This window comes from Biomphalaria glabrata, chromosome 3 (genome assembly GCF_947242115.1).
Source record: "Biomphalaria glabrata chromosome 3, xgBioGlab47.1, whole genome shotgun sequence".
NCBI lineage: Eukaryota > Metazoa > Mollusca > Gastropoda > Planorbidae > Biomphalaria > Biomphalaria glabrata.
The window spans coordinates 18,778,678-18,839,202 of NC_074713.1; the positions used below are offsets into that span (position 1 = coordinate 18,778,678).

At 37.7% G+C, this 60,525-nt stretch overlaps 3 protein-coding genes across 4 annotated transcripts; 2 read left to right on the forward strand and 1 right to left on the reverse strand.

Annotated features, from left to right (window-relative positions):
• Positions 1-7,595: 7,595 nt before the first annotated feature.
• LOC106057042 (uncharacterized) lies at positions 7,596-15,904 on the forward strand. Of its 2 annotated transcripts, XM_013214071.2 has the most exons (7): positions 7,596-7,748; positions 7,833-7,989; positions 10,661-10,853; positions 12,302-12,487; positions 13,845-14,037; positions 14,832-14,976; positions 15,565-15,904. In XM_013214071.2, exons 2-7 carry the CDS (start codon positions 7,843-7,845, stop codon positions 15,844-15,846), a joined length of 1,146 nt encoding a protein of 381 aa, XP_013069525.2. In that variant the 5' UTR covers positions 7,596-7,748; positions 7,833-7,842; the 3' UTR covers positions 15,847-15,904. The 2 variants fall into 2 exon arrangements, with proteins under 2 accessions (XP_013069525.2, XP_055879822.1); XM_056023847.1 differs by lacking the exon at positions 7,596-7,748 and having other exon boundaries at positions 7,759-7,989.
• Positions 15,905-23,064: 7,160 nt separating this feature from the next.
• On the forward strand, positions 23,065-32,719 carry LOC106057043 (uncharacterized). The gene is made up of 7 exons (XM_013214072.2): positions 23,065-23,204; positions 24,690-24,852; positions 28,417-28,606; positions 29,561-29,746; positions 30,069-30,261; positions 30,848-30,992; positions 32,288-32,719. Exons 2-7 carry the CDS (start codon positions 24,706-24,708, stop codon positions 32,546-32,548), a joined length of 1,122 nt encoding a protein of 373 aa, XP_013069526.2. The 5' UTR covers positions 23,065-23,204; positions 24,690-24,705; the 3' UTR covers positions 32,549-32,719.
• A 2,769-nt stretch (positions 32,720-35,488) lies between these two features.
• Positions 35,489-58,742, reverse strand: LOC106057041 (endoglucanase 4-like). The gene is made up of 17 exons (XM_013214069.2): positions 58,613-58,742; positions 57,690-57,870; positions 56,591-56,711; positions 54,636-54,722; positions 54,138-54,179; positions 53,722-53,879; positions 53,209-53,315; positions 51,524-51,618; positions 48,703-48,873; positions 48,401-48,585; positions 39,937-40,096; positions 39,068-39,179; positions 38,500-38,650; positions 37,902-38,046; positions 36,483-36,648; positions 36,152-36,342; positions 35,489-35,738 (listed from the first exon to the last, which is right to left on the reverse strand). The coding sequence occupies exons 1-17, from the start codon at positions 58,618-58,620 to the stop codon at positions 35,635-35,637; spliced, it is 2,184 nt and encodes a 727-aa protein (XP_013069523.2). The 5' UTR covers positions 58,621-58,742; the 3' UTR covers positions 35,489-35,634.
• Between the last annotated feature and the right edge of the window lie 1,783 nt (positions 58,743-60,525).

Below are 60,525 nucleotides of genomic sequence, written 5' to 3' on the forward strand. Positions count from 1 at the left end.
AGAGTTGAATTAGAGTTTTAGATCTAGGGATGGGATTATAAAGTAAACAATTAAACGAATTAATTTTTAGTACGCGATACATTACGGAATTGTCTAATGAAAGAATGTTCGTCAGGAAATCTGTAATCACAGATATAAGGAACTAATTGATGTAAAAAATGCTTTTGAAACACAAAATTGAAGGTTATTATATAATGAAATCAATGGATCTTCTTTTGTATTTTCATGTGTCAAAGTAAAAAACTATCTGCGCAAAGTGTATTTCTTAAAATTAGATCTAGGTCTAAATCCTTTCTATCTTTTCTCATGTCAACATTGTAGACATGGCCTAGATCCATAAAATACTATAGCTGTAATAGAGTCGGACAACTTTATTTTTTTTGAGGGTCTTAAGTTTGTTTTAGGGCTACAATACATACACTACGGTCTAAGTTGGTACCCAAGGAACATTCCTGCCTAGTTTTATCAAGATTGGTCAAGCGGTTTCGATGTCTATAAGTAACATACATACATACATACATACATACACCACACATTCTACTTTATAATATAGATTAAATATTTTATTTAATTTCTTCTGATTCCATTATCCTTTGAAAACTTGAAAAAGGGGTGGGGGGAAGAGACGATATTTGTACAATAAGAAGTTATTTTGGAAACTTAAGAAGAAAAACAATGCGGCACGCGAGGGTTTCCCACGGGTTTTTCCATAAGCGCCGACTCTTTCCTGACCTTGAATTTTCGCGGGTTGTTTGAAATATTTTTTTCGAGTCGAATAGCCCGCCCTGTAAGTAGATCTAGTAATTAGAATGTCAATTTTAAAACATTGTCACATTGTTTCTCAAATTGGGGGGGGGGGGCGCAACTTCCTGACGAAAAGGGGTGTTACTGAGTGTGTGTGTTTCCATAGGTGGCGTTAAGAAGAGGTTAAGCGATTGATTGGTGGTTATGTATTTAAGATGATGAAATTAGCATAATGCAAATGTAAAACGTCAATCTTGAGACATGAAAGAGTATACACGTTATTTTGTGGTGAGCTAGATTTCGTTTAAATATCAGTAAATTTCATTAATATTAGATCTCTATCTCAAATTAAATCTGTGAAAATTGTAATGACAATTATATTGGGTCTTTTTTGTTTACATAAGAAGTTTGTTCAAGTTATTTAAAGCTTATTTATATAAAACACCTTAATTGGTTCAGTTGTACTAGCTGTCTGTAGCGACAAGTCAACGACCATCTAACAAGGTGAGGGGGCGGCGAAAACATGTTTTATTTTCAGTCTAATGTATTTGAATATTAGTAAAATTACATGTTCAAAAATAAAAATCTTTTAAGTAGGAGACTGCGTTTTATCTTGTAATAAGATCGTTTTAAATGTAGACCGCTTTTTGCGAGGCGCTTCTGCAACAATACGAGTCTAAACGTTTTCAAGAAAACATTTTAAAAAACGTCTCCGCTAGTGCGATTCTTCTGGATTTTTTTTTGTCTCAGAATAGTCAAATTTCTTCCGCCAATCGCACTTTATAATAATGACGACTTTTGTGTGACAAAAAACCTCCGCGACAGAGACGTCTTACTTAACACGAAGAATATTTTTTAAAAGCTCACTCCCATTACAGACGTACGTACGCAATATGTAGGCCTACCTAGGATGTCCCTCGCATAATACTATTGGCCAGGCATGGGCGTAGCCAGGGGGGGGTTCTTGGGGTTCAAACCCCCCCCGAAATGAAATACCCCCCCCCCCCGAGTCGGGGGGGGGGGACGGAATTAAGTGACTGATTTTTGCTTTCATTTTGTTTATTTTAAGTAAGATTTTAATACTAAATCATCACTTGCCACAGCACAGCCGAGGCAGTTTTTAGTTGAAAACCCTCTACCAGGGGGTTTTGAGTTTAAATCCCCCTACCAGGGGGTTTTGAGATTTAAAAAACCCCTATCAGGGGGTTTTGAGATACAAATCCCTCTACCAGGGGGCTTTGAGTTTAAAACCCCCTACAGGGGGTTTTTAATTTTAAACCCCCTACCAGAGGTTTTTGCAGTTAAATCCCCCTCTTCTATAAAACAAAACAAAAAAAAATGCAAACAACAATCCCCAATTTCCAACAACGTAGTTGAGGAAGATTTTGATTTTAAAACCCCATCCAAAATTTACGATATGAGCGTAGCCAAAGGGGTTTTGAGTTTACCCCCCCCCCCTTTTTCCAGTTGGGGTTTGAAGCTAAAAAGTATCTCTTCAATATAAAAAAAAAAGCAAATTACACACTATAAAATCTATGAGCGTAGCCAAAGGGGTTTTGAGTTTACATCCCCTTCCTCCAGATGGCTTTTTCTTTAAAGTTTAAAACCCCTCCAGATGGTTTTGAGTTTAAAATTCCCCTACAGAGCGTTTAGAGTTGAAAACCTATCTCTTCAATATAATTTTAAAGCAAACTACAGTCACCAAATTCTATGATCGTAGCTAAATGGGGTTTTGAATTAAAAACAAAACAAAAAAAAAAACAGAGATTTTTTAGTTTAAAACCCCTCAACAGATGATTTGACGAAAAAATCTTTCCTTTTCGATATAAAATCTAAAGCGAAATACAGGCATGTAATTCCAAGAGCGTAGTCAAGAAAGGTTACAAATTTCTACCAGTGGCTTGGGCTCCATTAATTAAGTGTGAATAGTCTTCTGCCGAAATTGAAAATCATTAAATGCGTCTCAACAAAGATGGCTAAGACAGATTTTAGGAGTCAGTCATAGAGATCGGGTCTAAATCAAAGAAATCATGTGCCGAACTGGGAGTCGAATCCTTAGTAAGGTTGTGACAGAGCGTCGCATGAGGTTTTGCGGGGCATGTTTTCCGACAAAATGAATTACTCAAAATAAGAGTTGCGGAAACAGCTTGCCGGAAAATGCGCCAAATGGCGCAAGAGGGTCTAAGTCAGTAAGAATAGCACATTAGGTTTTTGAAATAAAACTTTTTAATAGCAAGATAATGCACTGTAGATACCTGAGACTATGCATTTTGTTGGCTTTCAATACCAGAAATAGTGCTCGGCGGCGGGGCTTCGCCCCGCGCTGGGGGAGCGCTGCGAACTCCCCCAGACCCCCTTACTAGCAAGGGCGGGGAGTCTACAATAAACAATAAACGTCTCCCGAAAGGGTCAGAATGTAATAAAGATTAATTATGTACACACACACATATATATATAATTTTTTTCCGCGGGGGGGGGGAGGTCGGGGGGGGGGGGGAATCCCCCCCAAAACCCTCCCCGAAAAAAAATCCTGGCTACGCCCATGTGGCCAGGGTTGCCTCTTTATTATTAGATTTAATATGGCCCTCGACGTTTTTTTATTAGGATGAATAGTGCGTTCTGAGAGAAAGCACATTAATATTAGCCTTTTAAAAATTCTTTCTTCTTACTAAGAGAAAAAGGCCAGAAGACGCTTAGCGCCGAGTCCCGCCCGGAATCAAAACCCTTGCCGACTTGAGCGAAAACGTGCCGCATCTTCGATTCTATCTCCATGAAGAAACTTTTACAACGCTTACAATTTATGTAGGCAACACTAGTTCGGGAAAAAAACTGACCATAGGTCTATTATATATACGTCTGTGAAACTGACTAATTCTAGTGAATTTCATTACCTAAACTTGGATTCTATACATAGTGTAAAAAATATAAATGAAAAATAAAACCTAAAAAGTGTGTTATAATTAAGACTAAGTTTCCTTTCTTTTTCATTACATTCTTTACAAAAAATGCAAAGATAAAATTTAAAATAAAACATCTTAGAGGGAATGGGGATACGACAAAGATGCGAATATGAAAAGAAAAAGGAATGGTACAAAAATGGATTAAATCAAATAGCGCTTTAGGTACAGTGTCCGGCTCAGTCTTAATGATTTAAAAAAAAAAAAAAGGGGGCGGCATTTTTTAACTTCGCACGCAGGCGGCCACAACACTCGCTGCGGCCCTGCTTGGCTCAGACGTTGAAACGAAGCCAGAGTAATAACAAAACAGTGGTCCGATCAAAGAGCAAAAAAGAGCTTATCAAATTACTTAGATATTGAGTTAAGAAGCCGAAGTCCGCGGTTATATGTGGAATTATTTTGTTGGGTTGGTGACTGGGAAAGTTATACAAAATGAAACTGCAATTCTCAGGCCAAAAGTATGTGTATGTGTATGGTAGGTCCAGAGGCGTAACTAAGGGGGGGGGGATGGGGGGGGAGAATTTTAAAATCCCCCCGGGCCCCCACCTAGGGGGGGCCCCCAAATGGGTGTTCGAAATTTATTTGTAAATACATAAATTAATATATTTGATTGACAAATAGTGTCAACGGGTGTCTTTTTTTTATCAACATTTATGGATTAAATTTATCACAAAGACTAAACCTAGATATTTTTAAAATATTTTTGCCTCAGAGATCAATTTTTTAAAAGGTACATCCCTTGCCATTTTAAACTTTGTTGCCACGAATAAAACTGCATGATATACAGCGAATTCCAGGTATCTTGTTACCTTTACTAATAATAGATCTAAATGGCGAGTATTATATGGCTACACTAATTAACCTTAAAGCAAAATTTACAGAATCCGAGTATAACTAAAAGTTATTCTAAACAATGCTAAAATTGTCCATTATTCGGGTTTGGCGTCTATAATTTCAGAATTAAACTTCACACTCGAGTTATTACCCCTTTATTCATCTTTCCTCAATCCAATGGAAACTCTGTTTTTATTTACATCTAATGATCTAATCTTTTGCTTTCGCACAAAACATAAATAAAAAATAATGACGTAATATCATAAAATATTAATACATCCTTCCTATTGAAGTTATTATCACACCCTTCCTTTTAAAGTTCTTAATAGTGATATCTACTAGCAGGGCCGGCCCTAGCATTTGCGGGGCCCTATGCGAAACGGATCGCGCGGGGCCTAGTCTGGGTAGGGATAAGCATAATGTCAAAATTATTTTTTTTTAATTAGAAAATAGGCCTACTTTCGTCTTTGCAATAAATTTTTATCAAATGAAAGCTCGCTATGCCACTTTTTATTTATTGGCACCCCAATATGTCAATTTCGTCTATTCTTCAGGAGATTTGAATAAATTTGAATAAAAAAAAGTTCAGGACTTTATCGTATATTTTGCCTTTTCATGAGATTTCCTGGAGGCCCTGGAAAATCAGGAGGTCGCGAAAACCCTGTTATTTTATATACGTTATAATTGTTTAATTTAATAATGTACACTTGGAATTAGCGCGGGGCCTATGAAAGCGCGGCGCCCACTGCGACCGGCACTGTCTACTAGGAAATTTAACAATTCGTCCACTTCTAGTTGTCTTGACTGAACAAGTTCTCTAGACGTTGGTCTATAACTGTCTGTTTCGTTTGTTGCAACAGTTTGAAGTTCATTGTCTTCATCGGTATCATAGTACCGAGAGATGTCTTCATCGAAACTCTTATTTAAAAAGCGCTGATTTCTTCTGTATGTTTTTCCATTGTTTGTCTTTATGATGTAAGATCTGGGTGCTGAATTTTTTTAATGACAACTGCTTTCTGCCATGTTTGACCTAGACGAACTCTCCGACAGAATAATCTTTAGGTAGTCTTGCTTTTGCATCGTATTTCACTTAGTTTTTCACCTGTCGTTCGTTGAGTAATGTCTCTGCATTTTCAGCTACCAATGGTTTCAATAGTTTGTGATCAGTTGGAATGATTCCCTGAGTCTTCTACTCGTCAGCAGTTGTGATGGTGAATACGGCAGTCCACTTATCGGAGTATTTCTATACTCGAGCATAACGAGATATGGATCTTTCCCACTTTTGTATACTCTGAATCCTTTTGCTTTCGCACAAAACATAAACAACCAACAATGACGTAATGCCATATAATATTAGCACAGAATCTTCTTCATGCAGTGGAAAATTAAGAATTTTTTGCCTATCTGGAATTCTGGTCAAAGCTCCTGTGCCCAATTAATATAGTTCGGAAGAAACTACAAAAGTCTGGACTGCATATACGGGAATCTGCTAAAGAAATTAGTACCCTTTCATGCTTTCTGCAAAATGATGAGAAACTGACAAAAACCCAATCCATCGAAAAAGCAAAAGAAGGTAGTGAATACTATGGATTCCCTGTAATCAAAACAACCATATGAAAGAAAAGACTTGATGGGAAGTAAAGTTCTAATGTAGGACTGTCAATAGAACTGCAATTCAAACGTGTTGCGACAGAAGTGCTGGACAGATTTCATATGGAGATGAAGGGCAGATTCCAAAGGCTGGAAAGAAAATGGATACCTTTGGGTTTCTTCTTGAACCAAGACACCTGTTAGAATACACGCTTGTGACAAACTGTGCTACTTTTCCTGTTTGTATGATGAAATAAATAGAAAATCGCTTTTTCAATGATGTCATTGATGCACGAGCACTTTTCATCAACAAACAGTAATACAATCACCAATAGACATATTGAGGAAACAGGCTTCATATGGGAATTACGTGTGCTCAGACTTTGCAACCTCATCCGAATACCGCTAACTCAGGTCACTTCCATTACGTCATGTGAGAGATCATTCTCAAAGCTCAAGCTCATCAAAAAGAATCTCAGGAGCACAATGACGCAAGAAAGGCTTATCATGGTTTTAATGTCAGTGAAGTCACAAATACTAGAAAGTATCGATGTAGTTGATGTTATAGATGTCTTTGCTGCACAGAATGCACGACGTGAAGCGATATCAATTTAGATTTGTCACTTGTGCATTATTTAACTAATAAACAACGATATTATTCATTAAAAGAGTCTTGATGATTACTTTTTGTTAAGTTTACTGATATACTGAACCAATTTGATTTGGGGCTTATATATTTTTGCGTACATTATCTCATGTCATATGACGAATGTCAAAATGCAAGGGGCCCCCAAAGAGGTCAATCCCCCCGGGCCCCCAAATCCCTAGTTACGCCCCTGGGTAGGTCTATATAAGTGAGCCGTTCTAACCCAACGTAGAGTAGTCTAATTTATTGGCGAAGTTATTTTAGTGGAGCGTTAAAATGGGAGGAGGGGGGTGATTAAGAATTCAGGGGCGAGAAGTGATAGTGTTTGGGAGGCTGTTTTAAAGCGGGCCGTTCCAATTAAAAGTAACATATACTAGAATACACGTAGCAATAGGGGCACTGTTGAAAGTGAAATAAATGTGTCTCTGTGTGAGTCTGTGAGTTGATATCTTTACATGGTGCATTGATGTGTCTTAGAGTTGGTATCTTAATATCCTGTATATTATTATTTGTAGAGATTGCTAAGTACGAGACCTAACTCTAAAACGTTTCCACACATCCTCATATTTCTGTTGAATGCAGGGCTGAATTTGAGTTTTCTTTAGTGATGCGTTCTGGCGTATTCATCAATATTATACAAGCTATCGATGATGGATCTCCGTCATGCTAGAGTTACCTCAAGTAATTGAAAAACATAAAAGTATCTGATGGTGACGCTGTTGTATCTAAGTACTTGTACAACTTGCCTGTCCTAAAAACAAAGAGTTTATCATTACACGAGAACGATGAGATAGTATAGTCGAAGTAGGTCTAAGTAGGTCATAGTTTGATCAAGTCAAACACGATTTGATCTTTTGTTTTTAGTTAATAAAATGTTCGAAAGATTAGAAGAACATTTTTTAACTTTGAAACATTGAAGATTCAGTTTAATTTCTTTTGTTTTTTAGACTTATTTTGAAATCTTCTGCTTGGGTTGGGTAAGTAGGTCAGTGTGTACTGAGGACATAAGAATGTTTTCTCATTAAGAATACAATAGTTACGATTGATCAATTTTTAATTAGAACACAGGAGATGTTGTTTATTTTGATCTTGGCTCTGACGGTGACGGCTGGACTGGCCGGAGATTTAAGCCAGACATTGTGTGAACATGTCCCCACGATCGACTTAGGTCTCTGGGTGGCCAAAGTTCATTCTTCAGAGCCTCTTGTTATTACAAAGGTAATAAGTAACTAGCAAATATAAAAAAAATATTTTTAAATTTTTTTTTTTAACTTATACTAAGATTAATTGTATCAATTACTTTGGATCAGTCACCATGCAATTAAATTTGTAATAGATCTAGACTAACGATTATAAATCTGTGCGATTGACCATTTTGTTTTTGTTTAGCACAATGTCATACTTTTAGCTTCTGAATGAGTTATGACCCTATCACTTGTCTGGACCTGTTGGGAGGGGGGGAGGAGAACGAAAAGAAAAAAAAGGGGGGGGGGGTTCTGAGTGAAGGATCAGCTTTTTTTGATGCATTTCAAAACAAATTCTATAATTTGAATTCGAACTCGAGGGTTTAAGTTTTGTATTGCTAGTTTCAAACTACCTAATTTCCTATACAAAGTATAAAGTATTCAACTTATACAATCACGTCATTCAAGTAAAATTTATTTCCCTTGTTCGATATCAAACAAAATAATTAATTACCAATCATTAATTACTAACTGGTTCATTTTTTTAAATTGATTCTTGTGTTGTCATGTAAATAATAATAATAATAATCTTTATTATCCGTAAGGAAATTTGTCTTACAATTTGTGCATTACCAAACAAAAAACATTATAACTATAAGAAACCAAAGTGTACATTCACACCAGACTCACTCATAATTTACATGTGACAAAGTTTGTACCAGATTGTTCTTATTTAATGATTTGATTGCCAGGGGAACAAAAGAGTGTTTGTGTCTGTTTGTCTTTGCTATCGGTGTCTTGTATCTCTTTTGCGATGGTAAAATCACAAAATCCTGACACAAAGGGTGATTCTTTATTTCAAGGATCTTGTTAGCTTTTTTATAGATGTTTGTCTCAAACAACTGCCCAAATGGGGTTTGTTTTTTGCCAATGATTTTGCCAGCAGCATTGAGGATTCTATTAAGTTCATTTCTATTTTTAATGCTCAGATTGCCATACCAGGCAGTGATATTGAAACTGAAAACGTTGCAGATGTGAGCGTGATAAAACATAGACAAGGCCTTTTCGCTAACATTAAACGAGGACAGTTTTCTTAGTAGTCGTAATCTTTGCTGCTCTTTTTTGCTGATATAATCAGTATTTGCAGTAAAATTTAGTTTATTGTCTAGAATAGTGCCAAGGTATTTAAAGGTTTGCACAATTTCAATAGTCTCTCCAGCTATAGAAACAATATCATTTTCCTTCTTGTCCCTGCGAAAATCGATTATCATTTCTTTGGTTTTTTTTACATTTAATAATAAAAAATTATCTTTACAGTATTCTTCAATGTGTTCTAATTCTTTGAAATACTCATTTACGTCTGAGCAACAAGAACTATTGGATAGAAAATCATTGGTGTACAAAATGAACCACAAAGGCGATGTCACAGCCCCCTGGGGCGCCCCTGTGTTAGCTATGCGTTCATTAGATATAACATAAAATAATTGTGCAAAATTTCAGCTTGATCTGAGATAAATAACGTGTTCAAGCTTTTTAACAGAGAGACAGACAGACATACAGAGTGAGTTGATATAAGCTTTGTAGAAAGTAAGAGTATGTGAACAACACACTCTATTTTGCATACAGGGAAGATAGCTATTTTTTTTAAGTAAGCTAATAATTAGCATTGGCTGGATGCTGCCAACTTATAAGTAGTTAGGTCATAGCCTGTCTTCTTTAATATAAGAAAATCTTTTTTGACCCACCCAAACACATGCCCACACAATAGTTAGAGAATGACTTGTTCACATTTACCAAGCAGCTGTTTCACATCTTTCACCACTACTTCCTGATGTCCAGATTCCTAGATGTTTCTCCTAGCTCTATTCTCCTGGTGTCTTTCCAGTGTCCATTTCTCGAGTCCCAACTGTCCATCCGTCTAACTATTGTATGTCCATCCGTCTAACTCTTGTATGTCCATCCGTCTAACTCTTGTATGTCCATCCGTCTAACTCTTGTATGCAACTAGGTGCCTTTTACTTAGGATTGGTTAAATATAATTTAAAATAGAGGATTCTTGTTTTACGAAAGTGGGAATTTAATGTGACATGTATGATTCAAATAATAGTGTTTATGATGATTGCATTTTTCAGGCTTAATATCAACGTTTAAGTTTAACATCCACGTTTAACAAGTTTAACGTCCATAGTTCTCATGTTTAAGAACTTCATTCACCAGGTGTAACATCCACTGTCACCAAGTTTAACATCAACGTTTAACGTCCTTGGTCAACAGGTTTAACATATATGGTTTACAGACTCAACATATTAATCATATACGGTTAGCAGGTTTAGCATCTACGTTTAACATGTTTAATAAGCACAGTTGACAGGTTTAATAACTACAGTTTAACATCTACTGTAAACTGGTTTAGCATCCATGTTTAACAGTTTTAACATTTACAGCTGACATGTTTAACAACTATGGTCAATCGGTTTAACATCTACGTTCAACAGGTTTAACAACCACATTATCATATATAACGTATACGGTTAGTAGATATAATATCTACGGTGAACAGATTTAACATCTATGGTTATTGGTTACCAAATTTAGCAGTACAAAACTTTTGTCTTGTAAGTTTGAGGTCTCTATTGATATTGCAACCAAATGTCTACTTTGGAAATGTTTGACAAGCTTTTGATCGTAACATCTTTGTCCTGTAGATATCCAGTCAACATGGCGGAGACATTGTGCTCTCGCGAGATGACGGAAAGTACTTCGAGATTCAAGGCAGTGCCGAGTACAACGTGACCACTCTCTGTCTGACAGTACAGGGTGTGTACAGGGGTGACGTCAAGCCGTCTGTCACCATGGACGTGAACATATTGCCACAATCCGAAGCCAGAACCAAGAGAGGTGACATTTTTAAAGTGATACGAAAGAGAGTGGTGGGCTGGGCAATGCAAGTTAAAATTCGCTTGTGTTTTCTGGTGCATAATGACACATTTCAACCTTTTTGGTGCGCAGTATGACTCGTTCAAAACTTCTGGTTTTACAAGCGCCTTCTTTCTTAAGTGGAAATTTCTACAAATTGTAACAACTAGCTTTTATAGTAAGGGCAAAGAATATTTTTAATTTTATTTAGAAAAACAACCAAGTTTAGATTTTAAAAGGACCGAGCAACTATTTTCTCTACAATCTTAATTCATCACTTTTACGCGTTCATAGTCTATCTCTTATAAGGACGACCCTTAACAGAATGTTATTCTACGTTCATTAAGCCTGCCAAGTACATTGAAAGATTTTACTTTACCAGTATCGCCACAGGTTTGTTGCGAAAGTGTAACTTACTTAGACCCTCGCGTGCCTGGACATTGGGCGGCAAACTGTCTCACTGGCAACCTGAGGATTCCAGCTACCCGTCTCCTCAGCGTGGCAACTCCGGTGGAAACGTCTAGTAGTGGAAGTAGATAGGCTAAGTACGAGTAGCGAAATAGGCCCTAGCGGGATTTCCTGGGTGAGCCTTTTGGAATTTTTTTATATCTCACTCGGGGTAGGGATGGAACAAATAGCCCGCACCCCAGTCCAAAAAGTCCGCCACGCCGTTCCACAAAGGGGGCCGTCATCAGTGACCGGATTAGCTGGACTCAAAGCCATTAGCAGCATGTTTTCAATTTGTTTTGGGTGGATGCCTGGTCGAGTGGTGTTATGGAGTGTATGTGTGTGCGTGTATGTTTCTATGGTGACGCTGAGATGAAGTTAGCGATTGGTTGGTGGCTATGATGCAAGATAAGGGCACTGTCATAAGCATCCATAGTAGTCCTGAGCACTGACCTTTGTAGAGTTTTTTTTTAGTGAGATAGATATATTTTGTTTAAAATATTATCATTTGATATTATTACTAAAGTTTACTACATTCATTCCAATTCACCTCAAGTTAAATGTGTCTCTAGTGTAATATAAGTTCTATTCAGTATTGTTCACAAAGAAGTTCTTCAAGTCATTTCAAGTTTTACAAGTTAAAATATAAATTGCCTACAGTGGTTTAGTTATCTACCAGCAGTTTGGTGCTACAAGTCAACGACTATCAACAACAGGTGGTATGCACTTCGGACTTTGGTCAAGTTGGTCCCGAGTTCAAATTCTGCCCTCTTCAATCCCCCTTCCGTCCTGCAGGAAGGCTGGACAAGGCAATAATAGTTTTAATTTCTGGAAAAAAACAACGTCCGAAACTTATAAGACAAACTAAAGCAAAGCCCATGTACTACACTGTTATCTCTATGATATGCTTGTTGATATGACTATGTACTACACTGTTATCTCTATGATAAGCTAGTTGATATGAATATGTTTTCATTCCACAGCGACTGAAGTCTGGACTTTGGCGTCCGTCCCGCAGACTACAGACATTAAGACGTTGATGCATGGATTTGAACCCTACCATCATTTGTGGGGTCAGGGGGAGTTGTCGGCAACAACCAAGCATTCCTCCAGCCCAGCCCTCACAGTGCACTATCCTAAGGGCTCCTACGCCGTCACACCCCAACGCGGTAAAAAAAAAAATTTCCGTTTGTTAGGAATGTAGAGAGATGATTTTAGAATGTATCTTATTGAATATAACTCTAAAAGTTTTATCTACATTCTATAAATAAACCTAAGGCAGATCACGTGAGTATGTTAAATAAAACCTTTTCTTCAACAGGGAGACAGATTCAACCTCTTTCTCCTTTCTCTTGTAAATTAAAAATAATAATTAGCAGCAATCAAGCTCCTGTTCCTTGGTTGTACATCAAAGCGCCGTAACCAGAAACGATTTTCAGACTACAGAAATACGAAAAGTTTCGCACTTCAGTTTCCATCAATAGCCAGTGCATCTATAACGTTGGGCCTGATCACAAATTGTTCCCGAATTTGAACTGAGTACTTACAACATTTGTAAAGACAACATTAGGGCATACGCTTCACAGTAGGACTTATTTATGAGCTGTACAGCAATTAAATGAAGGTCAACACAGAAGTCTGAACATGTGTGTAATATGCTTTGTTTCTCTAGAATTTGGGTAAAGCAATTTGATGTTGAGTTACAAACGGTTTGTTTTGTGTGCAATTTCACTTCTGTTACTTTGATATACTATCAGAAACAATTAATTTTTTTTTGAAATTGCAAACAAAAACTAGTACTGCCTTAAACAAAATTTATTTCGTCATAAATTCTTTAAAAACTAATAAGATAAACATGTGGGTAGGAAATAGAAATTCGTCAATGCCTCTGTCTTGGTTGTTGTTGTTTTTTAAAGATGTCGTTATGTTTTTCCATATGCTTTTACTCACCAAAAAAAAGACGGGATACCTGCCCAGCGTAACTGTCGGACCATAAGAAGTCCCTCTATACTGTCCATGGCGGCATTCGCAAGGCCATCGCTGTTTGTAGTGCGGACTTGCCACCGTATGTCCATGATGGAGCGCAAGGTGGTCGAAGTAACAGAGGTGCCCACGTAAACGCTTTAAAGACCAGCTTAGACGTCAACTTGCCTTGGCTGACATAGAAGAGAGCACCTGGTTGCATGCGGACTCAGAACGAGACAGCTGGAGGTCACTTACAAAGGCCGCAGGATACACATTTGAGACCAAAAGAAAATCCGCTGCCGAGGACAGTCGCAGACGGCGAAAAGAAAATCTAAATCGACCACCGAAGGACAATGTTATACTTGCCCCGGAGGTGGCAAAATATGTAGGCCACAGCTGGGGCTGCGTAGCCACGGGAAATACTGCATCCCTCATTAATCTTCGGACTTGAAGACAAGCCTTATTAATCTTTCACCTCAGGAACATTTTCGCGGGTTTCTTTGTATGAGTTTCTTCTTCCAATAACTAATATTATTTTTTTTTTTTTTTTTTTTTAACCAGGAGCTGGATTTATGACAACTCCTACCAACTTGCCAGACGGAGTTACATCATTGATACTGAAATATGACGTCTACTTTGAGAATTTTGGTTTCGGGTGGGGCGGTAAATTGCCAGGTCTGTACGGCGGAGATAAAACAGAGGGCGCCTTTAAGTGCTCCGGAGGAAACAACCCTGGGACTTGTTTTTCTTTAAGGTATGTGTCCAGGCTGAGCTCTCAATGATAAACATGAGGAAATACTAGATTTAAAAAAACGTACTCAGCTTGAATACCTTATCGATAATAACCAGAAGCTGACGGCAGTGGCGAAGCTTGGAAGGGGGGTGGTGGGGGAGAATTTGAAAATGAGTGTTTTTTACATTAAAAATTACGTATTACGCAAAATCGCAAAATGCGGGGTCCCCAAAGAGGTCAAGCCTCCGAGACCCCAAACAATCGAAAATTCCTAGCTACGCCCCTGAGCTGACTTGGGAACCTTTATGATTGTTGTAAAAGTTGATTGGAAGACTTGGAACTCTAGGCCCTTGGAGGTTTCCATCTATCGTTCTTCAGGGAGGGATCCAAGCAGATATACATTTGTTACATCCCTATTACCGATGGTTCGTCTCCGAAGACGCTCGGGCTAGAAGCGTGGCCGAAGGGGCAGCATACAAGGGAGCTCTCCATATTCCCTTTCTGTACCACATAAACAGGGCATATGTCCGCCATAAAAAAGGGCCTCTTGAGGAAGGGAGTGTGAATAATTGCTGTTGGTCTCTCTTCCATCCCCGCCAGTGCTATGAACTCGGTGATTAGACACCCCAACTTAGGTCATTTAACATACAAATGCATTGTCAATTGAAATAGATACGTAGATTGTATCCCAAGTTGTATTGCTGCGGTTGGTAGATAATGTAAATGAAAGGTCCAGACTATAAGACAATCCACTGACTACAAGAAGTCCCATCGTGTTACACTATTAACAGCAAAAAAAAAAAAAACTTTTCTAGATTGATGTGGCGAGAGAACGGTGATGGTGAGGTCTACGCTTACATCCCACGTGAGCATCAAGCGAGTGACTTTGAGCACCGACCTGACATTGAGCTCAACTACTCCTACGGACACTCCCTGATGAGAGGAGCAATCAGGTTTAGGGTAGGAACATTAACACGTCTTCAAGGTCTGGGCCTGTTTTCCTGTAGAATATAACAAGTAGCAAATGATGAATACAAAGCAACAAAAAATTATTTGTTTTATTCTTTTGAAAACTTTTTTGGTGGTAATCCAGCACAATGCCACCAATAAAAAAAAAAAAACAAATAACTAGATAAACATTAAAATTCATAAAAGATGGTATTTTTGCAAACTTTTTTATTACAGAGCTTATAGCAGCTTACTGTCCTTCTGGTCCAAATTTTGCATTCGTTTTTTCTCCCACTTCCAATGCTCGGATCAAGTTGAAACTTTGTACAATTATGCATACTATTTAACAAAACATGAATCAATCAAAACGTTAACCAATTAATTAATGAATTAGTGGTAATAATATAATTATGTTTAATATAGAAAACAGCAAATAAATCGTACAGTATTAAAAGACATGTCAATGAATGTGCAGTTCTTTACCATATATAAGTTTTTTTCAAAGTATTCTTATATTTTGCTTGTTGGACAATTCTTTATTAATCTAATTTTTTTTTTCAATGCCCGCAAAAAATATATCTTGATTTTATCTGTCTGTAGAGTGGATCCTGGCAGACGGTGACTGAAGAGGTTCACTTGAACACTCCCCAGCAGGCCAATGGGCGTGTCAAGTTCTGCCTGAAGCACGGATCGGAAGCGGAAGTGTGTAAGGAAGCCACGCGCCTCAACTTCCGAAACCATGCCGACTACTTCCTGAGGGGAATGATGTTCTCAACCTTCTTCGGGGGCAGCTCCAGCACACACTTCGCTGCTCCCAACGACTGCCACACTTACTTCCGGAACTTCGCACTGATCATTCCATCCAGCACTGTCGTGGGTTGACCAATGTCCTGTTGAACACTGCCCAGTAGGCCCTAATAAAGTTTTTTTTTTAAACTTCCGAGGCATTTGATCTAAGTTTATACACAAATAGAATAAGTAATTATTATAAATTTACGTTTTTGGTTAAATAAGGACAGTGAACAGATCTTGTGTGGTGCCCCAACAGTACAACAAACTAAGGGATAGGTGAAGGGGAAAAAAACACAGAAAAAATACAAAAGGGTTTTAATGTTTTTTTTATATCTTGCAAATTCTAGATAAATTATAAATATAAGATCGATATATTTTTATATAGACACGAAAAAAAATGTTCAAATTTTCGAATATATTCTGTTGCATCTTAGATAAATGTACAGTTCTCTTTAAGAACAATATCAGGTGACCGAGCCTCGTTCGGATGAATAATTTGTTAAGGAAGGATATTTACCCGAAGTTATTTTGGGAATATTGTTGTAATTACGAAAATGAACTATCGGGTAAAGACTATCAATCCGAAGAGTTGCTTTTTAGTTCTTTCAGTTCTCAATGTAATTGTACATGGCGATTAGAATAGAAAGTCCCTCCAATAGTAGGCCTATAGAAAACCACAGCTCACGTCTTAACGTTTTACATTGCTTCTTTCATGTAGAACTATTGGGCTATTATAGGCTTGTAAGAAAGTCTTTGCAGTATAACTTCTAAAATGGTTACTTCATGACATTTAATACTGCAATTAGTATATTTATTATGGCTCTGAGACATGGACACTTTACAGAAAAAACTAAGACTTCTTGAGTGCTTTCACCAAAGATGCTTGCGCTCCATCATGGACATACGGTGGCAGGACAGCACTACATACAGCGATGTCCTTGCCAACGCCGGTATGGACAGTATAGTGGGACTTCTTATGGTCCGACAGTTGCACTGGGTAGGGCACGTATCCCGTATGGGAGACGAACGAATGCCAAAGGCAGTCTTTTTTTGTGAGCTAAAATGTGGTCGACGTAACAGAGGCGCTCCACGGAAATTCTTCAAAGACCAGCCTAGTCGTCAACTTTCCTTGGCTGACATAGAAGAGAGCACCTGGTTGCATGCGGCCTCAGAACGAGACAGCTGGAGGTCTCTCACGAAGGCCGCGAGATACACATTTGAGACCAAAAGAAAATCTGCTGCCGAGAACAAACGCAGACGGCGAAAAGAAAATCTAAATCGGCCACATGCGGACAATGGTTATGCTTGCCCTGGATGTGGCAAAATATGTAGGTCACAGTTGGGACTGCACAGCAAAGGGAAATACTGCATTCCTCACTTATCTTCGGACTCGAATTTCATACCATTTTGCAAGAATATCGCTGTTTGTATTGTGGTCTTTGGTAAAGTCGTTCAAGAAGTCTTAGTTGCTTTCTATAAAGTACTCATGTCTCAGATCCACATAGAGAGGGTTGAGAGAATACTGGTTGACACTGATTTTTGTAGACAGGCGGAGCGATTTATTTCGCCACACTCTCGCTTGGAGGCGTCCAAAAGCACGACTATCCATGATCACATATCAACCTCTCTTTAAAGCAATGCGTCAATTGATAAAATGCTTCCCAGATAATGTGAAGTTATCTACCACTTTAAGGGATGTCTATGCGCAGTGATCTTTGGGCTGAGTAGGTTTTGTTGGGTGACTTTTGGAACATGACTTCTGTTTTACCGAGGTTTATAGGTTAACAAATAAAAAAAAGACAGCAGCGTGATGAAAATTCGTTGACCGCGAGCTGGATATCATCAGGGCCAGCCCTAGGCCTATGCTGTCACAGTGGTGGACTCCGAAGGTTCAAAAGCCCCGCGCTAATTCTAGGTGTAAATTATTAAATTAAACCATTATAATTTATAATAGGGTTCCCGTGGTCTCCTTGTTTTCAAGGAGCTCCTGGAAATCTCCTGAAACTCATAAAAATGTCCTTAAAAAGACAAAATTGTCACTTTGGGGTGTCAATCAATATGGTAAACGCCAGTCCTACGCGTGATATAAAAAAACGGCATCGTCAGCTTTCATTTAATAAAAATGTAATGCAAATACGAATCTATTTTCTAATACAAAATCTTTATTTTCACTTATTATCTTTATCTCTACCCTTACTGGTCCGCGCGCAATCCTCACATTTCACATAGGGCCCCGCAAATGTTAGGGCCGGCCCTGATTGTGCAAGTAAGGCATAGATATGCTGTGTTATGACCATTTCCTATGTTTTGGTATTGGACAGCAGATTTCGAAGCTTAAACACATTGCAATAATTCACCAGCAAAATAATAACAAAGTAAAAGCTACCTACGGGTGTAAGCAATTAAAGTGTAAACAACTTATAAAGCCTTTAAAACACAATAACTAATCTTACATTAAGATATTTAATTTCATTATTTTTCTTCCATAAATTTCTAATGGATCAATGTACAATAAGATGGTGCGCAAATGTTTAATTACGCCAATTGAATCATTAAAACTTTTTTTTTTGTTTGCGAAGAAATGTCTTAGTGTACTGATGTGAGCCTAGTGACGTAAGCGGTGTCAAGTTTTTTTTCCCCATTGACGTCATACAGAAAATTTCATTCATAAAACATTCTAGCCAAAATAAATTTTTCGATAATGAGCCTTTTTCAAACCGATATAACGGTCGACCTCGAGTTTTCCCGATGTGGCCAGTGAGTTGAGAATTTTTTTCTCACTATTATGCACATACCGTGAACTTTTAAAGAAAATCGTTTGAGCCGTTTTCGAAATAAAATTTATATATATATATATATATATATATATATATATATATATATATATATATATATATATATATATATATAAATATATATACATACATACAAGAGTATAGGATTATAAGCATTAAAATAAGTTCGCAGTGGTGGCAATATTGAGATTCTTTTGTAACTATCAGCACATCTTGAAGACAAACCGCGCTTTTGAATCTTATTGGAATCTACTTTTCTAGTATGCTACTGACTGAAGTACAGGTTGGTGAATTTATTCTGAATAAAAAAAAACGAGGACTTTTTACTAGTCTTCCGGCTCTTATACAAATTATAACGAAATCGTGATAGCTTGAGGCCAGAGTTAAGACACTCGCCCAGGACCTACTGCTAAATCCACCTCTGAAAAATGACACAATATGGCCTCGTTTAGGAGATGATTCTAAACGTCTGGTTATACTTTTTCTGAGCACAACACAAGCCGCCTTCTGCTAGATGTCCCTATTCAACTAGGACTAGACTAGATCGAAATCTTTTTCAGTTTCGTTTTATTTCGAGCAATCTGAGGAAAGTTTAGGAATAATAGAAAGCTTTAATCACCTCAAAAAATTTCGTAACTGTATCACCCATGTAAATGTGTCAGTAAGTGTGTGTGTGTGTGTGTGTGTGTGTGTGTGTGTGTGTGTGTGTGTGTGTGTGTGTGTGTGTGTGTGTGTGTGTGTGTGTGTGTGTGTGTGTGTGTGTGTGTGTGTGTGTGTGTGTGTGTGTGTGTGTGTGTGTGTGTGTGTGTGTGTGTGTGTGTGTGTGTGTGTGTGTGTGTGTGTGTGTGTGTGTGTGTGTGTGTGTGTGTGTGTGCGCGTGTGTGCGCGTGCGTGTGTGCGTGCGTGTGTGTGCGTGCGTGCGTGCGTGTGTGTGTGTGTGTGTGTGTGTGTGTGTGTGTGTGAGAGAGAGAGAGAGAGAGAGAGAGAGAGAGAGAGAGAGAGAGAGAGTGAATGTATGCATATGTGTTTCTTTTTTCTTTTTTTTTTTCAATTAAGAAATCTCATCAATACATTAGCTATCACCGGAGTAATAATGGCCGACAATTAAAACATTACAATTCAAGACTCATTTTAATCATTAAAAAGACTTTTCAATTCATAAGGCAAAAAATCTTTATGACAAAATACTTAGGTATAGCTCTTATGTTGTTCACGCCAATTACAAAATCTATTCACTCAGGCATTCTATCCCACATATACTAATTAAAAAGATAATTTCTAAAAGTCTCTCAAGGTACGTTGGACGACGTCTCTTAATTCCGAAACGCCAGCCCTTGATCATTCCTCATGGGGAGGAGCCGTCAATATCTGTGTTTCAAGCCACGAGGCCAAGAGGAGTGTCATCAGTGAAGACATAAGCTTAGCCAGAAAACCAGATTAGATAAAAGCTGGCAATACTGCAACAGAACCTAGCTACCCTAATCTTCAGTGTAATCCTTGTATCAAAGCGTAGATCTTTGATAACGAAGAAAGATCTTATGAACTGATGAACCAATTTGAATATATTCATAAACGAAAAAAAATGTGATACATTCAAGAGAGAATGATACTATATATACTATAAAGTTAGCGTTGGTGCTGAGCAAGACTAAAAGTTATATATATTGAATATGTTTAATAATAAGACTAAGATAATTACATTATAAAATTGTACAACTGTATAACACAACCAGTAATGCGGTAACAAATTATGACATACATCCACATGTAAAAAAGTTTAGGTATTAGCAGACGTGTGTGTTTCGATATTTTGAGACAGTTGTTAAATAAATAGGTGTTTCTTTTTTTATCCTTGGGGCCCACAATATATTTTATGAAGCCAAAGCGCAGAAGCGGCCTTAGCAGAGCGCGGGGCCCTGGGCGAATGTCATATGCGGGGCCCTGAGCCTATATATACCGTACCACATCACGCTAACGGGATTGTCCGCCTCGAACACTGTAGGCCTTAGTTTTACTACTTGACATTGTAACTTACGTACATACTGTATTATAATTGTTTTGAGTGAACTATTTCGCCTTTTAAATTTAATAGACGTAACTAATGATTCAGAAACATTTTGCATGAAAAAATCAACCAACGAGATAATACTAATGTCTGCTCAGCACGCTGGAGTCGGAATGTAACCATTAGTTACGGTGTAGAACCAGAACACTAGCAACAACTAAATAGTTGCTTAGACGGTCACAGACGGATTCAGTCATGGAAAATTCCTTATTATTGTCGCTTTGCAATAAAAATAATATTATGTTTCTTCTCTCCGATGCGAGGTCCAAATGTCAAATCCAAATTGATGCTCTTTAAGAATGCCCCTTGACGTTCGCAGCTCCGACTTTCGCGGACGTGTTTTCAAAATAAATAATGAAAAAAATTATCCCGCATTTTTTTTTATTTATTTTTTGAACACGGGTTTTTCTAAGACATGTATATACACAGTAGCCTATTGATGTCAGAAACAGTTGGCATGTAAAGATTATTTTAAAAATTGGAATTTGTTATTTAGGATATTAAAGTGTCAGGGGATGCCTTGTGATTCTGTTCGTATTCAAAACTAGTGTACGTATATGAAATTAAATACCGCGGCAATTTTAATTTATCCGCCTCGAAAGTCAAGAAAACACTGGCCTATATTTCTTTATTGATTTGCATTTTAAAAAATAAAATTTTCAATAGTTACGTTTATGTTACATCACTAGAAATAACTACATCCTTAATAATAATAATAATAATAATTTTATTTATAAAGCGCTGTTAACAAACAAAATGTAGGCTCAAGGCGCAGTAATAGCATTACAAACACAAACATGACAGCCAGAATGACAGTTAATCTAAAAAAGTTTTAAACAGATAGGTCTTAATGTTCTTCTTAAAAGTGGTGCAGCATGTTGTCTGCCTTGCAACTGGTTCAAACTTGATCACTATGTGTTTTCCTATTCAAATCCGATTGGATGTCGCTTATTTACGAAATAAACAATGTTAATAGGTCGCTTACGGCTACTTGTCTTTGTTGTTGCCAAGATGAACTGTTGAACAATAATAGCCTCGAAGACATGTCATAAGATGCTGTCTTGACCGAAGGGGAAGGGTTCCAAAATATTGAGTAGAAAGTCCAAGTTAATGAGAACTGATCTAGATTACGAAGATGAAGATGACAAGGAAATCTACGATGGTGGGGGCCCCCTCAGGCGCGGGGCATGGAGCGGTCGTCCCACTTGCCACCCTCAACGGCCAAAGCGTGTAGAGTGTTGAAAACTAAGAAGAACCCTTTGAAAATGTCTGAACAAAGATTGTATGTAGATAGTAATTAATAGTTCTGAAACAAAGTTTGTATACATACATCTTTAATGTCGTAAAAAACACAAACTTGAACTCGGCCACTCAGGCAGGTAAAAAAGGGAGCGTTCAATATTTTCTGTAAGAATATCAGAAGCTATGAACTATAAAGAACATAAAAAAAAATCGTTATTTAAAAAAGAACAAAGTCTATGTAAAAGGAAAAACTCCGCACTTACAACTATATCTCTTAATAATGACGACATGATCCCACGAAATATGGAAATACGAGCGTCTATTAAATATGTTATTATTACATTGTTAATATTTATACGTATTTTATACACTTATGATTGATAAGATATGGTTCAATGTGAACCTGGCTGATCAGGTGTTATTGAATGATTATTCGATATACATTTTTAATAGGGCCAATCTCTCAATGAAGGCCACAAGGAAGAAACCTCTCCTTGATTAAATCTTTATATCATTTTTCTTAAATTGCACAATGCACCGCAAGTGCATCATAAGAAAAACTGTTTATTACATGATATTTTAAATTCTATTCACTTATATACTAAATATATTGCTTTACTTTTAAAACGAAAGTAAATTTGTATTTAAACTCTAAGTAGCTTCGGTTACAGAACATAATAAAAATATTTTTAAAATATGTTTTTAAAAAATAAGAAAAACATTTACATAAATATTTTAGAAATAATCACCCTTAGTAATATTGTCTACCGTGTTTTTTTACTATTAATAATGAGTTGTATTTAAAATTATGTATTTTTATGAAATAAACTGCTTGTATATTTAATTTAAAAAATTAAATATTTCGCTTTCAGAAAAGTAGCTGTAGCATCAGAACTTTGGAAGGCCTAGAATCTTTGTGATGTCGGATTTTCACTATCTTTTCTAGTTTCTGTGAATTAAAAGGGACGGACGGACAGATAAGCCACACAAAACTAATAGCAGCTATTCCCTTTTGGGGGCCGCTAGAAAGTACTTGAGAAAAATTGCAATATCAACAAAATAAATGTCTAAATATTTAGCTTGTAAGAGTTCAAAAAATGAACACTTTTTGAGAGTTCAGTTGTCCATGCATGCTCGTACCATATGTAAGTTGCTCCATTTCCAAGAGATAACATTTTTTAAAGTAGGTCTTAGTTTTGTTAAACTAGTTTTTCATTATTTACTTATATTTTTTAATGCTTTGTTTTACTTTGTAAGCCTAGAAGAAATCCTTAAAAACACATCCCTGTGTCATCAGTTGTTATTTCTATTTCAGAGATTAAACTAAGTCTCGACAAGTTGCTTTGGTAAGTTCAGTTAGAAGAAGGACACTTAATGTTAGAAGGGCGACTGGTGAGTCTGATCGTTTGGAGTGAATGTTGAAGTTTTACCGTGGACTTTGAGATTCATGTTCATGTGATTTGTTCATGTTTAGAACATTTTGAAGAATTTTCATTAGACATTATTGTTTCGGCCCGAAAATACAAGGCGCTGAAATTCGGACACAGATGCCAAGCGGATGGGCAAGACGATTGGATAGTTGGAGAGAATCTAGCCTAGCAGAGACGCCTCTGGAGAAAGCATGTCTATTTATACCCCAGACGGGACCACAGGAAGTGATGATGTTGACACGAAATATTTTTATTTGTTTAAAAGTTTTCAGACGTTGCTTTTAAAATGAAGATAATTACGTCCTAGCCTAGATCTCCTGCAGGACGGCAAGGGACTGCAGCGGGCAGGGTTCGATCCCGGGACTATTGTGACTAAACTCTAAAGCTCACACTACATGACTAGCCAGCTTGAGAAATAAGAGAAGACCTGTTGTTTGTGCAATGGAAAGATGCAAGATATCGTGGATGTTGAACATGAAGATGATGTTTCAACTTGGGTGTAGGTTTCTGTAACCAATTTAATTTTACCGAAGCATACAAATACTTTTGATAGATTTTTGTTTTGAAAAAGGTGAGGTAACAGTATTAGGGAGAGAATGACCAGTGTGTTAGTGTGTGTGTTAGGGACAGAATGACCAGTGTGTTATTGTGTGTGTTAGGGACAGAATGACCAGTGTGTTATTGTGTGTGTTGCCAGTGGTGACCTGTGCTAACTATAATCCGGAGTGGACGAAACAACTTTTAGGGGTTAGCTGTCTCTTCCTGAGAATGTCCGGTAATTGACACGAAATAAATAAACGGTGTATTATGAACTGTAGATGGGTCTCGAGTCTCGTAATAAACAATTAAGTTGATTAAGAAGAGAGTTTTTTTCTTAAGTCGTAACTTGATGGTGAAAGAAAGTTACTGGCACCAAAAACTACATTTGTAAAGTTTTGTGTATGTGTGTGTGTGTGTGTGTTCCTGGGCAAGTGTAGCCATTGCAGCGGTATAATGAAGAAAGAACAAGAAACATTTGTTACCAATCAATGAATAAACATTTAATTCTTTAAATTCTTCTTTACTAACCATTTGCAGATCAGCAGATCATCTCAAAGCATATCTTCTACTATATTTTATATTACTAAAATAAATGCATACCGTGTGTTTAGGGTCGGATTTACCTCTGGGCAATAACAAGCTATAACTTAGGACCCCAAGAAATATTTAGCACTGACATATAAAATCTGGATTTAGAAAGGGAACCAAAAGAGCCACTTATCTGAAAGGTCCAGGGTTTAAAATTAACTTCTGTCTTGGTGCCTACTTGATGGTATTGACACTGGCTTGAAGAGATTGATTTATTTAATATAAATGTTTAATGGTCATGGTAACGATCTTTTTTTTTCCTGTTCTTACAAGCGCCTGTCCTCAAGAAATGTTGTGGATTTGGACTTTAGCTGCGACGGTGGCGACAGTCCTGGGCAACGAGTTCAGTCAAGTTGTGTGTAGACATGTATCAGTTGTTGCTAGCAACCTTTGGTTGGCTAGAGTTCACTCAACAGTTCCTCTATTTCTAACTGATGTAAGTATCTCAGAAACCAAGAGACAAGTTGAACGAGCATAAAGCTTTTACACAAATTTAGATAAAGCTAGTGTGGTTTTGATGTAGTTTATAAATCACATTTCAGTTTTCGTCCTAACGAATATCTTGAGATCACTGTCATTTAGATTAAATAAAACATCTTTGTAGTTCTAGTTTAAAGCAGTGACGCCCAAACCACGACCTGATGGGTCAAATTCGGCCTGTGATAGGTTAGCAAGTAGAAGTTTAACTAGTTATCGGGAAGTGATGGGACGGCAGTTTAAAAACAATAATCGGAACAAATTTAGTGACACAGAAACTTTGAAGTGCACGGACGTATTTTGTTGAGTTCTGTACACAGTACGCGAGACAGTCGGCGACACTATACAGTTCCCTATCTTCACGCGCCCTGTCGATCTTGTGATATGGACATAAAGTTCTTGTTGGCTTCCCTTTTGACAGTAGTCAGCAGGTCATCGTGGGCCGAATCGTCTTTGCAATCCTGTAATCTTCTCACTTTTGATGCGGTTTTTTTCCAATGGCTAAAAAAGCAAAATGAGTTGGCCATTAGTCTTTTCCAGACATATTATGATGGTTCGTTTCCTTTACATGACTAGAATGTAGTGTTAACAGATCTATGATATTTAAAAAACAAGAAAATAAAATATGTATATATATAAATTTAAAGTTACATTAAGCATTACAATTAGTTTGGATCAGTCATGTAATTAATTTGTAATAGATCTAGACTTACAATTAAAAAAAGCATTAAAAAAAAAAAGAGGGAACGACCTGTATTCCAGCTCATGGCTCAAACCTCCTCAAGCCAACATTGTAACCACTCTGCTAGTGAAGTTCTTATGGACGTAAAAGATTGTAGAGTTATGTACTGTTTCTAAAGTCTCGTCGTATTTCATGTTATGTTCACTAAGACTCAGATGACGACCTATAAAGGTGACTAATTCAGCTTATAAACTACTTCAATCAAGTACAAATTCTTTCCCTTGTTCAATATACCAAACAAAATAATTAATTACCAATAGGTAATCAACTATAGGGTTTTTTTTTATATTGATTCTTGCATTGTGAGGTAAAAGAAATAATTGTGCAAATTTTCAGCTTGATCCGAGATTGGGTGTAGGAGAAATAACCTGCACAATCTTTTTATCAGACAGACTGACAGAGTGAGTTGATAAATAACTTTAAAAAGCTTACTTTTTCTTTTTAAAGCTCAGAAAGTATTCACTGAGTTGAGAATACGGCGTTTGGTTTGAAACTTTACAGTTGTAGCCAAACAGAAATGATCTAGTTGTGTCTTAGTAATGTTTAAAGCGTTTATACACATCTACACACTCAGCCCGAGATCTTCACACACATACACAAGCATACACATACACACAAATAATTTTAAAGATTAAAACATGTGAGATCTTCACACACATACACAAGCATACACATACACACAAATAATTTTAAAGATTAAAACATGTCATCATTTTGACCAGTGGTCAGTAGAGAAAAGGGGACACATTGATTCTAAACTGTTCATTAGCAGAAACAGCTGGATTACTGCCATACTTTGTAAGTGCCTTTTAATAACTTTTGATTTTATACAATGTGTGGAAAGTAAAAATTTTGTTGTAGGGAAAATTTTCGGCTCAATATTTATAGTCGGGGGTTTATTCATGATAGAGGAGGGACAGGGTGCCGAAGATAACAGAAATTTTTATTTAAGCTGTGGTTTTTATGATTTGGACCCCTTCTCATTGAGAAGGTCTGGAAGGTCACTAGATCTAATTGGGGGCTAGGAGGAACTTTTCTGTTTCTTGCCAGATCACTACGGGAGGAGGAGTATTTCCTGACATTGGCGTAGCTAGGAATTGGCCATCATTTGGGGGCCCGGGGGCTGACCTCTTTGGGGGGGGCTGCATTTCGCGTAATAGTTAATATTTAATGTAAAAAAATTCGAACACTCATTTGGGAGCCCACCTCAAGTGGGGACCCGGGGAATTTTCAGATTCTTCCCCCTACCCCCCACCCTAGCTACGCCACTGCTTCCGGCTCTGTTGACGCTAGTTTCAGACGTCCTTGGGAAATCAGACAATTACGTTCTCACCTGCACGACGTCAAGGAATTGAAGCAGGCAGGGGTCGAACTTGAGACCATTGTAATGACACTCGTTAGCACATACCACACGACCAGTCAGCCAGACCAGGCAAGTAGAATAGTCGTCAAGTAGAATAGTCGTCAAGTAGAATAGTCGTCAAGTAGAATAGTCGTCAAGTAGAATAGTCGTCAAGTAGAATAGTCGTCAAGTAGAATAGTCGTCAAGTAGAATAGTCGTCAAGTAGAATAGTCGTCAAGTAGAATAGTCGTCAAGTAGAATAGTCGTCAAGTAGAATAGTCGTCAAGTAGAATAGTCGTCAAGTAGAATAGTCGTCAAGTAGAATAGTACATGTGTAGTTGGCTAGTTGGATCCTCGTGTCAGAGTAGACACACATGTTGGGGAACATACGTAGGCTGTATATTAGAACACAGAAGTGCATATAAACTAGGTTGAAAGATAAGAAAACTGTATTAATTATATAAGAACCAAAAAAAAAGTAGATCAGAAATCATGATAATACAAGATAACAAAAAATGTCAATACAAAAAAAGTCACTATGACTTTTGTAGGGAAAAAGAGTTAAGTCATTTTGGTTTTAAAATAGAGTCAAAATAAGTTTTAACCATTGAAATTGTACGTATTGAATTAAGGGATCACAAGTTGATTTCTGAACAGCTCGTCTCCTGGCCAGGCAGTTAGCTTCAGACTTTTGTCGACATGGTCCCAAATTCAACCTCCACGCGCACACACAAAAAGACTTGGACTAAGAAACTAATCAGATGTTAATCTTTTATTTCTAAAGAAACATTTGAAACTTAAAAGTCAGACTCGAAGATTTGTATTAGACACTTCAAAGAAAAGGAGTGGCATGTTTTTTCAAAGAGATATTTTACAACACGGTTTATCATGTCCCTAAAACTACAACAAGCTACAAAACCCTGCCGAAGTCACCGATTTAAATATCCAATAGCACACACCTTGTGTATCTACCACTGCTAATGGAACAGACTATGAGTGACCTGAACATGCCCGGAAATGAAAAACCATTAAAAACAAACAACATATACAAACTACTTTTTAAAAAAGGCTTAAATAAGGGAAAGAACTGTACATTTACATCCAAATATCTCAATATTGTACTATTTATTTTTCCTTTTCTACATTAAACAAAATTAATTAATTAATGGGTTGTTGTTTTTTTTAATTGGCTCCTGTTTTGTCAGGGACAATGAATACTTGTGCAAAGTTTCAACTTTTAACCGAAAATGGGAAGTGGGAGAAATAAATGTGTAGACAATGTGTACCAGACAAACAGAGTGAGTTGATATAAGGTTTATAAGAAGAGTTTAAACTCCTATGAACACAAAGGTTTAGTATTTTAACGTAACAATCCTTAGTATCTTCTAGAAAATACATGACAACGTAATACATTATTCACTTATTCATTTCTGGTATAGGTCATAAGTCAACACGGAGGAGACTTACTGCTCTCGCGAGATGACGGGAAGTACTTCGAGATTCAGGGCAGAGCGGGGTTCAACGTGACCACTCTCTGTTTGACAGTACAGGGCATTTACGATGGTGACGTCACCCCAACTGTCACAATGGAGGTGTCTCCGGAGGAACACGAGGCCAGAACGAAGCGAGGTAAATTACAATCAATGCAATACAATGTATTCAAACTTGAATAGCGAGATTGTACCCCAATTCAGGTGATGTTAAAACTATCAATAATATAAACTTTTACCATGACGCTTTCAAAGTCTAGCAACGTCTATAATGATTTAAATTGAAAAACCTTTGCAAACAATATTTACAATAAAGGATAAAAAAACACATAATACAAATATAGACATAAAATGAGCCCTTACCTTATAGTGGGATGGGTCCGAAAATTCAAGCAGATTTATGATGACAACTAGACATGTTATCCCGCGATGCTCAACGTGCAATCAATGATCGGATGTAAGGTATCACAGGTGTCTTAATTTATTGTATCCAAAAAGCCTTTCGCAAAAAATTAGGAAAGGCCTTTTACAACCAATGGCTGTTTTTGCGCCCCCTTACCCTACTTAACATGAATGGATGTAATCGCTCCAAACGTTAAGTTAATTAGAACTTTAAGGAGACTCTCAAATTCAGTTTTATGAGTACCAATATGTGCACGTGAATATCCAGCATTCAAAAGATGTACGTATTTAACGACCTATGAGTGTGAGTACTCAGCGATGGGAGGACAACATAAAAGAATGGACGGGCTTACAATTGATAGAGGTTTTAAACAAGGCAAAAGACAGGGAGGAATGGTGAAAGACTGTCGACAAATCTTGCTTGGTGCCCCAACGGTCCAACAGACTAAGGGATAGGTAAAGGTAAAACTCAGCATTTAGTGCCTTTGGTTACTTAACAATCAATAAGAAATTAATGTAAAATTTGAAGTTACATTTAAAAGCAACTTTTTTTGTCAAATGCAGTAGCATAAATGCTTACAACCTAACTTCACTGATCCTGACGGAGCAATTATTTAATTGAATGTAATTGTATGTAGAGTGTTTTATTTATTGACTTCATGTTTTTTGTGCATGTCTCTAACTCCTGTAGCTACACACGTATGGTCGCTGTCGTCGGTCCCGCAGACTACAGACAAAAAGGCTCTGCTACATTCGTTTGAACCTTACCACCAACTGTGGGGAGAGGAGACCCTGTCCGCCTCAACCAAGCATTCGTCCAGCCCTGCCCTCTCGGTGCACTATCCTAAAGGATCCTACGTGGGCACTTCAGTTCGTGGTGAGTGAAGCTAACTTATTAGGCTAAATCTGGATTTTCATTTTGGCTTTTAGAAATTGAAAACGAAGTGCCCTTCGAGCTTAGAACTGGTTGCCTGATTCAGCCAGGAGTAATTATAATAATAGAGCATTATAAATCGAAAAAAAATAACGCACGAAATAATAATGACTTTATTTTTAAAATATCGGAAATTAAAAAAATAAATAAAATGGAATTTCTTATTGTATCTCTCTAAGAATTTCATTTATACTGTAAATATTTAGATCACAATATTAAATGAAAACCACGATGATTACTAATACTTCAGTATACATTCAATTAGGAGCTGGATTTTTTACAACTCCTACAAACCTACACGACGGAGTTACGTCCTTGATACTTAAATATGACGTCTACTTTGAGAATTTCGGCTTTGGAATTGGCGGGAAATTACCTGGACTTTACGGCGGTGACAAAACAGACGGCGCTTATAAGTGTTCAGGTGGAAACAACCCTGGGACGTGCTTCTCTTTAAGGTACATCTAGTATGTTTTAGTTGAGACTATGCCTAGTGACTGACTCTCTGACCTCTTGTGATAACTAGTTTCATATTTTTAAGAGTAGCGTATGTGGAGGCTTCGGAACAAGATTTGTGTGGTGGCCCCTACAATTTTTCGAAAGCTTTAATAAAGATCCAATTATGAAGGAAAATACTTCTATCTAAAAGAAATATTTAGACGAATGAAATAAATTTCATGTATATTTAATCTCACTTTCCTTTTTTTTTAAAAATATTTAAAACGCATATATTAGTTTTTAATAAGTGTTTTTTTTTAACATGTATCTCAATTCTGTAAGATTCGTTTCTCTTTTGTTTATCAAACAAAACTATTTAGTTTTCACTATGTAATTAATTAATGGTTTTTTTTAATGGATTTATCCTATTTTGTTACTGACAATAAATAATTGTGCAAAGTTTCAACTTGATCCGAGAATGGGAAGTGGGAGGAATTCGTACTAGATAGACAGACAGGCAGGCAGATGGAAGACGGAGGGAGCTTTGTAAAAGAGATCGTCTGCTTAGCCAGGTTTTTGTGTTGAAATGCTGGTTTCTATATTTAGATTGATGTGGCGAGAGAACGGTGATGGTGAGGTCTACGCTTACATCCCACGTGAGCATCAAGCGAGTGACTTTGAGCACCGACCTGACATTCACATTAACTACGAAAAGGGACATTCCCTAATGAGAGGAGCGATCAGGTTTAGGGTAAGTGAAACATTTGGTTTGGGTCAGGTTTAGGGTAAGTGAAACATTTGGTTTGGGTCAGGTTTAGGGTAAGTGAAACATTTGGTTTGGGTCAGGTTTAGGATAAGTGAAACATTTGGTTTGGGTCAGGTTTAGGGTAAGTGAAACATTTGGTTTGGGTCAGGTTTAGGGTAAGTGAAACATTTGGTTTGAGTCAGGTTTAGGGTAAGTGAAACATTTGGTTTGGGTCAGGTTTAGGATACGTGAAACATTTGGTTTGGGTCAGGTTTAGGGTAAGTGAAACATTTGGTTTGGATCAGGTTTAGGGTAAGTGAAACATTTGGTTTGGGTCAGGTTTAGGATAAGTGTAACATTTGGTTTGGGTCAGATTTAGGGTAAGTAAAACATTTGGTTTGGGACAGGTTTAGGATAAGTGAAACATTTGTTTTGTATCATGTTTAGGATAAGTGAAACTTTTGGTTTGTATCATGTTTAGGATAAGTGAAACATTTGTTTTGGATCATGTTTAGGATAAGTGAAACATTTGTTTTGGATCATGTTTAGGATAAGTGAAACATTTGGTTTGTATCATGTTTAGGGTAAGTGAACATTTGGTTTGTATCATGTTTAGGATAAGTGAACATTTGGTTTGTATCATGTTTAGGACAAGTGAAACATTTGTTTTGTATCAGGTTTAGGATAAGTGAAACATTTGGTTTGTATCATGTTTAGGGTAAGTTAAACGTTTGGTTTGGGTCAGGTTTAGGGTTAAGTTATTCTGTATGGTAGGTGATATAAAACAATGCATAATATTTAGTCCAGATCTAGCACCATTCGCACGAAAAAAATCAAACCAATAAAAACACTTTTGAAATTATTGTTTCTCTTACTTTAAAAGACATTCAAGCATTAGATATTAGCTGCGGTCACAGGTTGGGCATCTATGACTCTGTTAATTATTGTTTCAAACGTGCATCTAATCATAAAGATGAATTCATATTCCATGGAAATAAATTCAATTTTCCCGCCGCCTTCCTTAACCTGCACTTATCTACTTAGAGTTGGTCTTCCCAGGCTGTTCAGTGCACAGGTCGGCCAGCTTTCTCCACAGAGCTGTCATAGCAGCCCCTCTTTTAACATACACATATAACTTGAATGTAACTGTAATCTATAAAGTAGAACACGATTAGGTAAGTCACTATGGAATGTTACACCTTGCTCACCTTTGTTTCAGTATTCAGTTTTGAAATTTGTGTATGGAACGTTTTCAATAAATAGCCTATTATTTACTTTTTATTTGGGAAACATGTCTACAGAGTGGATCCTGGCAGACGGTGACTGAAGAGGTTCACTTGAACACTCCCCAGCAGGCCAATGGGCGTGTCAAGTTCTGCCTGAAGCACGGATCGGAAGCGGAAGTGTGTAAGGAAGCCACGCGCCTTAACTTCCGAAACCATGACGACTACTTCCTTCGTGGTTTGTTTTTTTCGACCTTCTTCGGGGGCAGCTCCAGCAACTACGCGGCGCCCAATGACTGCCATACTTACTTCAGGAACTTTGAACTGACCATTCCATAAAATACTGTCTTGGGTTGACCACTGTCCAGTGGACAACTGATCAGTTGACGACTTTTGAATTAACAATTATTTTTGTTCAGTCTGTTTCGAAATGAAAGTGAAAACTTAAAGATATTTCTGCATCGTCCATTTCAAACTTTGACTTAGAAAATAAAAATCTTGGTATAAGTATATTATTGTTTTGTTGAAAATGATGTTCAACAGCGTCCTCAAATGTAAACTAATGAAAATTTGATAGAAATTTAATTTCAACTTTTTTTTAACAATCGAGAATAATCTACGTCAGACTATGTAAACTACCTCGATAGATATTCATAAATAAAATATATTTAAATGAAAAGAAAGATATACAAAATTAACAACAGAATATCTTTAGATTTAAAATATGTTTGTGTGTTTCTAAACTTAGTCTAATTTTTATATTATCAAAGAATTTCATAAAGACTCAAAACAACGAATTACTTTTTAAAATACATAAATATAAAACAAGGTTACAAAGACAGGTTGTATGGAAACACAAACTCAAAAAAGGCCCCAGAAGTGGTCCACTCAGGCAGATAAAATGCAGGTTTCAATATTTTCAGAAAGAATATCAGAATGAAATTCTATCAAAGTCGAATGACAGAGAAGAATGGAGAAAGTAGGTTGACAGATCTTGTGTGGTGCCCCAACAGTCCAGCAGACCAAGGGATAAGGTGAAAGTGAAGAAGTTCGATGTGAACCTGGCCTAACTAATGTCATATAATGATTATCTAATTGATCTAATTGTTCTGTAAAGGGTCAACCTTTTATTCAAATCCTCAAGAAAAAAAAAACATTTCCGTAAAAAAAAATTAATTCTCCCATTCCTTTAGTTTATTCTAACTACTTTGCAATGAAAATGTAAAAGATGCAGAAACATTTTGCACACTTGGCCAATCAGAATATCTACAGGTAACAGCAGCACGAGTTCAAAGTAATGTATAGTATTTATTTATTTGTTACTATTTATTATAGTATTTATTTATTTGTTACTATTTATTATAGTATTTATTTATTTGTTACTATTTATTATAGTATTTATTTATTTGTTACTATTTATTATAGTATTTATTTATTTGTGTACCTGAAAAATATAACGGTTTATAGTTAGTTATATATACATATTGTTTACCCCGTGTGGCCAACGAGGCTGTAATTCTTATCTCAGCGATATACATCAGCTGTTACATTGTTTTTGGAAAATCATTGGAACCGTTTTTGAGATCAGCGCCCATGTAGGTTTCATGTTCCATGAAGTTTTGACTTGAATAGAGTTTTTCTTAAAAAAAATAAAAGACAGTACCTATTTTATACAACTTATAGACCGATTTATTTTTTCTCTTACTAACTATTGAACTGTTAGATTAAAAGAAAAGAACACTTTTACCCAGCTCTATCCCCACACATACACACATGTTTAAGCGAATCTTATATAATACAGACGTTACTTCAAAAAAGAAGATTATGTCCTACGCGTCATGCATCTAGTCATGCATGTTAACCAATGACTAAAATTCTTCCGAGTCACTGGTTTTCCTGGCTAGCTCAGGCAACCCATTCCATGCTCTAATAGCACTAGGGAAGAAGGAGTATTTGTACACATTTGTCCAAGCATATGGAACGAGGAATGTGCCTTTATCTTTGTGTCTTTCTGAGAATTTTATTAGTTTTGTATTTGAAGAAAGATTATGGATTATTATTTTCCCGATTGGCTTGGCTACGCTCAAATAATTTCAGTGTGTAATTTGCTTTTTTTTTTATATTGAAGATGTATTTTTAGCACCAAACCCATCTGAATGGGGGTTTAAACTCAAAACCCCTTTCGGCTATGCTCATAGCATTTTGAGTGCGTAATTTGCTTTTTTTCTTACACTGAAGATGGCGGGGGTTTAAACTCAAAACCTCTTTGACTACGCTCATAGATTTTAGAGCGAGTAATTTTCTTTTATTTATATTGAAGAGGTACTTTTTAGCTTCAAACTCCACTGGAGGGGAGTTTAAACTCAAAACCCCATAGACTACACTCATATTATTTTTAGTGTATAATTTGCTTTTTTTTTATTATTAAAGAGGTATTTTTTACCTTCAAACCTTTTACCTTTAAGCTCAAAACTGAGTCAAAACCCATTTAGCTACGCTCATAACATTTTGAGTGCGTAATTAGCTTTTTTTTTATATTAAAGAGGGGGTTTATCGTAAATTTTAGAGGGGGTTTTAAAATCAAAATCTTCCTTAACTGTGCTCTTGGAATTAGGGGATTTTCGTTTGCATTTTTTTTGTTTTGTTGTATAGAAGAGGGGGAGTTAACTGCAAAAACCCCAGGTAGGGGGTTTAAAACTCAAAACCCCTGGTAGGGGGTTTTAAATTCAAAACCGTTAGTAGGGGTTTTTAAACTCGAACCGCTCTGGTAGGGGTTTTAAACTCGAACCCCCCTGGTAGGGGTTTTTAAACTGGAACCCCCCTGGTAGGGGTTTTTAAACTCAAAACCCCTTTGGTTGTGCTAGGGCAAGTGATGGTTTAGTATTAAAATCTCACCTAAAATAAACAAAATCAAAGCAAAAAATCAGTCAGATTTTATTTCGGGGGGGGGGGGGTTTGAACCCCAAGAACCCCCCCCCCCTGGCTACGCCCATGGTCTCTATGTAGGTCTAAAGGAAGAGGAGAGGAAATACACAAGAAGGCATTCGTTGGATTAAACCTATCTAAAACCATATCTAAAACTATTTTAATTTTAGGTAGAGAGATTGCCCTTATTATTCTTCAACGCTCTGCCAACCAGTTAGTCAAAGTTCAGCTGAGTTAATGTGCTTGAGCAGCTCAATCTTCTTCTTGTTTACCCACATATAGGGTTATAACTTTATATAATGATTACACTGAACGGACATGCATTCAAAACAGACAGACAACACTAACACCAGATTTACTGTATAAACTAATATTTATTAACTGTACAGCCGTATAAACAATCGTAATTAGTTCAAGAACAATTCTTGCAAAAGAAGTCATTCGTTTGGTTGGTGTATGTTAGGTTTTATTTTAGGTATAAATACCCAACAGCGATGTTCTCATCCAACCACTCCACCTGGACCTCCACTTCCTGACGAGAACGGGCATTGGGCATTGCCTTTCTGTTCTGGGTGCTCATGTCTTATGTAGAGAGATTTCAGAGCTGGGGATTCAAACATTGACTTTTAACATTTCATACATTTCAATCTTTCTTTAAAGCTATCCCACAACCTTGTCTTTCATTTTGTAAACATTTGTTTGGAATTACTTTTGTAAACATTTGTTTGGAATTACTTTTGTAAACATTTGTTTGGAATTACTTTTGTAAACATTTGTTTGGAATTACTTTTGTAAACATTTGTTTGGAATTACTTTTGTAAACATTTGTTTGGAATTACTTTTGTAAACATTTGTTTGGAATTACTTTTGTAAACATTTGTTTGGAATTATTTTTGTAAACATTTGTTTGGAATTACTTTTGTAAACATTTGTTTGGAATTACTTTTGTAAAAATTTGTTTGGAATTACTTTTGTAAAAATTTGTTTGGAATTACTTTTGTAATGATAATAGCTTACCAGCAACGGCTCCTTGGAAGGCGGCATTGTAATCACAGGCCACTTCATTGTTGACATAGTTGGAGCGGTCATCTGTGTAGTCATCGTTCTGTCCTGGGCCACCAACCAGAGCCCCGTACAAGACGTGTGGACTTGGCTCCTTCATGGGCATAATCTGTGAGCCACACTTGGCGGGTGGGTTGGGGCATGAACTGCAAGGAAGACAAAACAAAAACAAAATATAAAATTCTGAATCATTCTGAGCCAAGTGATTTCAGAAACTTAAAATTTAAAATACTAAATCGAAAGCTAAGTTATTTAAATAATAAGAGGTCAGCAAATGACCACTGACCTGGCTCTGTGATGAGGCCTCAATGGGTACTTGCTACCGAAACCTATGACGTAGCTGAAGCCCGTATCACCAAGGGCGTAGTGAATCTGGCACATGGCCCATCGTCGATACTCTTCTGGATGCAGACCAGTGTCAGCTGCTAGCAGGGCAGCGAAGGCCATGTTAGCTGTAACCGAAACGTTAAGTAAGTGTAATTATTTCTTGGTCACAAATTGGATGAACTATGTCCAAAGTATTAGGCAAATCTAAGTATTTCTTGGACACAAATTGAATGAACTATATCCAAAGTTTTGAGTCAATCTAATTATTTATTCATAACAAACATTACATAGTTGGGAGTGTCAATTGAACTGTGAAAGATTTCGTTTGGCTGACATTATTCTATACCAGGTGTTCAACATTTGGTTGAGAAATCAAAAAGAAGGAAGCTGTCTAAAACATTTCTTTCAACAAGGGAACATTTCTAGACTTCTTTTTATATCAGGCTATGGTCAAGCTGCCCATTTGTAGGCCTATATAGGTCATATTAAACAATATTGGAATTTATATATTTGTCTTTTTTCACAAAGTCAAACCTATGCCTAATTGTTAGATGTAAATGACGTTTTTCTTTGCGTTTTCTTCCTTCAGGTCACTTCGTTTTCTCCTTTGTTTAAGCCACTTTTATCAAAGACATTATTGAGCTATTAGGTAGTCAGTATTAAAATCTTAATTTACCAGGGTTTTAAGAACATTTATGTACTCTTTGTTAACAAAGGACTTGTAAGTTCGGGCTTACATCTATGAGCAACAAAATACAGTGAAATAGGTAAAGAAGAGAAAGTGATATAGAGAAATATTATGGCGATATAAGAAAACTAAGAAAAACGTTAAAGAAACGAATGGAAATAAGAAGACTAGAAGAGATTATAAGATACAAAGATACAATAAATCAATGGCATGAACTTTAAATTGTTGCCAATAAAATAGCTCAAGGCTAGATGTTGATCTTCATAACCGCTAGTTAGCTGCCAATATGATTTTATTTTAATACATCATTTAATTTTGTAATGTCTGATATATGCAAAACATATACAAAAAAAATTCCGAATTTCATTAGTACAACGTTGATTTATTTTAGACGACCAGGTGTTGCATTTAACAAAGTGACTGACTTAAACTTTACAGCAGGCACTACGTTTGAATAAAGCATCAGAATAAAGAGACGAAACAAATTGATGAAGGAGTCAACAGAAGTGTCCCAAAGACCGCCATCCTCCCCCTCTTAAGAGAAAAAGAAATGTAAATATCCCAGAAGAGTAGATAACTGAACAACTTTATACTCTGTGGTGGAGGAAATATATACAACTTATGAACTTAGTATTATTTTAAAGAAAATATTCACGATTTAAAAAAAGTAAGTAGTACTATTTAGCTTACATGCATATCTTAGTGAGCCCCACTGCAGTCTGTAGGCTAAACCTTTTGGAGTGTAGGGAATGGAGCCACCTGGGAACCACATCTTGTAGGAACCTTCCACTGCTGCTTTGTACTTGTCCTTCTTGGTGATGTTGTAGAGCAGGACCTGGCCAATAGCAAGACTCTCAGTTTAATGTTAGTCTACGCACTAAACATTATAATTAGCATCCATAGTCTTTGGTCTCGTTCATTGACTATACCCACATAAATGTAAGCAGTAAGATTTCTTTGACTGGATCATATGAAAACAAACTTGATCGGAGAACAAAAAGAATTGAACTTAAGTTTTCAATAGAAATACAGAGACTGTAAGTATTATTTAAATTGAAAGGATTTAACATTTTTAGCAGTAAACAAAACAGAATGGATGGACATTAGGTGGAGTGTAAATTATATATTAATAATTTAAGAAACTTGAGATATATTTAAAAAATAGTTGTTTTTGTTAAATCTTATGTCTAAAGCTCTTATTTATTCTTTTTAAATATCAATTTATATTTTTTTAAATAGTTCATAAGCATATTTAATTAATTGTGGTTAGACTGTTCCCAAGACTTACTTGATTTACGATGGTCTTGTCATCCCAAGACATGCCCCAGGCTGGTAAGTCGTCCAAGTACTTCTCAGCCTCGGTCAAGTATTTGGCTTCCTTAGTAGCTTGATACAGCCAAATGGAGCCCCAGCAGAGCTCATCAGTGAAGTTGTTGGATCTGTGAAGTGAACATACATCAGGTTATTTGAGGGGGGGGGGGGAACACTTTGTCTGAAGTACCAAATTATATCAAATAGTATCATGCTTCAATGGATAGCACATGTCGGGGGTGCCACTTTATGTATGAGTGAAAGAAGCAAGATATTTTGACTCTTTCACTATTAAACTAGTGTATCAGACATACAGACAGACATAGTTAATATAAGCTTTGTAAATGACTCATCTCTAGCAGATGTGTGGTGCTAACGACTCGCAGTCGTGTATGTTTTATTTATTTATTTATAGCTTCTATTTTTTAATAGTATTGAAGATGACAGTTTCATTTTTAGTACTTTTACATTTTTTTCTAATGGTACAAATTTAAAATTTCTTCTCTCTATAAAATAAAAAAAAAATTCAAATCCACAAAACTTACGGGTAAAACCCAGCGGCGGCGCCCACAGACTCACTGTATTTCCCTTTGTGGTTCATTCCGAAATCCCACAACTGTTTAGCATGTTCCAGCAGCGTGTTAGCATAAGTAGGATCTGGGAGGTATAGAACAATGTTAAGTACATCTACGTTAATGACATATTCATTATTTCTTGAAACTTAAAACTTTTTACCATATCAGAATTTTAGCTGAGTTTCGAAGTGTAATTTTGATATATTTACATTAGACTAATGGAGGCGAGGTGGCTGAGTGGTAAAGCTTGATTCTGAACTGGGGGTCCCGAGTTCCAATTGTGGTTAAAACTGGGATAAAGATCTTTAGGGCGCTTCTGAGTCCACCGAGCACCAATGGGTACCTGACATTAGTTGGGGGAATAGAAAAGCGGTTGGTGGTTTTGCTTTCCACATGACACCAACATTAACCGTTCGCCACAGAAACAGATGACCTTTACGTTCGCCACAGAAACAGATTACCTTTACATGATCTGCCTTATAGGGGAACGACTTTATGAAATATTTTGCCTAGGATGACAGTTTAATGTCCTTTCAGTTTTCTTCTACTTATCAACCAAAGTATTATTTGTAAAAGATTGTTATTTTATGAAACAAATGTTAATATAAATACTTGTAGTTAGAAAGGGAATCAGCAAGACACTAAGATGATAAAAAATAGATTTTAAGCCATTTAATATAAGACCTTGCGTGCGTGATATTGATTGCTAATATTTAAAGGTGATTTCACTGTACTATTGCCAGATTCAACAATTATTCACCAGAGATAATATGTGACTCCGTGGTTTAAATTTATCATCCAATTACCAGACTTTAATAAGTGTTCGTAGAGACGCTTACCTTTTTCCTTGAAAGCAAAGTAACCAGTGACAAATGCAGCTGCGGTGTCCATAGCAATATCACTTCCTGGTTTAGAGGCTGTGATCTTGAAGGATGGACGTGGCATTGTCATGAGTTCAGGTGGACCCCAGTAACTGTGGTCAGCACCTCCATCCCCAACCTGTTTTGTTTCACAGACACACGCTTAATTAAGGCTTTGACATTCAAATACAGAGTGGGCATAACACGGTTGGATTTATAACTCGCCTCAAGATCTATGAATTAGGCATGCATTTGTTCTATTAGTAGCTAACTTATACTAAGTTGTCAGGTTCCCCCCAAATAGCTTTGAAATATTTTTCTCATATTGACCCGAATCTGATTAAATTTAAAGAATGGTCAGTACTGCGTGATCAATGCTGGGTTGTTTAGTAAGAATTGTGATGAACAGATCAGAGAAACTTAATATAAGGCTTGAATGTCCCATTGAGTGACAAACATACTGAAGAGAACAATAAAGTACTAAACATCAATAGTGTGATCTCATTCTCAATACCTTACACAAACACATACAAAGTCAAGAACTACTTCAATGAATGGGCAACAAATACTATTAAAAGGCTTATCTAAGGGAAGGAACCGCAAAATCACTGCCATATATCTTTTGAAGTAATGTCTGCATTTTATAAGATAAGATAAGAGATACTAATATATTGTTGTAAACTTGTTCTCCCCCCCCCCCCCCCCGACTGACCATTTTTACCCCACGTGAGAACTTTTTGAATTTTGTTTATGTTTGGAGGCGAAACTGACCTGAGCGAGTGTGTTTAGGTAAAAAAGTAACTAGAGTTATGATCGTGGATTCTTAAACGGAGGATTGTTTTTCTTAAATCGGTTTTGTGAATAGTTGTATGTACATTTCGATTAGGAGGACTGTGGAATTATTTCGATTACTTGGATTATTGACTGTTTGTAGTATATTGTGCTCCGGCGACCAGAAGGATATCGGCGACCTGACAATCGGTGAGTTAACTATCTTTAGCCTACTCCAAAGTCGTAACAACTGGTGTCACAAGTGGGACCCCGCCCACTCTACTTACAATGTCTACTTCTAAACGCCTTCACGAGCTCCAGATTAATGAAATACGAAAGGAGCTAAAGAGGCGAGACATCGTAGCGTCAGGAAACAAAGAAGCCCTTGTTAGCCGTCTGAGAGAGGCCTTGAAAGAAGATGGGTTCGACCCGGACACTCACGAGTTCGAAGTGAAGACTGATCTCGGCGGAATATTGAGTGAAATGAAAAAAGAGCTTCTAGGGTCAATGCAAACAATTGCGACTAGCCAGAAAACAGATATGGAGGAATTCAGAAGTAAGCTAAGGGATGAAATCGCTGCAGTGAAGTCGGAGCTCACAGTGCAGATGGAGCAAAAGATTCAAGTCCTTAGCGACGAGGTCCAGGCAGTCAGAGTTGAGCTGGGCAAGGTTAAAGGCACAAAAGTAAATTTAGGGTCAAGCGAGGCAACTGGAAAAGTCAAGCCACCTATCTTTGATGGTACGGTTTCGTGGACAGTTTATAAAAGACAATTTGAGGCGGCTGCAAAAGTGAACAACTGAAGAACAAACGAAGAAAAAGCCACTGGATTAATGCTTGCGTTACGAGGAAAGGCCACTGAATTGCTCCAGATAGTAAGCGACCAGCAAGATTATGAGGCACTTGTTAGAACTATGGAATTGCGATTCGGGGACGAACACATGAAGGAGGTTTATAGGCTGCAATTGAAGACTCGGCAGCAAAAACCAGGAGAGACACTACAAGAGTTGATGGCAGACATCGAACGACTGGCACGCTTGGCTTATCCGACCCTGACCCAAGAGATCTTAGACGTTCTCGTCACGGACGCGTTTATCGATGGTGTTCATGACCCCGAATTGAAGAAGGCCATCCGATTGAGTGGGAAACGAGAGGCGAGCGATGCTTTGATATACGCCTTATCTTTTGAGGCAGCTAAAGGCACAGCGAAAACGACCTATTTCAGTCGGGGGCTCCATGTGCAGGAGGAGGACCTCACGCATATTATCAGACAGGTGGTGGACACGATAGAGGACCGGCGGTCACAGCAGATGCCCAGGCAGAACAGGTCGGTCTTTCGCTGCTGGAATTGCGATGCCCCTGGCCATATTCAAAGGAACTGTACTCGAAGAAATGCAGGCCGTCTGAGAGGAAGAGATGGATTGGGTAACCAGCAAGCAGCCACCGCCCAATCTCAGAACCAGGAAAACTAGATTCTGCCGGTCTCGTGGGGCGGAGACAGGCAGCGAGATTCACAGGAAGCCCTAGACTTATCATCCCAGTGGCAGTGTTAGGTAAAAATAGAAGTCTGAGTGTACAAGGGAAAGTAGGAGTTCGTTTCTGCAGATTTCTCTTAGATACTGGAGCATCAAGATCTATAATTCACCCTAGTCTCGTAGAAAACCACGTGATTCATGAAACAAGTGGCTATTCACTAAAAACAGCTAGTGGTGAACTGTTGCCGATTTTAGGACAAACCTTTGTAAATTTTGAGATAGCTAACCAACCTTTTAGTCACGAATTCTTGGTCGCCCATATCATGGATGAGTGTATTCTGGGACTAGACTTTATGCAATTATTTGGATTCACGTTGAACATCGGGGGTGGCACAGTACAATATGGGAATCTAGAAATTCCCTTGCTGGGGGACAACATGGAAGAACAGATTAAGAGGGTCTTGGTAACAGAAGACACCATCATACCCCCACAGTCTGAAGCCATTATATGGGGAACAATAGAAGGTAACGATCCCATGTCTATCACAAGCCTCGTAGAGCAGTCAAAGGAAGCATACAGAAGGTTGCCAGTTGGGAGAATATTGGTTGTTAACAGAGAAGACAGGAGTACCTGTTCGCGTTATGAACGTTGACACTCAAGCTTGCAACCTACAAAAGAATAATGTTATCGCCACCTGTTGCCCAGTGGAGCTTATTGCAACGTGTGGTGCGGTGGCCCCTGTAGCTAGTGCATTGTTATGTGACTCTCGAGTTGATCTAATGCTTGGAGATGTGGGCGAGAATCTGTCAGAAGAAGAGTACAATAAAGCTAAACAATTGTTGCTAGAGTTTAAAGACATCATGCCCGACAGTGAAAATGAAGGTGGTCGGACTAATATGGTAACCCATAGGATAGATACAGGTAACACTAGACCAATCCGGCAAACACCACGGCGATTACCATTAGCAAAGCAGCAAGAGGCCGCTCACATGTTGGAACAAATGAAGGAACAAGGAATTATAGAGCCGTCTAACAGCCCATGGTGCTCGCCTGTTGTTCTGGTTCAAAAAAAAGATGGCTCTCTGCGTTTTTGCGTTGACTACAGGGCTTTAAATAACGTCACACAAAAAGACAGCTATCCACTGCCGCGTATCGATGACACATTAGACACTCTTTCTGGAGCTCATATATTTTCAACCCTAGATCTCAAAAGCGGCTACTGGCAAGTAGGTTTACACCTGTGACAAGTCAAAAACTCGCTGTCAGAGTCACTCTAAATTATCACAGCATTAATTATTATTTTTCATTATTTATTTATTTTATTTTAATTATTTCCCCATCCTACCCCTGAATTCTTCACCCGCCACACCTTTTCCTCTCCAGGCTAGACTTAGTTGACCACCTTGGAGATAGCTAAGGCGCGTCCTTTCATTTTTCTGCCCTTGATCGGGGAAAGGTAGACACACAATCTCTTTTGTCTTCCCGCCGGATGTCTGAAGGACGATCGCGGTTGACACCACCTTGGTTTGAATGCAAGTCTCCCCCCCCCCCTTCTTTCACGTCTCTCTTTGATCTAAGAGATGACCCTGGTCAACACACCGCGTGATATTCCAAGGTGCGGCTCCCACCTCGAGTCAAATCCACCCACGTGTAAGATAAATCTTAGCCTAGGACATTTCCTGTGTCCGCCCACACTCTCCAGGCCTGTATATAAGTAGATTTAAATCGGGCCAGACCCTCTTTCATTCTCATACGAGCTGAGCTATCGAGTCTGGACTACTTCATACATTCTTTCTCCTAGAGGAATACCTGGTGGTAAGCCGAACTTAATCACAAGTTCCATCTTAATTACTTTTGTGCTATTTCCATTGGATTTTATCATGTGTATTTTGCTTAGTTCATTTATATTTAATTAGTGCATTGTGTATTTCTCACTGGCGTAAGTAGAAAACATGAACATGTGCTATGTATGTATTTTAGTATTGCATTAATCTATTAATGCTATGTTGCTCGATTGACAGTTGATGCAACCATGTATATATTTGTACATCTTATTTTATTTCCTTTATCTCGGTTGGCCGCCTTGATAATTTTACTAGCGCACTGATACTGCGTCTAGAAAAGAGATACGAGTTATCTCCCCTGTAGTGAATTATCTCACCTTTACTCATTTTACTCTAACGAGAGTTGCGCCCCTTGAATGGACACCCTTTCCATTCAAGTGCGCTCCATTGTTCTCGACCCACGGTCATATGCAAACAAAGCGTCTCGATCGCTGACCACCGCCCAACTCACCCCCCCCCTTTTCTTTCTCTATCCACCTGTGTTGTTTATTTGAGACTATTATTTCCCCTTCCATGTACATTCGTATATTATTATTTCCCCTTTTATGTACATTTCTATATTGCTACTATCTGCCATCTATTTTCCAAATCCCATTTGTCATCATCTCCCCTTTATGCTCTAAAGCAATTTTACCAATCTGACGAATGCACCTCAGTCGAGGGCATCGATAAGATGCATGAGAGACATGTCCTAACTTGTCTTTGTTTATCCGCAGCCTCCCTCAGGTGTCTGCCTATTTATCGGATTACTTACCTGCCTATTTAGTTACCATCGAGAATCACCTACTGGCCTATTTAGGTGCTTAGTGCTATTCAGCACTGTATTTGCTATCAAGAATCACCTATTGCCTATTTGCCTACTGGCCTATCTTTGTGCTTAGTGCTATTCAGCGCTGCACTTTCCTATTGAGCATCATCTACCGCCTACGGAGATCTACTCAACTCTACTACTTGGCGCTATCGGCATTGCCCGCCTATTCGCCAGCCCACCTGTCAAGCTATTAGGCGCGACGTCCCTATAGAGTCAGATCTGTGCGAGACGTCATAGCTACGCCAACCCCCTGCAACTCACTGGACATATCCTGTTACCTACACTGCCCACGGCAGATCAGCTCTGCCCGCAGTAACCTTGTGCCCACGGTATCCGGCCACCCGCCATACTGTGCCCACTACAGATACTAGGACTTGGGACTGAGACTCCACAAGAACTATATCGCCGGCGGCCCTCTATCCGCTAGAGCGCCACCTCCAGCTGCAGAACCTCAAGCCAGGACACAGCCAGCTGCGACATCAACAGGAAAAACCAGCTAAGTCAGAGGACAAAGTGACATACTCTCTTATTATGTGCAAGAGTGATGATTAAACATAGAATATACTAGAGATAGATGCAAACCCTCCCCCTTTTTAATCTTATATGTATATTTATGTAAAGAAATATTCTTTATTTTTAACTTTTGTATCTATCCTTCATTGCCTTGTCTCGTTGCGTGTCTGCTCCCGATTCATATGCTGATAAGTGGGGGTGTGATAGCATTAAAAATAATCATCCCCTAGACATAAAACGTGCCAAACACACGTCACATTTCCCCACCTGTCACAACACCCTGATGACAAACAGAAAACAGCGTTCTCCACGGGAAACGGACTATGGCAGTTTACGGTTATGCCTTTCGGGCTCTGTAATGCACCGGCAACTTTTGAGAGACTGATGGAACAAGTTTTGCGGGGCTTAAATTGGAATGCTTGCCTGGTCTACCTAGATGACATTATAGTCTTCGGAAAGACATTTGATGAACACATACATAACTTGAGGGAAGTGATGCAGCGTATTCGAAGTGCGGGAATGAAACTAAATCCGAAGAAGTGCTCATTCTTTCAGAGGGAAGTTAAATATCTGGGACATATTGTATCCAAAGATGGGGTAAGCACAGACCCAGAAAAAACGGAAGTCGTCAAGCACTGGCCTACACCTACTAATCTTCATGAGCTCAGAAGCTTCTTGGGTCTTTGCAGCTATTACAGACGCTTTGTACCCAGTTTTTCCACTATCGCTAGAGCCCTTCACCAATTGACTGAGAGGAAGACGCAATTTCAATGGACGCCAGATTGTCAAGAAGCTTTTGAGAGATTGAAAGAGGCTCTCGTCTCATCGCCCATGTTGTCTTATCCCCTACCAGGTAATGTGTTTCAACTTGACACGGATGCTAGCAATACAGGGATCGGTGCTGTTTTATCACAGGGAGTGAATGGTAGCGAGAGAGTGGTAGCCTACTTTAGCAGAAGTTTGTCAAAAGCTGAACGAAATTATTGTGTGACTAGACGTGAGCTGCTAGCTGTGGTGGACTCCATTAAACATTTCCACAAGTATCTGTATGGACAAAGATTTAAGTTGAGAACAGACCATGCGGCCCTCCAATGGCTACTTTCCTTCAAGAATCCGGAAGGACAAGTAGCTAGATGGTTAGAAAGGTTACAGACTTATGATTTCGAAACACAACACAGGAAGGGACAAGCCCATTCGAATGCTGACGCTTTATCACGACGACCTTGTAAGCAGGAGTGCAAGCATTGCACAAAAGTAGAAGGGAAAACAAATGCCCTGGATTGTATGCGGTTGGAGCTAAGTGCGTCAGCATCTTGGTCTGAGGAGACGATAAGCAGAGAACAAAAGGATGACAAAGATATTGCCCCAATTTTGCAATGGAAGGAAGTTGGACAACGCCCTGATTGGCACCAAATTTCTAGTACGGGAGAGATTACCAAGGCTTACTGGGCACAATGGGACTCTCTGGTGATAGACAACGGCGTCCTAAAACGGATTTGGGAGTCCACCGATGGGACCTCGACACGAGTACAACTAGTTTTACCAAAGATTAGAATCCCAGAAGTGCTACATGAAATGCACAACGGCTCCACTGGCGGTCACTTAGGCGTTAACAAAACGTTAGAAAAAGTCAGGCAAAGGTTTTATTGGTGTCGTTACAAGGAAGACGTAGAAGATTGGTGCAGGAAATGTGACCGGTGTACGGCAACTAAAGGCCCGCAACGTCGAACTAGAGGACCCTTGCAACAGTACAACGTAGGTGTCCCATTTGAGAGAATCGCACTGGACGTAGCTGGACCTTTTCCTGAGACTAACAAAGGGAACAAATACATTCTCGTGATAATGGACTATTTTAGTAAATGGCCAGAAGCTTTCGCGATGCCCAACCAGGAAACCACAACAATAGTCGATATTTTGGTAGGACATTGGATTAGTCGGTTTGGTGTCCCAATGGAGTTACATTCAGATCAAGGACGCAACTTTGAATCTAATCTGTTTCAGGAGATTTGTAAAATCCTGAATATCGAGAAGACGCGAACCACACCACTACGCCCTCAATCAGATGGGATGGTAGAACGCTTCAATCGTACGCTGGTCCAGCACCTGGCTAAAATGTCAGCAGAACAGCAAAATGATTGGGATGATTACATTTCCCTATTCCTTCTGTCTTATAGAGGAGCAGTGCATGCAACTACAGGATACACACCAGCCAAATTATTGTTTGGTCGAGAACTTAGGATGCCAGCGGACCTCTTATTTGGACAGCCAGGAGATTAACCAACAACGGCAAGCGAATATGTAACAGGACTTCGAAGGAGACTAGAAGAGGTTCATGCAGTTGCAAGGAGTAGGATAAAAGACAGTAGCGACCTTATGAAGACCAGATACGATAGAAGGGCCAATTCTACGGGGTTTGTAGAACATGATCTTGTCTGGCTATACAACCCCAAGAGAAAGAAGGGAAGATCGCCGAAATTACAGAAAGACTGGGAAGGCCCATATCGGATTGTGAAAAGGATCAACGACGTTGTGTACCGGATCCAGAAGGGCCCTCGAACCAAATGCAAAGTGGTGCACCTAGATCGGTTGAACCGTTATTGTGGAGATGATGGAGAGTCTGTTCGGGACGCACAGACCTAGGGAGGGGGCAGTGTTGTAAACTTGTTCTCCCCCCCCCCCCGACTGACCATTTTTACCCCACGTGAGAACTTTTTGAATTTTGTTTATGTTTGGAGGCGAAACTGACCTGAGCGAGTGTGTTTAGGTAAAAAAGTAACTAGAGTTATGATCGTGGATTCTTAAACGGAGGATTGTTTTTCTTAAATCGGTTTTGTGAATAGTTGTATGTACATTTCGATTAGGAGGACTGTGGAATTATTTCGATTACTTGGATTATTGACTGTTTGTAGTATATTGTGCTCCGGCGACCAGAAGGATATCGGCGACCTGACAATCGGTGAGTTAACTATCTTTAGCCTACTCCAAAGTCGTAACAATATTTATTGTGCTTCAAATGATTTGATTCCTTACCTGAACGTAGAGCTCGTTCGGTTTCACGTGGCACTTGAGGAGATAGTCCAGTGGCCATTTAATGCTCTCCAACATCCACTGGGTCTGTCCAGCAGCCTCGTAGGCGTCGCGGTAGAGGAGATAGCCCCAGGTCAAGATGGCAGTGGAGTAGGCCATGGGGAAATTGAACTTGACGTGGTCACCGGCTGAAAGAAATAATATAATGTTATAGTTAAACCAGGAATCGGGAGTGCTGCAATCAAGATTTCATCTTTTCCCCCTAGGCAGATTATTTTAATTAAAACTATCAGCATAGAACTTACCATCGTACCAGCCTCCTGTCAGGTCCTCCCCTGCTTCCCCTTTGTCTCCCAGAGCTGAGTCACCTCTCCAAGGTATGCGGTTATTGGGTGGTAGTTTGCCAGACCTCTGGGCCTCATAGAAGAGAATAGACTTGTACAGGACATCGTTGTAGTTGTATTTAGAATTGTCAGCTGAAGAAAGAGAGATGAATCCTTTGGTAAACAAGGGCCTTTTTTTTTTAGGGACACGGAGCTACCTAAATGTGAGTTTTTTCGTAAAGCTTTTATGTGCTAATAGCTTTTTTAAATATTCATGAGCTAGAAAAAGTCACTCTTAACATTTTAAGATAAGATAAAGTTCTAATTTATTTATGCTTTCATTATAGAAATGTTGAACAAATTCAGCAGAAGTAAAAGGCGCTTGACTTCTGAACAGAGAAATCTTCAACTTGACTAGTTTTTTCACATCCAAAATTTTTAGGACGCCGCCGAGTCCAACCAATTCTGATAGGCTCCTGACATACATGGGAGAAGTAAAAACTGTTGTGCTCAGTGGCGTAGCATCCATGGCGCGAGAGGGTTCAATGAACCCGGGCCCACGACCATTACGAGCCCACAGCCTGTAGCCATAACAACAATGACTCTTGACCAATTAGGGCCCACATGAGATGAAGTGACCGGGAATGAAATGACCAAAGATGAAATGTCCGGGAACCTAGACCTAAGCGTGCGTTTAAGGTGACAATCGTTTCCATATCGTCCCATCTTTTCCCCCAAGTAAGTTTATAAAGCCATTGTTAGTATTACAGGAATGTGGGGAGAGGAGGGGATGGGGAGATTTTGGTTAAAAAAATATGAATGTGTTGTACAGGAGAAAACAATGGAAAAAGGGTGAGGGGACGACAACAACAATTATGTCTATAGTCTATTTCGATACAGCTGTTAATTATTCAATTTTCTCAAAGCTTAATTGTTGTTAAATTTTATTTTGTATTTAAAATATTGTAAAATATACATTGCAAGGTAAACACACAGAGTTAATAATATCAGTGGCGTCACTAGCGTGGGTGTCACCCTTCACACACACACACACACATATTAATTCCCTTTAATTAATTCCCTTTAATTAATTCCAATTATTTCATTAGCCATAATGCAAATACTTTAAAGGCCTAACTACCAACATTGTTTAATTGTTAAATAACTATAAAAGGAGTGTCGATTCTATTTTAGAATTTCATTGTCTATTACAGTTTATCTATAGATCTATTTTACAACAATGCAGCCTTAAGTAAATTACCATGCTTTTTCCTTGTCTGTATTTAGGACTTGAAAATTTATCAATACATGTTAAAGTCGTAAAAAAAAAGCAGTAAATGAGGAAACAGACTTAGGGAGCAGGTTTATAACAAGATCTAGAAGAAGGAGAGAGATTACTACATTGATCATGGAATAGTTCCATTCTCTGACCAATGCTTAGTATTGGCTTGAAACCTGGTTCATAGATCTTAAATAAAGTTAATACCTTTATATTTACACAAAAACCTCAGAAAATTGCTAAGAATATTGAAATTTGACAGGAAATCAAAGCCACACAGATTCCAAACAAGATTATAGGCCTGTTGGGCAAAAATACCGCTACTTTAGGACATCCATTCAGCACCATTTGTCTCTTTCATTAGCGGCTGCACTCAAGATATATAAAAGTTGATTAAATTAGTATTTTTCTTTTTGATACTGTTTAGTGATATTCGATGACAGAACAACATCCAAAGATAGCAATTAGGTCATTACTAGGTTTTCATATAGGTGAGAACAAGACGTCTGCAAAATTGGCCGAACAAATGCTCCAAGTAATTAAAAAATCCCCCATCTATCCTTAAATAAACTGCGAGGCTAAAGCAATGATGGTGCTTCCAATAGGACTGGAGACTAGAATAACCTGCGGGCATTGTTTCATCAAAACAAGCCGCTCGCGCAATTAGAAATAAATGCATTGGTTTCTTACTTTGCTACATACAAGGCCAGAATAATGTTAGTAAATTAATATTCCAACTATTTACTGTTAAATAATAGACGTAGAATTAGATACTAGCTTGTATCAATGTTTCTAAGTTTGACACCTAGAAGTGTTTCAGGAATGTCAATGTGTCGAATGGAAACTAGAACTCATAAAACAATTCTTTATATATTTGAAACTCCCTTAACTCGTTTGATTATGTTAAAAAAAATTTTTACAAACATTGACTTTTAATTCGTGTTGAAGTTCTGCTTCAAATGTAATAAGATTATTAAAAGCTACTCTAATTGCATTGGAATGTCTTTTTGGTAAATGTACCGATGCATTCAGATTACTCAATTGTTTTGTCACACATTACACTCGTCTTATTGGGGTAGGGGGGCCCACCAATATATTCTTGAACCCGGGCCCACGGGTACCTTGCTACGCTACTGGTTGTGCTAGACACCTTGGGTAGCCGTTGGTCTTCACAACAGCTTTACATTATCTGCCCCATAGATCACAAGGTCTTTCTTTTTTACTTTTCATCAACTATTATATATGATATATATCATCTATGACTAATTTTCCATCTGCAAGGCTGGCAATTGATTGGAATCCGCAAGGAAAGAGGAAAGTTGGCAGGGCCAAGCAAATCTGGAAGAGGTCAGTCATCAGCAAGACATAGGACATAGGGATAACATGGGAGTAGATGAAGAAAGCTGCTCAGAGCCGAGCTCAATGGAGGGGTGTGGTTGCTGCCCTGTGGTTCCCTGGGAGTTCACTGGATTAAGTAAGTTCTCAGACCTGGTTACGGAATACTTAATAACAATAAATACTCACTGTTTGGGACGGGTGTCACATGGAGTGTGTCTTTACCCATGTTAATCAAGACAGCTGAGCCAGCGATGCCCCCTCCGCCATACTGGGCATCAAACCTGATGTGCGAAAAAAATCAAAGTACATTAAATGGAAATACTAGTAGATTGTTGTTGCTGGTTTGTTTTATAGTACAAGTAAGTAACAGACTGAAACAAAGAGTAAAGTATTAAGTCTGTACTAAGGTGAATGATTCATAGAGTGCTGATCGTCTGAATGTGTGAGCCTATGTAAAACCAAAGATATTAGACCATCATATTAGTAGATGGCGTATGCATGATTGATGGCTACATATAAACATAAGTACATGACATGTATGCATGATTGATGACAACATATAAACATAAGTACATGACATGTATGCATGATTGATGACTACATATAAACATAAGTACATGACATGTATGCATGATTGATGACTATATATAAACATTTAACACATTTATGCAAACGGTTTTAGATTTTTTTTCAAAAAAAAATTCTTTTTTTTTACATTTGTATTGCTAAATTAAGTAAGTTCTGTCATACTAACTACTACACAAAAAATGTTAACTACGTTAAGTTGGACATAATTTAAATAATTAGTTTTTCATATTATCGCATGAACTGTAGCGCTCTGTAGCACCATGGAACACTCAGCCAAAGGGAATTTTTTTTTTTTTTTTTTACCGAAAGGTTTTTTACTTGAGGATTTGAATAAGAGATTGACCCTATACAAAACAATTAGATCAATTATATATTAGTTATAAGACATCAGTTAGGCCATGTTCACATGTAACATCACATTCACTTTCACCTATCCATTGGTCTGCTAGATCGCTGGGGAACCACACGAGATCTGTTAACCTTTTTCTCCGTCCTTTGTTATTCTGATGTCCTTTCTGAAAATGTTGAAACCTGCCAATTTACCTGCCTGGCTGACCACTTCGCGGGCCGATTTTGAGTTTGTGTTTCCACACAAACTGTCTTTGTAACCTTGTTTGAGTTATGTTTATTCATATTTTGCATCATGATAAAAAGTGACATTTCTCTTAATATTGTCTCAATCTCTAACGTCAATGAGGTTATATAAGGACCGCATTTAGACGTCATGGTGTCGTATGTGGTTTATAGAGCCTTGAGCTACCTCTGCTGTTTCTAAGCTCAATCAAAGTTTTTTCTGATTCCATTCATTGACTTTGTTTCCCTGTGTTGATTCAGACCAATAGTCAAGCTTGCTGTCTACATGTTTTCAGGACTGCCTGATTTTAACCCAAATGGTGCTCTTACAATAAACTTTCCTCTTGCAATCCATTCCCAGCTTCCTGATCGAAAGAACAAATTGTTTTCTAGGATCTAGTCAGCAATTTGTAGCCTAGTTCCACAGACAATCTGGTGTCACTCTGTTCAATTTGGAAAATATTTTCATGCATCCTGCTATGTCCTTCACTGTCTTTGGTAATAACTATATAAACCTAAGATCAATGGATAAATGGATTATCAAGGTTGTGTGTGTGGAGGGTGGGGGAACATATACAAAGACTCTCGCCCCTTGTTGTTTATTTTCTTCCTAACATGCTTTTTGAGTACATAAAAAGACAAATTCAGAAATTTTCCCAGAATGGAAAAGCAAATGGAAACTCGCACAAATACAGAAAGTAGAAACTTACTTGAGGTGAAGCTTACTTCCGGCAGGGTAGGCGACGTGTTCTGGACGATTGACCACAACCCAGTTTAGGTTGTCAGCAGAATGAGACAAGACGTCACCGACTTCAAACTGAAACAGAATGAGACAAGACTTCACCGACTTCAAACAGATCCTGTTTTTATTGTATAATCCAGAAAAAAAATTCTGTGGACCACAGTTAATGAGTGTCATGTGGCCAGCACAACGACCAACAACCTTTACTTGTCCCCAATTGGTGTTGGGTACCCATTAGAGCTGGATGGACTCAGAGGCGCCCAAAAATCCTGAAATTAAAAATCCCAGTCTTCGAATCCAAACCCCCGAACCGAAGCCAAGCGCTTTACCGCTCAGCCACCAAGACTGGCTAATACATTATAACATATAGGCCTAAATATTATAATGTATTCATTTATATTTAATGTTCTATTCACTAACATAAACTGTTTATTCGCTGACATAAATGTATTCCATTACATATTAGAATGTATTCACTTACATTCATCATCTGCTTGACGGGTTTGTTGAAGGTGACATTGATGATCCAACCGAAGATGTTTTCCGGGACGGTGAAGTCAAAGTATCCCTGGAAGTTGTCCGGATTGTTGATGTTTACCGTGAGTGTGGCCTTCTCGCCGTCACCAGAGGGCAGCACAACTGAAACAGAGTTCAGAGATTGACACAGTTGGCCAATGAATAATTAGTTTACATTTAAGGTTGATATTACATTCATATAGAAGAATCAATTTTTTGTTTCAGTGACTGTTCAACGTTCAGTGAGAACACACTTCGTAGCAACTCATTACAAAAAATTATAGTATATTGAGAGAGAGAGAGAGAGAGAGAGAGAGAAGAAATAAGAGTGATAAATCAATAAAAATGTATCTCTAGTGAAATGTAGTATGTTACACTTACATGGGCGTGGAGTGGTGGTTGGCAAAGTTTGACCAGGGGGAGCTGTGAAAGAAAGAAGTCAATTTTGGTTTACAAAATAGGAACGCACGTACATTAGATATAACTTGTCTTCAAGTCTGAAGATAAAGTAGGGATTCAGCATTTCGTCTACAGAAACCAATCTGACCTACATATTTTGCCTCGCCAACCCAGACTCTGCACCTGGCTCTAATAACCTTCCGATAGAAGTCTTTACATAAGTAAACGATTGACACAATATACGAATGTTCATGAGAAGATAACTCCTAACATACAACATGGTGGCTATGGAAGTGATCTGTTATGAAACTTGCATCCCTGCCAACTGATATGAACTTTGTGACCAAAGGTAGCTCACTGGTGTCTCTTTTATTTAATTTATTTTCTTTCGGTCTTGATTGAGCCTGATGCTCCTTACCGATGGGTCTTTTCAACAACAGTACCCTAACAGTTTCTTATATCATTGTATCAAGTACTGACCTGTCTTGACGGTGGTAGTGACCACTACACCACCTCCAGGTTGACCACTTAGAGAAGCTGTTATGGTTGGGTTGATATCACCAGTTCCTAAAATGATAATGAAATACTTATTATTAACTGAATAAATATATTATCTTAGGTGCTATTATTTGAAATACTTTAGTATCGAGCTATCATACCCTGAAATAGTAACACATAGATAAAACACTACTGACTGAAATATTTTTAAAAATCGTTAAGTGGTAGTAAAAAAAACAGGATCGATACTACTGCCGAAGAAAATAATAATGTATTGATGCCTCTATTAGCAGTAATAATAAAATAATAATGTGAGCCTTGCCCGTACATGAAATAAAAGTAAAACATTTGTAAAAGTAAAGGATTAGCGCCTACGTTGTTCTTCCGAAAAAAGGTCTGGTCATAAAATCTATAGTAGATGATCTATTGTCGGGTGTGTTTTGAAGGCAATTGATATTTGTCCAATACAGTATTTCTTGATGTAAATGTGGTTAAGAGTATTTGCATCATTTATAAATACAAGATTTTACTTAGGGACAGTAGTTGTTTTTTTTTATACATTTTCCCCTCCACGCCTGCATTTCTCTTGCCACTAACTCCTCCCACCCCCCTTTTCCCGTTCGAGTTAATTTAAATCCCCTTGAAAACAAATAAAAAAAAAAACTGCTTCACAATTGTAAACAACATTCGTATTTACACCTTCTTCGTTTTGTTACGCTTGGGGGGGAAGGGGGGGGGAGAGAGTAGATTGATGACATTGTAAAGCTAGACACAGGACCAGGGCCGGTCCTACAGATTGCGGGGCCCTATGCGAAACGGATCGCGCGGGGCCCAGTCTGGGTAGGGATAAGGATAATAAGTGAAAGTTAAAATTTTGTTAAATGTGTCTTCGCATTTTATTCATACTTTACTAAGTACAAAATCACGGTCAAATAATTAGCTTTACGAGCCATCTACAGTAGATAGGAGTTTTCTTCAAACAAAAAGCCGATAAACATTCAGATCTGCCTTTTAGATTTACTATCAACTCGCAAAATATCGCTTTTTGTTTTTTTAAGAAGTCGAAATAGATTTAGATCTATATGTGATTGCCAGTGACTATTAAAGAAAGCTGACAATGCCATTTTTTTTAATCGCGAGTAGCATTGGCGTTTTCCATATCGAAAGACACTCCGAAATGACAATTTTTTTTTGTTTTTAAGGAGATTTGCATGCTTTTTCAGAAGATTTTAATAATTACTTTTTCGTAGGCCTACATTTTGCAATTTCAGAATTCCAGGAACCCTTTAATAGTAAGTTAAAATGGTTTAATTTAATAATTTACACATAGAATTTGCGCGGGGCCAACGAAAGTGCGGGGCCCACTGCGGCCGCATATGTCGCAGTTGCCTAAGACCGGCCCTGCACAGGACCATAATATGTTTCTGATATAAACAAGCAAAATATTTTTTTTAATCCTTAAAAAAAAAAGTTTATCAAAGGGGAAGAACTCCGCTCTTACAACTATATCTCTAAATAATGTTGAACCAGCTGGTTAATTTTTTAATTGATTCATTTTCATTTCTTGATCTGAGAATGGGTGTGGGAGAAATAATGTGTACAATTATCTAACCAGATAAAACCCTACATATTTAGCCATATATGTGAATACTGAAGGAATAATTTCCTATGTTAATATCAAACAAAATAATAAATTGCCTGTAATTAATTGACCAATGTCTACGCCAATGAATAATTGTGCAGAGTTTGAACTTTACCAGAGAATGAATGTGGGAGAAATAACGTGTACACATTTTGTACCAGACAGACAGACAGAGTGAGTTGTTAAAAGCTTGTACAAATGATGAACACCAACATAACAGCATCCAAATGACCATGTTACACATAAGTTCCACGTTTTTGACTTAGAGAGAGAGAGAGAGAGAGAGAATACTCACCGTGACCTTGCATCTGAATACACAGCCTGTCACCGACATGCTCATCCTTGTTCCAGTTTTTATTGGTGAGTACATAAGTCTTGCCGCCATCTTTGGTCTCTTGAATTTCCGCCGTGTACACCTGAGGCATCATTACATCCATTTTGTTAATATCTCGCTTCGAAACTTTGATTAATACCTCATAGTTTAATTTAATATATATATATATATATATATATATATATATATATATATATATATATATATATATATATATATCAATATAGCTGAAGATCTTCGTCAGTTTCTTGTCCTTGTCAAAAAAATGTGTTCGAGTGACATAAGGAATTGGACAAACTTTTTATTTATTGATTAGAGCAGAACAAGTCTGAGATAAAAGATGACATGTTGGCCCATCTCTTTTAGGAATGTCGATGTTTGGAAAGTCGATGTTTGGAAGGTCGATGTTTGGAAAGTCGATGTTTGGGAGGTCGATGTTTGGGAGGTCGATGTTTGGAATGTCGATGTTTGGAATGTCGATGTGATGAAGCAATATAAGAAGTTAATGGCCAAGTTAGTGAGAACTTAAAAGAAAAAGTCAAATTTAACCTTCAGCTAATTAAAAATAATATTTTCAGCGATGATTTACACTCAGTGATTGTAAGCAATCGAAATGTATTTTGTAGATTTCAACATTCATGTATCATCTAACAGTATGTTGTAGGGTAGTTCTTATATAAAACTGTGTTATATATCATCTCAAAGATCAAGTCATCAATCAATTTAAAAGGTCGAGTCATAGAACAAGTTAAAAAGCAAGTCACAAATCAACTAAAGAACCAAATCATAGATCATTAAACATTAAATTGTTATCAGTGATTCTTATTCGTAACACTACCAGCAACAGCCAAAGCGAATAAAAAAATTGTGTGTTGTCCTTAAAAGATGTATATTAAATCGTATTTTAATAAATAATACGTCACTGACACATTTATAGACTAAAATACCTATTTGTATTCAAGAAAATGCTTATAATTTAAAAATCTACGTTATAGATCTAAGTAACTAATTTAACAGTAATACTGGGATGCTCATTAATAATAATCCTTTTAATCCTTACATCCAGACTGCTGATGGGCTGGTCAAACTTCAGAGTGACCGTCCACGAATGCAGCTCTACAGTAATGTCAAAGCAGACCTCCGCTTGAAAGCCCCCATTCCAGTGGTTCTGGACTGGAACAGTGATGTCCGCCTGCACTGACCACAGGCCCACCAACAGTATCACACACGACCCCAGCAACCTTTTCAACAAAAACAAATAAAGGGAGATTAATTCTCAATGTGAATCATAAAATAGAACCATTTCAAACAATGATATTAAAAAGTTGTCAACTTTCTTTTGCAACAAAGATTTTCTATCAAAGTAAACCCAATTAACTAATTGACAAGACTAGAAAGCAATGTCAATCTATGCAATTTTCTATACTTAAACTAAAAATTGTATCGTAATAATACACACAAGATTATTTGGTAGTTGGCTATAAGGCTATAACGGTTTATGAAAGCCACAAGACTCACCACAGAGTGCAAATACCTAATAGTTCAAGAAAAACATGTTTTAAAAGAACTTATTTTCAGTTTTAATTTTAAGATACCTGTTTGTCTTATTTGTGAAAATAAAATGAAAGCTTTTACACCTGGTAAGTCATGTTAGTTGTACTCGTTTTACACAACTGGTAAGTCATGTTAGTTGTACTCGTTTTACACAACTGGTAAGTCATGTTAGTTGCACTCATTTTGAAGATGTCTTGAATTGCGAGACCTCAATACGTTACGTTTGATGTTGCGGCCTTGACAATTTGAATCAATCCCGAACTACAGCCCTAGGTAATCCGACCAGCGTTTGGGCTTTGAATGACTTTGACTTAAAATCATCGTTCAATTCAACGTGTCCTAGATGCTGTTCTTTATAGATATCGACTACATATACAGAAAATATCTAAGCAGGTGTACCCAGGAGTAAAAACAATACAATCTAATTACCTCATCATTAGTCAACGCTGCTGAAGACCTAGTTTACTTTGAACGGAATCTTGAGCAGTATTTATATTTTATGGACTTATCTTTCAGCCTACACGCGAACCTGGCATTACTAAAGTCAAGATGGTCGTTTTGAATTGGTTCGTTTTTTAAAGTCTTAAGATAAGACAGTTTCATGTAGTGCAATGTTTACTCCAAATTCGTCGTTTGTAGTTTTTTTTTATTTGTTGATCGCAATTTTATTTATTTTCTCATTTATTTATTAATTGTGTATGTGTTCAGGATGTGGACATTTATTTTTAGGACTCAAATACGTTTCTATATTGCGTGTGGGAGAGGTAGAGAGAGAGAGAGAGAGAGAGTAAGCGAGAGAGAGAGAGAGAGAGAGAGAGAGAGGATGAGAGAGAGAAAGAGAGATAAGGAAGAAGAAGAAGATGGAAATGATACAGCAAAGTAATACCGGAGATTACTTCTAGTTCTATGTATTATTCTCATGGTTTTAAAACAAAAATGATAAAAGAAGAAGACCAACCATTCCATGTTACATCCATGTATTTTTTAATTGGCTTGCCTCCCGTAGTTGGCAGGACTTCTTCATTTACCAAATAGTGTTTTTTTTTTTGTTTATCTCAGTCATCTAAATCTGTGTGTGTGTCTGGGGGGGGGGGGGGGGGTTTATCCCATGTTGAGGCCTAGGATATACAGACGTGTAGAAACGTATCCATGATCAAGGATCAACTGTGCATGGTCTTTGTGTTTAAAGGTCTTTATTTAGTTGCTACAAATCACGGGAATCGACCAAAGTATGTGGGAGGAGATAGCACAAGACCGGTCAGCATGGAGACAGACTGTACATGTTGGTATGAACTTCGCCGAGTGCAAAAGAAACGTATCAGCCAAGAGAAAGAAAAAGAGATCTGCCCTATCAGCTAGCCCTAGGACAGATGCATATACATGCAAGAACTGTGGCTAACTCTGCCGCTCCAGAATTGGCTTAATCAATCAGACCAGATTCTGTCTTCTAGCTCCTCGAAGGTTTCTGCATTCCTTGCAAGAAGTTCCGATTTGGATTCTTCATTTCAGACATTTGCATTAGAAACATTACAACTTTTTAGTTTCTTTTCTTTTTGTTTATTTTGTTTCATTGTGTGGGTGTGTGTTTCTTACCATAAAGCTGCTGACAAAATTAGAATAATTAATTAAAGTGACTTTTGGAAAAAGGAAAGTTCATAATAATTGATGTGAAAATGTTAGCGTGTTAGTGACAGCTAGAAAATAACGTCAGACGTCAAGAGAGAAAGAGAGTATGCAAATGTTTAGATTCACATTATCCAACAAAGTTTAACAAATTAACATGTGGACAGATTTATTAATTAATTAACAATAATCACAAAACAGAAAGAGCAACAGAGCAAATAGTGGACTAAAAGAGAAGTTCATTTCTTCCAACTCTGGCCTTGTCCTGTAACACAAATTCAAAGTAATGTATTCCATTTTTTTTTCTTATCTGAAGGTCAATAGTTCAGAAAGTGAAAACAATGTTTTGAAGTCATTTGATGGGCCAGTGATGTTTAGAACTGATGTCAAGTTTGTTGATTCTTAGGCCAAACAATATTAATTACTGATAAAATGTGTGTGTGTGTGGATGTGTGTGTGTAAACACATAAAGAAAAGTGCTTACGTGTGTGTAGGAGTTTTAAATGGCGGGGGTGTTGCAGCCGACACATTTTTTAATGAACTGATAACCCTAAAAGTGGACGTTTTCAAGTTGTATCAAAGTTACTCCAGCTCTAAAGTTGTCAGTTGCCGACACAATTAGATACAATTCGATTTCCCCCTCCCCTTTTTTTGTCTGAATTCTCACCCCCCCCCCCCTTTTCACCCACATTTTTTTCCTAAGAATTATTTCATGAATA

Excerpts from the sequence above, each read along its gene's own strand:
- LOC106057043 (XM_013214072.2), top strand. The coding sequence starts at position 24,706 with ATGTTGTGGATTTGGACTTTAGCTGCGACGGTGGCGACAGTCCTGGGC. Across the intron at positions 30,262-30,847 it reads GGGACGTGCTTCTCTTTAAG|ATTGATGTGGCGAGAGAACG; the intron begins GTACATCTAGTA and ends TTCTATATTTAG. Across the intron at positions 30,993-32,287 it reads GAGGAGCGATCAGGTTTAGG|AGTGGATCCTGGCAGACGGT; the intron begins GTAAGTGAAACA and ends ACATGTCTACAG.
- LOC106057041 (XM_013214069.2), bottom strand. Across the intron at positions 56,712-57,689 it reads AGCCCATCAGCAGTCTGGAT|GTGTACACGGCGGAAATTCA; the intron begins GTAAGGATTAAA and ends ATGATGCCTCAG. Across the intron at positions 40,097-48,400 it reads CGAACGAGCTCTACGTTCAG|GTTGGGGATGGAGGTGCTGA; the intron begins GTAAGGAATCAA and ends GAAACAAAACAG.
- LOC106057042 (XM_013214071.2), top strand. The coding sequence starts at position 7,843 with ATGTTGTTTATTTTGATCTTGGCTCTGACGGTGACGGCTGGACTGGCC. Across the intron at positions 7,990-10,660 it reads AGCCTCTTGTTATTACAAAG|ATATCCAGTCAACATGGCGG; the intron begins GTAATAAGTAAC and ends TTTGTCCTGTAG. Across the intron at positions 14,038-14,831 it reads GGGACTTGTTTTTCTTTAAG|ATTGATGTGGCGAGAGAACG; the intron begins GTATGTGTCCAG and ends AAACTTTTCTAG.